We start from the raw sequence: 69,526 nt of genomic DNA on the forward strand, positions 1-69,526 counted from the left end.
TTTAATATATCTGTGATAGTAATTTATCATACCTAAAAATTTTTTTAATTTATTTATAGAAATTGGTTTTTCAAAATTTGTTATGATTTCAATTCTATCTAAAGATGGTTTAATACCTTCGCCTGAAATTTCGTAACTTAAGAAATTTAATTTATTTACACCGAGAGTACATTTTGAAGGTTTAATATTTAAATTATATTCTTCAAGTCTTTTGAAAACTGATTTTAAATGATTTATATGTTGATCTTCATTATCACTGGCAATAAGAATGTCATCAATGTATGTAAATACAAAATCGAAATCAGAAAATACTTCATTAATAAAGCGTTGGAAAGTTTGAGCACTGTTTCGTAAACCGAAAGGCATTCTTACGAATTCAAACATTCCAAAAGGGGTAGTTATTGCAGTTTTATGAATGTCTTCTTCTGCCATTGGAATTTGGTGGTAGGCATGCACAAGATCAATTTTGGAAAAAAATTGTTTGTTTTTTAAATCAATTGTTAAATCGTGAATATGTGGTAAAGGATACCGATCTGGTGTAGTAATAAAATTAAGTCTTCGATAGTCTCCGCAAGGTCTCCAATCATTTGGTTCTTTTTTAGGAACGAGATGAAGTGGAGATGCAATAGGAGAATTTGAGGGTCTGCATATACCAGTTTTAACTAAAAATTCAAATTCAGCTTTAGCAATTTTAAGTTTGATTGGATCAAGACGTCTGGGTTTCGAAAATGGTAAAATACCTTTTGTTTCTATCCTGTGAACCGTATGGTGTTTAACTTTTTTAGTATAATCTGGTTCACAGGTAATAGATGGAAATTCATTAAGTAATTTTGAAAACTTATTTTCGACAATAGGAATTTTGAGTGAGAAAATATCAGAAAATCCAGAAGATCCAGTAAGTTTAATTTTTGTAGTAGAATCCATTATTTCTTTATTTTTAATATTGACAATAATTCCGAATTTTTCTAAAAAGTTTGCTCCTAAAATGGGTGTATCAATGTTCGCAATAATGAATGGAAATTCAAAATCTCTTCTTAAACCTAAATCAATTTTAAGTAGCTTTGTACCGAAAGTTTCAATTGAAGAACCGTTTGCTGCAGTCAAAGTAAGATCCGAATTTCTTTTATAAATTTTAAATTTAGAAAAGGGAATAACTGATACAACTGCACCGGTATCGATAAGAAAATTAAGTTTGTTGAATTTATCAAATATGAAGAGGCGACGAGTAGGTTTAATAATAGTTCCATTATCCGTCACCGTCATAATGGATCGTTTCAGTTTAAATTTTGTTCGTAATTTGAATTATGATTTTGATTAAAATTGCATGGGGGTATACATTTGAGAGCGTTATTCTTAAATTTTTTGTGATACCAACAAATAGTTGTTTGTGAATTAAAATTACGATTGTTTGAAAAATTTCTTGATCCTGAAAAATTTCGAGATTTAGATCTATTTCTATCTTTAGATCTTGAACCGATTTGTAATTGATTAATATCATTAGAAATTTTATTTAAATTTTGATAAATAGCCGTAGTTAATTCAGTTAAATTTTTAACGCATTGTTCTAAAATATTATTATTTATACTTGAGACTACAGAAGATTTGGAAGAATGAGGTTTATTGATTAAATCAAAAAGTTTGTCAGCTAAAATAATAATTTCATCTCTGTTTTGATTATTATTGGAAGTCAAATGAATTTGTAGTTCTTGTGGTAATTTACGAATCCACAATTTAAAGAGTAATTCTTGAATAACTATGGAGGCAGAACCTATAAGTGATTTCATAAATCTGAATAATTCAGATGGTGAACGATCACCAAGTTCAGTTTTTGAAAATAATTGTTCTAATCGTTTTTCTTCGTTAAGAGAAAATCTTCCACATAGAATTTTTTTGATTGTATCATATTTATTAAAAAGAAAATTTTAGATATAGTATCTCGTTGAAGAGTAATTAGAACATTTTGAAATTTTAAATTATCATCATTGATATTGTTAATTTTAAATTGTCCTTCAACAAGCAAAAACCAGGCATCAGGACAATCTTGCCAAAATTGTGGTAATTTAATAGATTTAGTAGAAGGAAAATTTGTAAAGTTATCTTGTGTTGAAGTATTTTGTGTTGTTTTAGAGATGTTGTTTTGTGTTGTATTAATGTTAGAATTTTGAGTTGTATTGTGAGTCATGATGTTATTTGTATGGTTGATATTTTGATTTTCTGAATTTGTAAAACTACGAGTTCGTATTGGTGAACGTAGAACCATATGAAAAGAAATTTAAATGAAAAATTTGAAAATAAGAAAATATTTAAAAATTTTTTGGAAAGGGTGTTAACAATTTAAATACAATATTTAATTTTATATAAAAAATAAATAAATTTAAATAACTTATATTACAATTTTTAAGATATAAAAATAATCTTAAAATAAATTTGAAAGTTAAAAGGTTTAAAATTTTAATTTAAATTATAATTGAAAAATTTAAATTTAATATTAAAATAAAAATTATACTTACATAAAATTAAATTTAATAAAAAAAATATTAAAGTTAATAAGTAGTTGATTGATGATTGTTTAAAAATATCTTGAAATTAATATCTGGATTGTTTGATATCGTAATGCTTTTAAAATATGCAATGGCTTTGTTGTTTTCTTTGTAAATCTCTTAATTTTCATCGTGATGTCTTCATTTTAAATCTGTTCTTGTGTGTATTGCGTGCAAAATTGTTGTTGTGGCTTGGATAACTCAATCGTTGCTTTTAAGAGTATTAGGTTGTAAATGTTTTTATTTTGTTTACACACACGTTTTTAGAGTTTTTTATGTTTTTAATTTGATTTTCAACATTTATTCTTTGTTTTAATGTTTCGTATATATAATTTACAGCGACTGTTATATGAAATTTGCACAGAATGTTGTTGTATTGCTTCCTGTTCACAAATGTATAGGGAACACAAACATAGTTATATTACCTGCACAAGAATTTCAATAGTGCTATTTATAATTTTTTTTTTTTTGTTTTTTTTTTTTTTTTGATTTAGTTAATTCTTCAAAACTTTGAACAATACAGCTCACTAAATGGTAAGATCATTATACTGGTACTACTAATTTATGTTTTACATTTATTTTGATCTTTTTAAATTTAAAAAAAGTTGAATTTTCAAAAATAAATTGTTGTACGTTACACTAAGTTTAGTATAGCTTTTGAGAAGAGAAGATTTTTAGATAAATTAACGTATGTAGCTAATATGCTCTCCTCTGATTTCGTTTGGAATACCTCATCAAGAATTGTTGAAAGATATTGTATTGTCATTACAGTCGTTAGTTGGACGACGTGGGCTATTCAAACTATCTGCACTCATGTTATATGAACTATTTGGTATAAATGAAATTGTCGATGATGTATCACTTTGATAAAGATGTTGTTGTTTTTCGATAGAGGCACACGCACGTTCACGTAATGTTCATAGAATACGTGTAGTATGGATTTAATCGAATTGCCGTCGATTTGTAAGTTAATTAAATGTGCCAAGGAGGTCAATGACAATGGTAGATTAGTTGTTGAATTATTTGTAAAATCAAGTTTTATTAGATTTTTTAACAGCGAAATTTCATCCGGAATTTTCGTAATTTTGTTATCGCGTAAATCGAGAGTAGGTCAGAAGGATCGTTGGTAGGATCGCCAATATATCAACATTCAAGTTGATATTTAAAAAATCTTTTATTTTGATTTTAAGTATAAAAATTTATTTTTGTTTATTTTTGAGTTTAGATATTTTCCAACTAATTAGAATTTTCTTTTTTTGAAGTTATTCAAAATTTTAAGTTAACACGAAAACTCAATTAAAATTATTTTAAAAATTAAAGTAAAGAGTACAAAGTAGTTAACACTATACTCCGTATTTTCCTACATGTAAAAATGGTCCGTTTAAGTTTCTTTAATCTTAATTTTTGTTTTTTCCTTTTGCCTGTTTTTTCTTTTGTGACTTTGTTTGTTTGTATGGTTGCTTTTGTTTACATTACTCATTATGACCCTTAGCAGCAAGTTGTGTGGTGCGGGCGACAGCAGTCTTGCCATGATAAACATATTATGTCAGCAAAGCAATGGTTTTAATATTGTGCATTTTAATGCCAGAAGTTTAAATGCTGAGAAAGTAGATTTTATTAGATACATATGTGTTTGAAAACTCACGTGTTGATGTCATTTGCGTGTCGGAGACGTGGCTTCTTGAGGATCTTGATGATAGGCACTTTAATATTAATAACTACAAATTGTTTCGAAATGATAGGGTGGGTAGGAAAGGAGGTGGCGTAGCAGTTTATTGTAGGAGTCACATTAACGTGAAACTCATTTGCAAGTCGGTGGATTCGAGCATTGAATACTTGTTTGTCGAGGTGCACGATTTGTCTACCAAAGTCCTTGTATCTTGTGTTTATAGTCCCCACAAAACCAACAGCCCTGATATGTTATTTGCTACGTTGTCTCGGTACCTTGTAGACTATGACAGCTTAATAGTTTGTGGAGACTTCAATGTTAATCTGCTTGTTCGTGACTCATATAGTAATAGTATGTTAAATTATGTATCTGGTGCTGGTCTAAGTGTTGTCAATAACAATGTGCCAACCAGGTTTGGTGTTAATTGTTGTCCTAGTCTTCTGGATTATTTTATTGTTTCTGACCCTTCAATAGTTTTAAAATTTGACCAGATGCCATTTTTATCAGATCTTATTTATATGATCTTATTTTTTGTTCCTTAGAGATATACAATTTAACCGCTGTGATACTGGTAGTACCTTTAGTTTTAGGGATTACCGCTTACTTGACTATAATGCTTTGTGTTCTGATTTGTCCTGTGTTAATTGGAGTGATTGTTGGTTACTAGTTTCTGCTGATGAAAAACTTGAGTTCCTTAACAGCAACATCGTTAATGCCTTTAACATACATGTGCCTATTCGCTCAAGTAGACCTAGAAATGTTTCGTGTCCGTGGTTTAATGGCCAAGTTCAAGCGGCAATAAAAGCACGTAGTAGGGCATACCAATCGTGGAGGAGGAGTAAAAGTAATGTTGCATGGCTTGCCTATAAAGCTGCCAGAAATATCGCTAATAAGATAATAAGGAACGAAAAAAGTAGATTTTTTACCTCAAGGCTAAACCCTTCGCTACCGCCAAAAACTCTTTGGCGTAATCTAAAAAGCTTGCGAGTATATGGAAGGGACAAACATGTATGCGAACTAAATGCTGACACCCTTAATGATGCGTTTGTGAGTAGTCCTGCTGTAAATCCTACTGCGCCTTTTCCAAACGCTTATGGGCGCTACTGTGGAGAAAATTTTGAGTTCAGGGCGGTATCCGAATGCGACGTGGTAAGGTGCTTACTTAAAGTTAAATCCAATGCCATCGGGGTTGATGGTATACCAATAAAATTTGTAAAAATTATTCTACCATTTATACTGAGTACCTTCACACACATCATCAACCATTGCATCACAACTTCTCGGTTTCCTGAATCGTGGAAATGTGCTATGGTAAGACCCGTCCCGAAGAAACGGCTTGCAAACTCGGTCCGTGATTATCGACCCATTAGCATATTGCCCGCGCTGTCGAAAGTTTTTGAAAGGCTGCTAGCAGAGCAAATAATTTTGCACATTTCTAGAAATAACCTCTTATCACCACACCAATCGGGCTTTAGAGCCAAGCATAGTTGTACAACGGCACTACTTAAAATTCTTGATGACATACGCATACCTTTTGATAAAAACCAACTAACTCTGCTTTGTCTATTAGATTTTTCTAAAGCTTTTGATTCTGTTGACCATGCGTTACTTTCTTATAAACTTAAAACATATTTTGGATTTGCCTACAGTGCTTTGATGGTAATGGAGAGTTACTTAACAGGAAGATCACAACTTGTTAATACTGGTTGCGAAATTTCGGGGACCAAACACCTACCCCGAGGTGTTCCGCAGGGTTCCATTCTTGGGCCTTTGTATTCAGTATCTTCGTAAACGATATCTTTTCGGTTTGTCAGCACATGAAAATGCACGCATATGCAGATGACATACAATTATATTTGTCTGGTAGTTTCACGGACGTAGCCAACCTCTGTCTTAAAGTAAATAATGATTTATTGTCAGTACAGAGCTGGGCCAATAATAATGGTCTCTGCCTTAATGCAACTAAATCGTTCATTTTGCCCATTTCGAAGAATAGGTCCGTTGATGCCCTTGCCTCACCAATATACATTGGAAACACGGCTTTACAAATTGTTTCTAGAACTAAAAATTTGGGTTTCGTTATCAACTCTAATCTAACTTGTGAAGACCACATCAATACAGTCATGGGTAAAGTGTATACCACTTTGCGCAATCTTAGGCAATCTGCACCTTTCACACCTCCGCATATTAGAAGAAAACTGGCCCTACAGCTTATTTTGCCAATAATAAACTATTCAGAGCTCGTTTATAACAAGTTGGACTCATGTTCTGCACACAAAGTTGAGGTCGCCTTTAATCATGTAACTCGTTACGTTTTCGGGTTACGAAAATTTGATCATATTTCGGCTTGGAGGTCCAAGCTATTAGGATGTAACATATTTGACTACCAAAAAGCTAGAAGTGTGATTTTTTTGTACCGCTTGATTGTCACAAAATCACCAGCATATCTTTTTGAGAAATTGACATTCACTAGGTCTCCCAGGACGAGTAATCTAGTTGTGCCTAACTTTAACTTCGTTGCTTCGACAAGGCTGTTTTTCGTCAACACCGTACGTATTTGGAACTCTATCCCAGCTGCAATTAGGAATAATGTAAACCAAAGCAACTACAAACATATTATTTTCAGTTATTTTTCTAGTCAACAAACTTAAACTGGGCATTTGTTTTATTTTTATCTTATCTTAATCTAATTTAACCAAAATTTAAAATTTAAAAAATTAAAAATTTAAAGTTTTGTAGTATTGTTTTTGATATGCTTGTTTTCTAGCATCTTTTATTTATTTATTTAAATGAATTATATGAATTATATTTGTTGTACTACAAAAGACAATTTGTCTTATTGTACTAATGTATTTTTTCCGAATAAATGAAATGAAATGAAATGAATAATATTGTGCACTTTCGTAGGCTATGTTTTTGACATCTAAAGAATATTTAATCCCGGTATTAATTACAATACAAGATCCCGAAAATCCCGGGGTTCCGAAATTATAAAATATTGACATCCCTAATATAAGGTGAAGTTTTAGAATTTGTTGGCATATTCATTAACCCATTTGGCGGCACATGTTGCTATTATTCGGAAACTAGAAAAAATTATCTAAAACACTAGTTCTCGAGACCTCAAAAACCTGTACGGTGAGTACGTATACGTATATATATTTTACTAATAACATAAAAAACCATTAAAAGTGCAAGAAACTTTTTTATGAAAAAAAGAGCACTTAAAACAAACAATGTAAATAAAGAATACCAAGATAAGTAAGATCCATGGTTCTTAGCAAGTAGGTACAATTTAGAAATTTTGCAGTGCAGTAAATAGTTTACACCCAAATCGCACATAAATAGACTGCTCGATATCACGCCGACTTTTACAGAATTTTTTATAAATGTGCCATATCGTTAGCTTAATGTGAAAATGTGCTAAGTCACTTTTTTTGAAAACTTTTATTTTAATGCAGTTTTAAAACTGAATTCAAAATACATCGATCACGAAAAAAATATTTTCATTTTTACGTGCTGTGGGCAATGATGTGTAAATGTGCTAAGTCGTCAGCTGTTAATAAGAATGTGCTTAGTCAACCTGTCAATAATATCAATCTGAATTACTAGTCATTTCTTTGTGCGTCATTTATTTGTTTAATTCATTCAGTCTAAAAGTACATGCTTTGTTGTTGTTGTTGTTGTTGTATTAACGATAAAGACACTCCCCGAAGGCTTTGGGGAGTGTTACCGATGTTGATGATCCTTTGCCGGATATAGATCTGGTACGTTCCGGTAACAAAGCACTATTAAGATACTAGCCCGATCATCTGGGGAACGATTTATATGACCACATTAAACCTTCTAGGCCATTCCGCCCTCCCCACCCCCTAGTTCCATGGGGAACTTGGGGTCGACAGAGCCTCGGCTGTCAATGAAACAGGATTCGCCACGGTTAGGTGAGGTTGAAAATTGGGTTGGAGAAGCCATATATTGCGCTGGCAACCCCTTAAGAGGGTTGCGAACACAACCGCTTGAAATTGGATTCACCCAATTGGGACATGCCTTTGGTGTTTGATAAATGCTTTGCGCTGACCATAATCTACTTCAATCCTTACATGTCGATAACTACATGCTTTCTTACAGACTAGTTAAAAATAGAAAACAATTCAAGCTTAAACTTATATAAGCTGTTATTAAAATTAATAACACTACTGAATCGATTTGCTAGATGTATAGTCCTAGTTATAGGTTTATTCATAGCATAATTCGTGTTATGAGCTATTTCGATAAATTATTATGCCGAAGATCACGCAGTGGAATATATGGAATAGGGCGGGTCGATTTAAAAATCGATCATTGCTCTGTGAAAATCGTATTCTAGGGATCAAAATAGGAAACTTTGCCGAAGGAACCATACCTCTAAAACGTATTCTGATGTCCCCCCCTTTGGGTCGAACTTTTGGGTAGGGGCAATTTCAATTCTACCTGCTGTGTCTTGTGGTGGCTTAAAAAAAACAACACAAGCAATTTTACGATCTGCAATTGTGTCACAGTGATACCTTCATTTTTTAAAACGGTTGAATAAAAAACCCACACAACTATGTTTACGACATGCAAATGCATCACAGTGATGCCTTGGTTTTAAAAGGGGGTTGTAAAAACGCTAATTTCTAATAATTTTTTTCAATTTCTTTTCAAAAAGTGCTAAGTTAGGAGAAAAATTTGTTTTGAGTACGGAAATCGTGCTAAGTCATAATATAGCTGCTGGGTTAGCATACATGATTTTTGTTTATCTTTTTCATAGCTTCTACCTACACTCAAAAGTATTGCAGCTAATGTATCCTCATTCACAGTTTTGAAAAAAGCGGTTATTTCAAAAATTATTAATTTTTTTTCGTCTCCTGTAAAATTCGTAAAAAGTATCTTGCACATTTTCGCATTAAGCTAACGATGTGTTGTTGTATGGTGCGCAAATGATGTAGAATTTTGGATATATCTATTTTACTTTATTTTACCCAAGATAATAAGGTTGTTCGTTTCATCTCTCACTCTGCGTCGTAATGGCATAAACTAATCGAGATAAATAAAGATTTACATGTATCAAAATGATCACGGGGAAAACCGATGAAGCAAACTTTACACGTGGGTAGAAAACTTACTGTAGACAACTTTTTCTTTTAAAATTTTTCCATGAGAAGGTAAGTAATCATTTTTCTAAATTTAAAAATGCTTCTGCTTACTGAAAAAAGTCTATTGCATTTGTGACAGCAACATATTATTCAACCGTTATTTTTCTGCGGTTCAAATAAAAAATTAGCCCACTCATTCTGGGGTTCAGAGCTGTAAAATCTTACGTTTGCGATTTGTGTTATTTGGGGGGTTTTGTGCACTTTGTCTATGACAATTTCAAAAAAAAAATTTTGATAAGCATTTATTTTCTATTTAGCTTTATTTTTTTTTAAAGCTGTGACAGCGACTTTAAAGGGCTCCTTCGAAAAAAGCGAGCAAAATTTGTTAAGAAAACTTAACAAAATGAATCACCAAATATGCTCCGAGGGTTAATTAAATATGCCCAAGTAAAAAAGTCACTATATCAGCACCTCCAATAAAATATTTAATATGAAAGACAGGAATGTTCAACTTGCTGGAATGATACTTTTTTTCAATATAACTAGACATTTTTAAAATTGTCATGCTTAATGCTCTTGAGGAAGTTGTTTTAACTATTCTCACGGTAATTATCTTCATAAAAACTTTTTCAACCAATTTTTAAAACTAAGCTTACATAAAAAGGAACAAAAATTTTTTTCGTACTATTTTAGGTACTATTTGCGCATTTTTGTAGCAAGTGATTGGTACTGAATGCCTGACTTCACACACCAAAAATGTGAAATTACCTGAGTGCACTCATTGATTTCAGTATATTGTAACGAGTTTGCTTGCAAATCCTCTTATTTGCAATCCTCTGCTAAGTTCGAATCACTAAACTGTTGAATAAATAACTCCAATTTGAAATAATGCAAAATGGCCTTTATTAAAGTACTTCACAATAACAAACTGTGCAACGAATAGCTTGCTTAATAACCACACTGATTGATAGCTCAATGAAACTCTTCTATTCAAAATAACACTGCTATTGCTCGCTAGATATCGTCTTAATCAAAGTGCTTGACAACTCAAATCAAACTGAATTACTTCTTACTCGCCTGCACCGCTTTTATAGTTTACGCTGCATACTTCTAGGCTCTTCGATTTCCAGAAGTTACTAGTTGTTTCGGCTACAAAATTGCCAGCCACAACTACGTGCACAATTTATTGCCCTCTCTTGTGACCACTGAGATAAGATATATGCATGTGTTTGTGCATTGCCGCTCCGCTGCTCGTATACGTACATATGTGTAGACGCAATTATTTATTCGTTTATGTAGATACATAAAGATTGAATTATTGATGTGAATGTTTGTAGTTTACAGTCTCTCGCGCGCACATAGGCATATAAGTAAATGCATCTGTGTGTGACATCTCTCTGGGCTGCCTTATATATGTGTATACTTGATTTAATTATTAACGTAAATACTGCTTGGCATGGCCTTAGCATCGCCTTAGTGATGGGATAATTTAGTGATGCTAATATCCGTGACACTGCCCTCCACCTAAGTCTGATCGTCCCGATCAGACAAATCTTTCGATCTAAATGTTGCTAGCCTTTCCAAATGGACCACCTTCATTTTGGTTCGTGGTTTACCGATGGTCTGTATGCGGTACACTACATCGTTGATCCGTTTTACAACTTTGTATGGGCCTTCCCAATTACACTGCAATTTCGGGGACAAACCTTTTTTACGTTGTGGGTTGTATAACAGCACCAAATCTCCTTCCTGAAAACCTTCTGAATTAATTGCTTTATCGTATCTGGCTTTCATCTTGTCACTCATAATCTTTGTTCGTTGCCTTATTAGATCATGTATTTCTCTTAGCTCTTCTTCCAAATCACTAGTGGATTTCCTGACATTTCTCTCCGCATTGGCATCTATCCCAAACTTCAAATCAGCTGGCAGTCTAAGGTCATTGCCAAAAATTACTTTTGCAGGGGTTTGGCCCGTTGTCTCATGCACTGCTGATCGGTAAGCCATCAAGAATAATGGTATGCGGGTATCCCATTCTTTATGGTACTTGTCCACTACTTTCCTTAAGTGCTCCTCCAATGTTCTATTGAATCGTTCTACCATACCATCGGATTGAGGATGCAATGCAGTTGTCCGTGTTTTTCGAATGCCCAATGACTTACACATTTCCTGGAACACAGCTGATTCGAAATTCCTGCCTTGGTCAGAATGTAACTCCATTGGTACACCATACCTTGCAACCCAATTGTTTATAAACACTTCTGCTACCGTTTCCGCTTCTTGATTTGGGATTGGGTATACCTCTGGCCATTTGCTGAAATAATCCATAACTACCAGTACATATTTGTTTCCGCCGTTGCTAGTAGGAAATGGACCGGCGACATCCATAGCGATCCTTTCAAATGTCAGTCAGTGACCGACTGACGGCAACCAATCCAATAGAATCTCTGTTTAATCTTCTCGAGCGTCTTCGTGATTCCAAGATGACCTCCGCTTGGACCATTATGCAGCTCGCTGAGCACATCAGGAATCCTCTTTCTGGGAACAACTATCAGTTTATTCTTGTATTTACCATCCTCACTCTCCCATACTCGATGAAGGCAACCGGATATTAATTCTAAACTGTTCCACTGTGCCCAATATGACTTCGCAATGGGACTCTCTGCTGACATCTCTTCTCTGTTTGGTCTTTCATTTCGTTCGAGCCCTTGCATAACACGTGACAGATCTGCATCTTCTAGCTGGCACTTTAGCTTGTTTAGCTGTTCCTTGTCCCATTCATCTGTACATGTTATATTCATTAGCCGGACATCTATAATGTCTTCTTTAGCCTCGGCTTTTGAACAGTGCTTGCATTCCAAACTACATGGTCTTCGTGACATTGCATCAGCATTTCCATGGGTACTACCTTTTCGATGCTCAATGGAAAAGTCGTAGCTTTGTAGTCGCTCGATCCACCGTGCCAATTGTCCTTCCGGATTACGGAACTGCAGAAGCCATTTCAACGCTGCGTGATCTGTCCTGACACGGAATCGCTGGCCGTAGAGGTATTTGTGAAAATGTTTAATGCAGTCTACCAATGCCAACAGCTCTCTCCGCGTAACACAGTAGTTCCTCTCTGGTTTTCCAATCGAACGGCTGTAATATGCAACTACCTTCTCCTGTCCATCGACCAGTTGTGATAAAACGCCTCCTATAGCATATCCACTCGCATCTGTATCCAGAATAAATGTTGCTCCTGGAATCGGATATGCTAACATTGGGGCAGTGCACAAACGCTCCTTCAATGTTTGGAAAGCCACTTCTTGCTCCTTCTTCCATTCAAAAGCTTTGTTTTTTCTTGTAAGCTCATGGAGGCTATGGGCTACGCTGGAAAAATTTGGTACAAATCGGCGGTAATATGTGCACAGCCCAAGAAAACTTCTCAATTCATGTAGGTTCTGTGGTCTTGGCCAATCCTTTACAGCCTCTATTTTTTCGTTCGCAGTGCAGATGCCCTCTGTCGTTACCTTGTGACCCAAATAATTGACTTCCTTTTTAAACAGCGCACACTTTTTGGGACTTAACTTCAGACCAGCGCCAGCTATTCTCTGGAAAACTTCCTCCAAGTTCTTAAGATGTTCATCAAAGTTCTTGCCCAATACAATGATGTCGTCCAGGTACACCAAGCATGTTTTCCAATGTAGTCCTTTCAGTACCTGGTCCATGAGTCTCTCAAAAGTAGCTGGTGCATTACAAAGTCCAAAAGGCATCACTGTAAATTGCCAAAGACCATCTCCGACGCTGAAGGCTGTTTTCTCTTTGTCTTCCTCCTTTACCTCCACTTGCCAGTAGCCGCTTTTCAAGTCCAGTGTGGAAAACCATTTCGTACCAGAGAGCGAGTCCAGAGTGTCGTCAATTCTTGGCAATGGGTAGCTATCCTTTTTCGTAACGTCATTCAACTTCCGGTAGTCCACGCAAAACCTCATTTTTCCATCCTTCTTCTTTACAAGTACTACCGGTGAGCTCCAGGGACTAGCTGATGGTTCGATGACGCCGCTGTCGCTCATTTCTTGTATAATTTGACTCACAACTTGCCGCTTCGCCAGTGGAACACTACGTGGAGCTTGACGGATCGGCCTCGCATCTCCAGTGTCAATTTGATGTTTCACAACGTTGGTGCGGCCTGGTTTAGAACCATCCTGGTCAAATATGTTCGCGTACTTTAGGAGCAGTTGTTTTGCCTTACTCTGATATGCTTCCTCTAGCCCCCGCGTCCATGCCGTGATGTCATTTGAAAGATTAGTATTACTAGCTGAAACGTGTTCCTGGAGCTGTTCACAGTTAATAACTACTTCAGCCTCTTGGCATCTTCCCAAAATAGCTCCTTTAGTCAGTTTGAGTGGTGAATTGAACTCATTGAGTACTCTTACCGGAACACGTCCATCTTGTTTTGTCATAGCCAGGGTTTTTCCTACAAGTATGTTCAGTGCTGATTTGTTTGCTGCTTCGACAACCCACAATTTGTTTGTCCCACAATCTCCATCAACCTTTGCCCAGATTACTGCTTCGGATTTTGGTGGTATTCGCTGACTCTCTTCCACCAGCACTTGTTTACTGCTGTAGCCTCTCTCGTAGCCGAAATTAAGTGGTACATCCATGTTCTTATATCGCATCGTCTTGCTTTGCATGTCGATCTTGATGCCCTGGTCGATTAAGAAGTCCACTCCAATTATGATTTCATCAACAATCTCTGCCACTATAAAATTGTGTACTACCGTGACGTTCCCAATTGCGACTTCACATGATACTTCTCCTAGAACCGTGCTGTCTTCTCCAGTGGCTGTACGCAATCTTGCTCCATGCAATGGTGTTATCTTCTTGTTGACTAAATCCGCTCGAATGATGGAATGAGATGCACCCGTATCTACAGTCAGTAAACGTTCCTTTCCATCCACATGTCCTCCGACATTAAGATTGTTTGACCTTCTTCCAATTTGTGAGATAGAGATTATGGGGCATTCAATTGAGGGAGCCAGCTGTCGCCCCTTGCGGCTGACTCGCTTTAGTTTAACGATTGAGTGGACTTGGAGATTTGCTCATATCCTTCAGCTCTGCGTTTACGGCCACCCACATTGTTGGAGCTATTGGGACCGGTGCTGCAATGTCGTGCAATATGACCTGGGTTGCCGCACTTGAAACATTTAATAACTCCGGCATTTTTCTGTTGTGATCCCTTCAGTGCTTCCAAAATTGTGTCTACCCATTCTGGCCTTTCTACTTCTACACGATGAGCCTTATATGCTGGTTTACTTAATAGGGAGGCAGTTTCCTGGTTCAATGCATGTGATACCGTTTCAGCAAATGTCAGTTTTGGGTTCGCGTATGTAGCTCGCTTCGTTTCCACGTCTCGTATGCCATTTATAAAACTCTGGATTTTTACCCTCTCGGTGTATTCCACGGGTGCGTCCGCATTTGCGAGATGAGCCAACCTTTCAACATCTGAAGCAAACTCCTGCAATGTCTCATTTGCTTTTTGGTAGCGGTTTTGCAACTCAATTTGGAATATCTGTTTTCTATGCTCGCTTCCGTAACGTCGTTCTACAGCAGCCATCAATGCTTCATAATTGTTCCGCTCTCCTTCGGGAATCGTCTGTAGGATTTCCGCTGCTGGCCCCTTCAATGCCACGAACAATGCAGCAACTTTATCTTCCGCATTCCAGTTGTTAACTGTTGCGGTCTTCTCAAACTGAAGCTTGAAGACCTGGAAAGAAACAGAACCGTCAAAAGATGGAGTTTTTACCTTTGTATTACTCACTGAAGCAGCCGGCCGATTAAGTTGCAATTCCTGTATACGACCTCTCAACGCATCCACCTCTGCCTCGAATTTTTCTTCAAACTGCATTATTTTTTCGTCCATGCGCGCTTCGAGTTTTGATGATATACGCGCCTCTTGTGCTTCTAGTTGTACTGTTATGCGTGTCTCTTGTTCTTTCAGTTGGGTTGCCATATATGTCTTTTGTTCTTCCAGTTGTGATGACATGTTGGTAGATATTTGTGATGACATTTCGGACATTTGTGCCGATATTGCAGCCAATATCATGTTCAGGTCTGTGTTCGCCATTGTCTGCGGTGTTTCATTTTTCTCTTCAATTTTTGTTGTCTCCTCGCCATCAAGATGAAAGACATGCTCTTCCACATCAATTCCTTCTGCTTCCATTGCTTCTCGTAGCCGTGCCTGAAGTTCGAGTTTAACGCCGTTTGTATTCAATCCACGGCTCTCCAATTCCTTCTTCAGTTGCGGGATCTTCAATTCACTTAACTTTGCCATGTCCTTGTTGTCCTCTAGAATTTATTCAACAATTCCTCTTCTGACACCAATTGTAACGAGTTTGCTTGCAAATCCTCTTATTTGCAATCCTCTGCTAAGTTCGAATCACTAAACTGTTGAATAAATAACTCCAATTTGAAATAATGCAAAATGGCCTTTATTAAAGTACTTCACAATAACAAACTGTGCAACGAATAGCTTGCTTAATAACCACACTGATTGATAGCTCAATGAAACTCTTCTATTCAAAATAACACTGCTATTGCTCGCTAGATATCGTCTTAATCAAAGTGCTTGACAACTCAAATCAAACTGAATTACTTCTTACTCGCCTGCACCGCTTTTATAGTTTACGCTGCATACTTCTAGGCTCTTCGATTTCCAGAAGTTACTAGTTGTTTCGGCTACAAAATTGCCAGCCACAACTACGTGCACAATTTATTGCCCTCTCTTGTGACCACTGAGATAAGATATATGCATGTGTTTGTGCATTGCCGCTCCGCTGCTCGTATACGTACATATGTGTAGACGCAATTATTTATTCGTTTATGTAGATACATAAAGATTGAATTATTGATGTGAATGTTTGTAGTTTACAGTCTCTCGCGCGCACATAGGCATATAAGTAAATGCATCTGTGTGTGACATCTCTCTGGGCTGCCTTATATATGTGTATACTTGATTTAATTATTAACGTAAATACTGCTTGGCATGGCCTTAGCATCGCCTTAGTGATGGGATAATTTAGTGATGCTAATATCCGTGACAATATTTATTTCTGCAGTCTAATTTAGCATTCTTTTCAATTGCATGCGGTGCTGAATGAAATCCTTATTTCTCTGCATGATTGCAGAATTAAATAAAATAATTAAAAACAATTTTTTAAGTTAAACGGTTTTATTGAAAACAATACGTACATGAAGTAATAATAATACGAAAAGCTAGAAAATAATTAGGTAGGTCCTAGGTACTAGTCATCACACTCCTTATCAATTTATGGCGTTGATCAGACAATTAAATAAAAGCGTTTTGTTCCCAAAGACGGCGCGCTTGTGCATAAAGGGTAAGGTCTTTGAAATTCGCATTAGAACACTTAGATAATTGTTCTCAATGATGGCGCGCTTGTGCATGAAAATGAATTACGATATTTGTATGAATTGTTCGAATTTACAAAAAGCTTTTTCTATTTATTATAAACAAATAGAGTAATATTTGTTAACAAAAATAGGCCTATGCACTGCGGCTGATCAATACGAATCGATTCATATAACTTTTATATGATTTTACGTATGCTAAGTATGCGAAACAGCCTGCCAATTGATTGTATGGAAATTTTGTTAGCGTATTAATATATAGATAGTAGAGTAATATACGGCCTATGCAATATTTCGACCTAAAATCGAAAAAGTTTTTTGGTCGTTTTTTTCGTTTAATATACAACGTGAAATTTTCCGATTCAATCAAGTTGCATTTAAATAATAATAAACTAAGTTGAAATAAAAGATAATATAATAAAATCAAATAAGAAATATCAAAATAAATTAGCATAAAAGACAATATACAAATTTTAATGTAACATCTTTGTAGCAAATTTATTTATTTTTTGTTCACTATAAGACTTGCAATATCTAAAATGAGCATACAATCTGGAAATGCAAAAAACTTTTGGGTCAAATTTGCAATTAATTGTTATAAATAAATAAATTCAGTGAGTTTGAACAAAAGTTAACTCATTATTTCTGATTTAATTTTTTTAAAGCACCAAAAATGAAAAACAAAGAATCTGTTAAATAAAGACTATGCTTTTACGTGTAAGTAAAATTTGTCCAAAAAAATAGGCCGGTTAAGTTATTACTTCTCTTTAAAGTTTTTTTGTGCGCTAACAATTATTTTAGAACAATTTTTTAAGGATTTTGGTACAGACCAATATAGGTAATTGGAAACAATATTTTATTTCAACAGAAAACGAGCGAAGCAGTAGTTCTCTCATCGTTTGGCGTGTACAAATATATACATATGTAGAGATGAAACATTTGAGCAACGCGACAATTGAGAATTTGGAGCTATGTACTCAGGGGACTTTGTAAACATAATGCGTCCTACAGATGGCAATTTCGATAGTTGCACAGATTTTCGAATTTATAAAAAACTTTTGCTATTAATTCTAAACAAGTAGAGTAATATTTGTTACCAAAAATAGGCCTATGCACTGCGGCTGATCAATACGAATCGATTCATATAACTTTTATATGATTTTACGTATGCTAAGTATGCGAAACAGCTCGTCAATTGATTGTTTGGAAATTTTGTTAGCGTATTAATTAAAAAAATTAAAGCATAATTCTCGCAGGCAGAAAAAATTGTGAAATACTGATTATAAAAAAACTCTAATTTCAAAAAGCAAATTATTTAATTCTTCATCAGTTCTGATAGTCATACTGAATTTATTTAAAATCAGACAGGAGTTGCATATGATCAATATAGCAGTGTTGCCATTTTGGTGTTTTTGGAGCCAGATCTAGCACTTTTTTTGCGTTTAGCTCCAAAGTTCCGGTTTAGCATCTGCTAGTTTTTTGGCCCTCTTTAAAATATTTGCCCTTCTTTTTGGCTCCAAATCTGTTTCGGCAATACATTTAAATTTGTAATGGTGTTGTGTCGAAGTTTCATTTTATTTGTTTCGTTATGTATGAAGCGGCAGCTCGGCACTCAACTTATAACAAAAACTTTAATAGATAAACTGTGTCATGAGGTTGTATATTTGCTTTCCAGCTTATGCAACAGCATAGTGTCACCTTCTAAGAGTTTCGACCCGTTAACTTCGATTATAATTAATTTTTGTCTCCCGTACCTTGGAATAACATATACGAATTACGAAAGTTAAATCTATAGACGAATTCATTAAAAAGAAAGATACGTAATATATGTCGCGACTTCATAATTAAGTTAATAGAGCAATTAAGGCAACGATTGTCGCACAATATAGAAACGCTTAGCAAAATAGATTTCTTTTCGGTTGAAAACACATTGAGAATTGTAAAACCTCAAAGGCTTTCATATTTCACAAATGCAAAAAAAAAAACCAGTAAGGAAGGTTAAGTTCGGGTGTAACCGAACATTACATACTCAGTTGAGAGCTATGGTGACAACATAAGGGAAAATAACCATGTAGGAAAATGAACCGAGGGAAACCCTGGAATATGTTTGTATGACATGTGTATCAAATGAAAGGCATTAAAGAGTATTTTATGAGGGAGTGGGCCATAGTTCTATAGGTGGACGCCATTTAGGGATATAGCCATAAAGGTGGATCAGGGTTGACTCTAGAATGCGTTTGTACGATATGGGTATCAAATGAAAGGTGTTAATGAGTATTTTAAAAGAGAGTAATCCTTAGTTCCATAGGTGGACGCCGTTTCGAGATATCGCCACAAAGGTGGACCAGGGGTGACTCTAGAATGTGTTTGTACGATATGGGTATCAAATTATAGGTATTAATGACGGTTTTAAAAGGGAGTGGTGGTTGTTGTATAGGTGGTCGCCTTTTCGAGATATCGCCATAAAGGTGGACCAGGGGTGACTCTAGAATGCGTTTGTACGATATGAGTATCAAATGAAAGGTGTTAATGAGTATTTTAAAAGGGAGTAATCCTTAGTTCCATAGGTGGACGCCGTTTCGAGATATCGCCATAAAGGTGGACCAGGGGTGACCCTAGAATTTGTTTGTTCAATATGGGCATCAAACGAATGGTGTTAATGAGTATTTTAAAAGGGAGTGGGCCTTAGTTCTATAGGTGGATGCCGTTTCGAAATATCGCCATAAAGGTGGACCAGGGGTGACTCTAGAATGCATTTGTACGATATGGGTATCAAATGAAAGGTGTTAATGAGTATTTTAAAAGGGAGTAATCCTTAGTTCCATAGGTGGACGCCGTTTCGAGATATCGCCATAAAGGTGGACCAGGGGTGACCCGAGAATTTGTTTGTACAATATGGGTACCAAAAGAAAGGTGTTAATGAGTATTTTAAAAGGGAGTAATCCTTAGTTCCATAGGTGGACGCCGTTTCGAGATATCGCCATAAAGGTGGACCAGGGGTGACCCTAGAATTTGTTTGTGCAATATGGGTATCAAAAGAAAGGTGTTAATGAGTATTTTAAAAGGGAGTGGGCCTTAGTTCTATAGGTGTACGCCTTTTCGAGGTATCGCAATAAAGGTGGACCAGGGGTGACTCTAGACTTTGTTTGTACGATATGGGTATCAAATGAAAGGTGGTAATGAGTATTTTTAAAAGGGAGTGGGCCTTCGTTCTATAGGTGCTCGCCTTTTCGAGATATCGCCATAAAGGTGGACCAGGGGTGACTTTAGAATATGTTTGTACGATATGGGTATCAAATGAAAGGTGTTAATGAGTATTTTAAAAGGGCGTGGGACTTAGTTCTATAGGTGGACGCCTTTTCGAGATATCGCCATAAGGGTGGACCAGGGGTGACTCTAGAATAAGTTTGTACGATATGGGTATCAAATTAAAGGTATTAATGAGAGTTTTAAAAGGGAGTGGTGGTAGTTGTATATGTGAAGGCATTTTCCAGATATCGACCAAAATGTGGACCAGGGTGACCCAGAACATCATCTGTTGGATACCGCTAATTTATTTATATATGTAGTACCTGCCAAGATTTTAAGAGTTTTTTATTTCGCCCTGCAGAACTTTTTTCATTTTCTTCTACTTAATATGGTAGGTGTCACAACCATTTTATAAAGTTTTTTCTAAAGTTATATTTCGCGTCAATAAAACAATCCAATTACCTTACCATGTTTGATCCCTTTTTTCGTATTTGGTATAGAATTATGGCATTTTTTTCATTTTTCGTAATTTTCGATATCGAAAAAGTGGGCGTGGTCATAGTCGGATTTCGTTCATTTTTCACACCAAGATAAAGTGAGTTCAAGTAAGCACGTGAACTAACTTCATTAAAGATATGCCGATTTTTGCTCAAGTTATCGTGTTAACGGCCGTGCGGAAGGACAGACGGACGACTGTGTATAAAAACTGGGCGTGGCATCAACGGATTTCGCCCATTTTCACAGAAAACAGTTAACGTCATAAAATCTATGCCCTACCAAATTTCAAAAGGATTGGTTAATTTTTGTTCGAATTATGGCGTTAAAAGTATCCTAGACAAATTAAATGAAAAAGGGCGGAGCCACGCCCATTTTGAAATTTTCTTTTATTTTTGTATTTTGTTGCACCATATCATTACTGGAGTTGAATGTTGACATAATTTACTTATATATTGTAAAGATATTAAATTTTTTGTTAAAATTTTACTTTAAAAAAATTTTTTTTTTTAAAGTAGGCGTGGTCCTTCTCCGATTTTGCTAATTTTTATTTAGCGTACATATAGTAATAGAAGTAACGTTCCTGCCAAAGTTCATCATGATATCTTCAACGACTGCCAAATTACAGCTTGCAAAACTTCTAAATTACCTTCTTTTAAAAGTGGGCGGTGCCACGCCCATTGTCCAAAATTTTACTAATTTTCTATTCTGCGTCATAAGTTCAACTCATCTACCAAGTTTCGTCGCTTTATCTGTCTTTTGTAATGAATTATCGCACTTTTTCGGTTTTTCGAAATTTTCGATATCGAAAAAGTGGGCGTGGTTATAGTCCGATATCGTTCATTTTAAATAGCGATCTGAGATGAGTGCTCAGGAATCTGCATACCAAATTTCATCAAGATACCTCAAAATTTACTCAAGTTATCGTGTTAACGGACGGACGGACATGGCTCAATCAAATTTTTTTTCGATCCTGATTATTTTGATATATAGAAGTCTATATCTATCTCGATTCCTTTATATATGTACAACCAACCGTTATCCAATCAAACTTAATATACTCTGTGAGCTCTGCTCAACTGAGTATAACAACAAGTATAGCGCTGATTAAATAACGAGATTAAAAATGCAGTGGAAAAACATCTATCTCCAAAATTGGAAAAATGTGACTTCAACATTAAGTTTTTGGTTTGATGTTAAACAGTATAATTCCAAAAGCTTGTCGATTTTGTGCTGCCACAATAAGTAGTGCTGAATTTGCAAGTACGTTTCCAAACATGAGTTTGATTAAAAGCAAACATAGAAACAAAATGAATTTAGTTATGTTGATTTCGCTTCTGACAATAAGAAGTGGTCTTAAACGACTGAATAAATGCTGTCATGACTTTGAAATCAACAACAATCTCTTAAAATTAATGAACACAAAAAATATTTATGAACACAAAAAATAATAATTCATCTTCTGAGGACGAAATCATAGATTTTGAAGTCTAAGGCCCTTCAAATATATCTCGTCCCAACATAAACTTGAATATCGCACACGTGTATTTTAATGGTGATTCGTACACCCCTAGGACGTTAAAAATTGAATAAGAAAATTGGAAAAAATCTAAATTAATTTTCATTGGCCAACATTTCGGCAAGTCGTGCCGTCATTGTAGTAGTGTGAAAAATACTTCTTACCGCCAAATGGCAAAGCAAAATATAAAAAAACGTATTTTTGTTATTAAAAAATATAAAATGAACTATAAAAACAGTATTATTTATGTACCTCTATTGTACCTTATTTTTATTTTGTTACTTTACTGTACTTTTTTATAACTTTGCTTAAGTTTGAAATAAATGTGAAAACTTATATTGAAAAATATACATATGCTTTTAGCTCTTTTCGCAACGGGTTTTGGATTTTCTTGAAGAAATTTAGCTCTTTCTAGCCCCAAAGAAATTTTTTTTCTGACAACATTGGCCTATAGTCATACTGAATTTATTTTCATGGGAGGAGGGAGATAATAGAATAATAATAATAAAGTAAAACCCAAAACTTGTTGCAAAAACGGTCGACGTCTCAATTTGTTAAGAAGAACAAAAAACAGACAGGAGTTGCATATGATCAATATCTTCGTCAGCAGTGGGTCACGGCCGCCACAATTCTTGTCAACAAACTGCCTTCAATTTACTATTGCGGCTTCACAGGACATGCCAAGCACTCACTCTCCCGCTCGGTTCCCCATGCGGGTTAGGGGCTTAGAATATACCGGCCGTAACAGGCGACCAAATATCCCGCGTACTCAGGCCGGAGTAAGATGCATTATTCAAAGGTAGCAATCTGTGGCGATTGTACCTGGAATTAGCCGATTAGGGAAAGCTGTCTCTACTATACCATTTCTAAGCTATTCTGAATTTGAGTTCAGCGAAAAGTTTGTTCTAATCCCTAAATACTTGTATTTGGCTGTAGAATTGTATCTTGTTGATTCTGAGAGATTAAAATGCAGCAAAGCTTTCAATGGATATTGGAGCTCGTGGTGGAGTTGCCGTGGGAGCGAATGTTGTAAGCTATAAAATGGAATAGATTTTAGGTAGGCCCTGAACCTTACCATAGATGGCACTTAGTTTCACCCAATGCAATCTTCAGATACCAATGGCTTGACTTTCTTTTAACTATATTCTCAGGTTCGAAGTTATCCGATCACGATTTTCTAAGACAGACTGTAGACGCATCTGAACTTTTTACTAAGTAATACAATGTATATCAATTTTGCATAAGTAATTATACAATAATCATGAATATTTTGGTTCTCTTCATATGATTACGATTCGTTTGCTTTCTGTGAAAAGTGAGCACATTAAATACTCATGTTATGATTATCGCTCGTTGCTATCACGAATGTGATTAGTGTTATTAGTGTAACATATATATTGTCAGTACCGAAAACTGTAAATTTCGCCAGGAACACAATTTCATTAAAATACTCCTAACGACGACTCCGCGAAGGGTCAGAAGGGAGTTTGTTTTCTTTGGAGTGAACGGCCTGCTTCAAGACCTGGAGGGTAGTGGTGACCTATGATGTTAACCTGAAAATTCTTGAATACTGTTGATTATCTGTCAACCAAAGAACAGCTGGTTCTGGTCACGAGGAGGTACAAAGTAGAGGTTTACGCCGATCACTTTATCGGCGGCGGCAGCGTAGGCTCCATTATACACCGGTGTTCTTACTTTAAAAAGCTTGATTTTTCTATTTAAAAAAATAATATTTAGGAAAGGTTTTGTTTGTATGTATTTAAGGAAATCAACGTGTTGGCCATTTCGGAAAGATCCGGGGTTTTTGCCTCAATATCTCGGAGACCGTTCAAAAATTTTCAGGAGTAGCTCCTTGCGAAGGGATTGTCCATAGTTCGCATGCTCCAGAGAGGCTTCGAACCTAACCCCGGTCTTTGGAATTGGTACTGCTGCGTCTGCTGAAAAGAAATAGAGATACATAAAATAGTCACACTTTTGCCTGTATATCTCGTGCAAAGCGCAGTTTCACCTGGGGTTAACTCCTAATAATCGTCGCGAACGCAATTTCTTTAAATCATTTGTGGCTCCTTGGCGGTCACGCACAAAGGCGACTTACGGTTGCTTTTAATGGTCTATTAATACTCATGACTCTCGTGGCACAGGGCGCCTCCAGTTTTTTCGGCTGTTTTTAAGAGCTACAATTCCCGCGAACAGTAGCAATCCCGACAACCAGTCGCTCCCACGCCTCCTGACCCTCACACCATATGCCAGCAAAGAGCTATAGGACTGCGACTTCGAACTCATACCTTCGCCGACGTCACTTTCTTAGAAGCTCTACATAGATGTAGCTCCGAAGACCTTCCAACGGATGCTATTGTCGCGCTATGCTGCCGAGCTACACCAGAGAAACACCTTGAAACGTTAGGGAGTGTCTATTCGGTCAAGGATGCCGCTTTCGAATCAGTCTAAGTGAATGTCATTGCGTAATGGGTGAAAATCGTATAATCCTTGGCGCATATACATAATTAAAAAATAATGTTCACGTCATTGATTTCAGTAGTCTTCGTTAAATCAAACCATATTTTAGAATGAAAGTCGACCGATTTAAGTTGAAAGATGTTAACTGCTGTTTTCCGGTCTTATGATATGAGCTCATTATGGATGACCGAGTGGATTCAGTTTTCAGACTAGTTCGACTGTCCACTACGTTAGGGTCGTTAGTTCGACTATCTTGGGAAAGCTTTTCCTTCCCCACTTTGAGTGTTCTTGCGAAGGACAAAGCCTCACCTGGTAAATATATGTACATATGTGCCTACGTATTCACATTTCACATTTGTAAAAGGAGCCGTAAGACTTGGGTGTTGAAGGATGAAGTGTGAAAATCAAAATTAACATTTCAGACCCTATTGTATAGTTTCGCAAATAGACAACATATGTTTGAATGTAAGCCCAAGTGATTTTTCAAACCCTTATCATACGTACATATGTATATCCTCAACTTAAGTATGAGATAAGAATCATTTCAAAGGAGTGTTTATGCCCCTAGAACCTACTAAAGGATTTTGCATCACTGATTTCGCTTATTCTTTCAGCCAACCACAATATAAAATTTAAAAAAAATCGGCACCTTTTTTGGTATTTTGCTTTTTTTTAACAACTTGAGGACAATTTGAAAACATATTCGCCTTGGGTAATTATATTTGAATTCATTGTTCATTATTGATTTTTGAAAAAAAATAACAAAGTAAGCATATACGTCTATTATAAAAATTTCTTTTAGTGTTTTGTTTTACTAACTTGGTGAGTTGGGTGATGCAAAGTCCGTGTTAAGCTGACATCGAAAACGCCTGTTTTTTAAATAACTTTTGAACACTTAGAAATAGTTAAATTTCGCAATTAGTTTCTTATAACTGGCAGTGATGCGCATTCGTTGATACCACTTTCGACCATATCCGACCAATTTTCGACATGAACAATAAATGGCCTAAACAGTCTTAAACGAGTAGAAAATATAGTAACGCGCGGGACGCCGCCGCCGCCGCCGATATTTTAGAAGAAGAAGTAGGAAAGTAAAAGAGGAGTGGAAAGCAAGGGTGAGAGAAATATAAATGGAAGATTCAGAGTACGAAACGAGGGAGGTGGATCAGAGGAGGAATGGTGAATTGTGGAATCTAAATATAAATATAAGGGAAGACGGAGAGTAAGAAGAGGAAAATAAATACTATTGAAAAGGAGGAGTGAGAAAAAGAGGAATCTGAAGAGAAGAGAATGAGCTATAGGGTGAGGGAGGAGACGAGGATAACAATAGAGACAAACGCATGATAGCGAGAGTAAGGCAGAGAGAACGGGAAAGGCAAGTAGCAAGTTTAAAATCTGGAGGATCAGAAAGGAGAAGGAAATGGTATAGAGGGAGAGGTAGGAAATTAGGGGCCGGAAAGAAATAGAGAGGTGCAGGATGAGAAGGAATCGGAGAAAATAAAATGTGAAAATGGGCAATAAAGGCCGAAAAAGTGAGAGTAAAAGCGAGAGTAAAGGTACAAAGAAAAGAAAGATGTAAATGGAGAGAAATCGGCAATGGGAAATATGAGAAAAATGTGTATCTCTGTGGGTATGTATGCAACTTATGGACCGCCGATTTTTATAAAGTTTCAGGCTTTGTGTTTCTGATAAGTTTGTTTTTTTTTTTTGGGAAGAAGGACCTATTCCATAACCTTGTTTATAGTGCGATTTGATTGAAATTTAGTACAGTGGTACCTCTTTTAATACGTCGATATTTGGGGAACTTTTCTTTCCGACCCGAACCGGACCGATTCTAATAAATCTAACTTTTAGTGCGATTTGTTTGAAAGTCGGTACATGGATACCTCTTTGAATAGGTTAATAGTTAAGAAAATTTTTTTCCGAAATATCGTTTATATGGTGCGATTTATTTTCTTCTTAGCAAGTAGAACAGGGGGCGCACTTTTTCTAAAAATCTTCTAAGAAATCGTTCGTATGATGTGGATGTAGAGGAAGGATAATGAGTGGCAAAGGGGGAGGTAAAGGGCATGTGGGTGGGAGAGTATTAAATATGAGCTATAATTCACTATAATAGATTTTTCATAGCTGGTATTTTCATATATACAGTCTTCATAGCATAGTCTGAACCTGCATACGTTTAAACGTTTTCAATCGGGACCAAAATTTATATTAGATATCGCCACTATAGTATGTACGGCTTTGGGTATTATACAACAATTAAATATAAATTGTTTGAGTCTCCATAGAGACACCACTTATCATTTCCAATCGCATCATAATTTACATGTACATATGTATGTGATATTTTTGGCTCTATGATTTATTTGAATAATAAGTACCTACCACCCTAATATGCATACATATATACAAATATTTTAATGGAGTGCCATTAAATTGAAGCTTCTACGTTCTACGTTTTGTAAGGGAACTTAAGCCGTGGTTACTCACGAACGTACGTAGAAAAAACGTGTCAGCTGACACGACCTATCTTATGAGTGTGCAATGTAAACGAAAACTCACCGACGTGCAACGCCCGTACGTACGTAGCCCGGAACGTAGAAATCAAAACAATTTTGATTTTTTCCGTATGAACGTGTCAGCTGATCGCTCTCTCACTAGACAGAGTTGCCTAGTAAACTTTTGTGCGTTAATTTTTGACCGTTTGCAGTTTTATGCAAAAACACCTAATTAAAGTTTGACAAACTGTGAAAATAATTCGAAATAATTATGTAAAGGTGCAGATTATAAATATGTAATCTATTTATATTTATTTAATATTAATTCCAGCCTTTTACAACATCAAAAATTAAATTGGAGAAAGTTGATGTTTCCATAAGCATGCATGCAAAATGGTCAATGGCAACAGTGCTTATCTGTAAACAATACACACACAAATATGTTATGTACATGTACACAGACGCACACAATGATTCCTACGGGCTTGAGAGTTCGGTCAAACGTGCTTCGTACGACAAACGGCCGTACGTACGGCACACGTCGGTGGGTAATTGCCGCATAATGCGGCAGTTAAGCCGTGGTTACTCACGAACGTACGTAGAAAAAACGTGTCAGCTGACACGACCTATCTTATGAGTGTGCAATGTAAACGAAAACTCACCGACGTGCAACGCCCGTACGTACGTAGCCCGGAACGTAGAAATCAAAACAATTTTGATTTTTTCCGTATGAACGTGTCAGCTGATCGCTCTCTCACTAGACAGAGTTGCCTAGTAAACTTTTGTGCGTTAATTTTTGACCGTTTGCAGTTTTATGCAAAAACACCTAATTAAAGTTTGACAAACTGTGAAAATAATTCGAAATAATTATGTAAAGGTGCAGATTATAAATATGTAATCTATTTATATTTATTTAATATTAATTCCAGCCTTTTACAACATCAAAAATTAAATTGGAGAAAGTTGATGTTTCCATAAGCATGCATGCAAAATGGTCAATGGCAACAGTGCTTATCTGTAAACAATACACACACAAATATGTTATGTACATGTACACAGACGCACACAATGATTCCTACGGGCTTGAGAGTTCGGTCAAACGTGCTTCGTACGACAAACGGCCGTACGTACGGCACACGTCGGTGGGTAATTGCCGCATTACCCACCGACGTGTGCCGTACGTAAGGATGTTTGTCGTACGAAGCACGTTTGACCGAACTCTCAAGCCCGTAGGAATCAATGTGTGCGTCTGTGTACATGTAAATAACATATTTGTGTGTATATTGTTTACAGATAAGCACTGTTGCCATTGGCCATTTTGCATGTATGGTTATGGAAACATCAACTTTTTCCAATTTAATTTTTGATATTGTAAAAGGCCGGAATACATATTAAATAAGTATAAATAGATTACATAATTATAATCAGCACTTTTACATAATTATTTCGAATTATCTTCACAATTTTTTAAACTTTAATAAGGTGTTTTTGCATAAAATTGCAAACGGTCAAAAATTAGCGCACAAAAGTTTACTAGGCAACTCTGTCTAGTGAGAGAGCGATCAGCTGACACGTTCTTACGGAAAAAATCAAAATTGTTTTGATTTCTACGTTCCGGGCTACGTACGTACGGGCGTTGCACGTCGGTGAGTTTTCGTTTACATTGCACACTCATAAGATAGATCGTGTCAGCTGACACGTTTTTGGTACGTACGTTCGTGAGTAACTGCCGCATAACAGTTGGAAAGCTTCGTAGAACTCAATGAACATCGGGATCCCGAAGAGACGCGCTTGCTTGCTTTCGCTGATTTGTATAGCTCGTTATCGTTACGAATGCGATTTCGATTTGCATCAACACAAACGAGATGAAAGTGAAATAACAATAAATTGTACCGATTGAACTTCATATATGAAGGGAAGTAAACTCTCCAGCTTGTTATCATCCTGCAGATTATACAAAAGAGCCAGATTTTTTTTGTTTGCAATGTAAATATAAAATTTTATTTGCTATATATGTATGTATATCGAATTATATACATAAATATGTATGTGTATATGCTTTAGGCATATACGCAGCTCCGCCATGGGTATGTGAGCTGGCCTCGTATTTGCTTCTTTTTCTTCACAAGTAGGCCCTACACAAGGCTAAACTATAAAAGCCTCGCAAAAATGTAGTCAGATCAACAGTTGCTTCCTCAGCTTAGCTTTGTACACAACAACAAAAAATGAAGCTCTACGTCGCTTTTTTGTCATTGATCGCTGTGGTTAGTACCTGAAGTATATTCTTATACTTTACCGTTTGAAATCTATATTCTTTCTTTCTATCCCAATATACAGGTCTTGGCAGCCAACGCCCACCATGATCATTCAACTCATGATGATTATGTTATTAAAACTAAAGAAGATCTAGCACGCTATCGTGATGATTGTGTCTCCAAGTTGAGCATACCAGCTGATTTGGTTGAAAAATTCAAGAAATGGGAATATCCCGATAATGAGCAAAGTCGCTGTTATTTGAAATGCGTTTTCGAACATTTCGGTTTATTTGATGAAAAGGACGGCTTCGATGTGCACAAGATCCATCATCAGTTGGCGGGTGATGAAGTTGATCATTCGGATGAACTACATGGACAAATTGAAGATTGCGTTAAGGAGTCGGCTGATGCTGCTGATGCTTGCACTAAAGTCTATCGTGGCGCTAAATGTTTCTTCAGACATAATTTATCCTTGGTAAAACAGAGTGTAGCCTCAAAATGAAGTCGTGATTTTTGTTTGTGATTTTGTAATAGAAATTATTATGAGAAATAAATATGAAAACAGAAAATCCGAGATATCGATTTACGTGAAGGAATTTCGTAGTTCAAGTTTTCAGGCAGTTTTTTGTTGTTACAATTGAAGAAGCTAAAAAGGTTTTACGGAGTTCTTCCGGTGTCACACTTATTTGCTAGTTTGGATTCCAGTATACTCAGTTCCTTCGCAACTGCTGTGGGAACGATTTAATTTGGTCACGTTAAACTCTCTAAGTCATATCACATTGCCCATGTGTTCTTCGAAAGATTTTTGGAATTACCAGTGTCACTAACGTGAAGGAAATACCTGAAATTGACGGTGAAAAGCCTCTTACGGGTATGAATCCGTGTACGCTCCGGTTCTTCAACCTTCTCATAATGGGGTCCCACACTTCCTCCGCTTTGATAGGCGTGTTCCGATAATTAAATATCCTCAGGGCCGAATCGTTTTCTTTCCCAACATATCCTACCAGCCTAGCTCCTGTGCTTTAAATCACTGTACACTTTTGACCTCTGCATAAAGCTCGTACAGCTCATCACTAAATATTCTTCGACTCTCTCCGTCCGCAATCCGCCGTCTGTAAGGTTTACAGGATCTTTTTTCTTAGGGATTGAGTGACGAACACTAGGATACTAATCGACAGGCATGCTTACGTCCCAAAAAATTGCAATCCATCAGAGGCTTTCGTTTCGATTGGGGACTCAGTTCAGCATTTTCCGCAGGTGCTTTATCGCTGCAACCATTCAAGAGGACAGAGAATTGTTCTGTCCATAATCTAAACAACCTCTAGAAATCAGTTCATAGGTTGTTGTTTCCGTTCTTACAGCAGTTTGTCCCGTCAGCGACATATGATTTCCCAACATACCAGGTATTTTCTCGTGATCGCCGATAACCAATTTTTTCACCAGAGTCGGTACGAGGTACTATAGGAATATGCCTCTGCATGTGCAACTTCGCTGGGTTGACTTATGCTCACAGAAAATAAGCGCTAGAGGAGCGATTCCTTGAATTGCTGTCTGCCGCAACGTGATTGACGAGTGTTGTTTGACCGGAAGCAGTCATGGGCTTTGATATATCTTATTTTGCTTAAACCTTAGATACGACTGCGCTAACCCTCCGGTGCAGTCGAACAGCCCCAATCCGGGATTGAAGGGACTGCTAAGCGCAATGTTAAGTTACAGCCTCTCTAATCCAATTATCAACTTCCCGAGATGAATCCTGTTACAAATATGAATGTAATATACACATAGTTAGCAGGCGCGTTTGGCGACCCAAAGTTTATCATGAAACTAGGTTCAACGTGGTCATATTAAATCGATCCTGAGATGGGCGGGCTACTACCTTAATGGTGCTTATTACCGAAATATTCCGGATCTATATGCGACAAAGGACAATCAACATCGATGGCACTTCCCAAAACCTTCGGGGTGTGGCTTCATCGCTACAAGAATAAGAAGAACAGCATGAATCCATTTGGATTGATCCCGATGGATGGAGGATACTTGGGTGCAAGCAACGGAAATCAGTGAGCTGCTTGATTCGCAAGCTGCCCGGTTAAAACCTCCTACGCTAAGCTAAAGGGGTTTCAGAGTCGGGTTTGGGTACGCTCTAGTGACTGTGTGGATACACCTAGAAATTTGCCAATCTTTGAGTTCAAAAAAACGCGCTAATCAAAAATTTTTTTATGGAATGGTTTTCATCTGAGATAAGGCTTTGCCGAAGGTGGCTAATTAAAGATTTTAGAGAATCGCCAGGGTCACGGGTTTAGATACGAATTAATATAGGAAAAAAAGAATAATACAGCCGGCTAAAAGCCGTAAGAAAATATAAATTTAATTTATCTGCATTAAGCTAGACAATTCTAGTCAGATAATTTTTATAGTTTTGCATTTAATTTTAATTGAATCGTTAACGTTATTTTAGATTTTTTTGACGTTTTTTTTTTAAAAGTCAGTAATGGTTATAAGTACAGTCTTGCCTAAAATTTATGCAACTAAAAACAAATAAATTCAAGGCACGATAGTCTCTGAAGAGATTTTAGGACGAGCTTCTCTTCGACTTTGCGTCGGGGTTCATGTTTTACGCTGACTCCGAATAATAGTAAATAGATCTAATAAGTACTATGTATTTGTCGTTAGTTCACATATGTAATTAATCCGATCCACCATTTCAGAGCCGTTGTGGTTTAAAAAATGAGTTTTGATCACGAATCGTAAAACGTAATATAGGCTAAAGCTAAAAATTATTAAGAACATTTTTTATTGTGACGAATATTAGCAACGTTAAGGGATAATATCGTCTCTAAGCCAATACTAAGCAGTGACTTGTATGCACATCAACAAGTCAATCATTATGTCTATACATATGTCCATACAAGCAGCGGAGAGCACAAACACATGCATATATCTGAGATACTCCCAAAAGTGGGCAATCATCGGTGGAACTATCACTCACATATACACGAGCATATGAGAAGCTATAACGTGCATCTGTAGTTATGTTATAGCTGGTAATTTTATAGCTGGTAAACAAGTAGCAAATTCTAGAAATAGAAACGCCTAGAAATATGTCAACGATGAAACCAAAAAGTATAAAAGCAGCACCAGCTGAGACACGACGATTCAGTTTGATCTAAGCACGCTATCTGTTGAGCAGTGGAAGTGTTATTGTGAAGTACTTTAATAAATGCCGTTTTGCATTATTGTATAGTGGAGTTATTTATTCAACAGTTTAGTAATTTGAACGTTAGTAGAAGGTTGCAAATAAGCGGAATTACACTAAATTCGTTACAATATTTTATTAATATTTGTTGAATTTGCGTTATACAAAGTGTTTCTTTATGACCGCATCACAATTTCTCATGTTAATGAGTTTTGATGCAAAAGTGCACAATCGAAATATAAAAGAACTTCAGATTTAGCAGTTGAAGCTTATTTCGGCTTGTCCATTCACTTAACACCATTCGCGAAGCGCTGTTACTATACAAGAAAAATACTGACTAGCATATTTTGCCCCCTATTCATTTGTTTAAATGCAGCTTTTAATTGTAAAAAACATTAGAAATTCCCCAACGATTGCAATCTACTCATTAAGACTACGCCAATATTGAATAAGCATTTTTTCATTGCTAAAGTTTCAAGCATCACTGTATATATATTTGCAATTATGCAAATTTTAATAAAATTGTAATTTTAATTTTAAGATAAGTTTTAATTATTGCCCTATTTGCATAAATGTACCTATATATATATATATATAACCTATATATTTCATACAAAAGAAATTGGTTTTGGCCATCAAAACTAGACACTAACACTGTTAACTCGAACAATTTCTTACAGAACAAATGTTCCACGTGGCCAAACAAACTGTTTCTGAGATAGTTGAATTATATATAATTAGAAGATTCTATAAAGGCAACGAAATATAAAGAAAACATTTTTAGGTCCGTTTTCTCGTTTGAACCTTAAAATTTAGCTGCCCTATAAACATGAGTTTTGTACACAAAAAATGTTTCAACCAAGCAGATATGCCTTGAAAGTCTACTTGAGAGAAAAGCCTTAAAAAAGAAACTTGATTGTTAAGCTTAAAAAGAACCTCCTATCGTTAGGCATCGAAATCTGTACAATAGCTAACAATCTTACTTCTTAGAAGCCGGTAGTTTTTTTAAGCGGTTGTTATCTTCAAGCCTAGAACTCAAGCAATAGAACTCAAGTTGAGAACTAGCATATTTCTCAAATGTCAGCAGCGGCTTAATATGAGAACCAGAGCGTATTTTTTATATGACAAAAAGTGTTGTTTCTCAAGTTGAGAAAAAGGTAGTTCTCAACTTGTACTCAAGTGTGATTTTCAAATCGGACTCATATGTAAGATTCCAGAACTATAAATTTCTCTAAGGTTCGAGAATAATTTGTAAGTGACATTGCAGATCAACTCGAGAACTATAAATTTCACAAAATTTCTCAAATATTGGATAGTAATTGAAGAATGGTGTTGGATATCAACTTGAGAGTTATATATTTTTCGAAAGCTGGAGAAAATTTTTTTCAATGGTTGGTAGACAACAATATTCTTTCTAGCCGGTTACTTTTTCAAAACTACACTTTTAAAACTTGCCCTCCTGCTACTTTTTTGAAACCAAATACTTTATTGCTACCTGTTTCTTACTGGGAACCGTTTTCCTTGTTTGGAACCGATTAGTCTCTTAGAAATTTTTACTTGTTTGGAACCGATTATTTTTTTAGAATCTGTAACATCTTTTACAAACTGTTATTTCTGTGGAACCAGTTACAACTTTTGGAACCTAACCGGTTCTTGAAACAGTTACTCTTCTTGGAATTGTAAATTTTTTTGCAAGCTGTTACATCTTATCGAACCAGTTTTTCCTGTGGAACCAGTTACATATGTACTGTGGAACGGTAACTTGATGGACTTGTATTTTTTTCTAAACGGCGACTTTCCTGTGACTGGTTAATTTATGGGAACCGGTTCATTTTTTAGAAGACGGTTAGTTTTTGAAACACTTAAGTTTTCTTTAAACTTGTCACTTTAATAGTCAACTATAATAAATTTTAGTAATGTATATACAGTGGTGAACAGAAAAATAGCAGTGTCAATTTTTATCCAGTTTGACCAATTAAATTCTTCTTTTTTTGTATTTTGTATTTGTTGGCGACCTTATTCTTCAAATAACTATCTTATTAAGCTGGCTCGAGGTCTGTGTTTTAAAATAAAACACCGTTGATGATTTTTTCTTTTTTCTCAACCAATATATTTCGACTGCTCTGCGGCAATCGTCATCAGGGTTACAAAACTAATAAAACAAAAATAATAGTAAATAAACAATTAACAAATTATCACAAAAAATTTTATCATTTTACATTTGCACATACGTTTCTTAGCACGTCTGCCCTGTGCGACGTGGAGTATGGTACTGTCTTCCTCTAAGCAAATGTTTGTATATATGCGCGGAATTGTCCACGTCGCTCTTAAAGTTGAGTCGTGTGTTAGTCGGTACGTTGATAATGTGTAACATTTCAAGAGTGAATCGTTTACTGTAGTGTTGTTCTTGTTGCATTATTTTGGTCTCGTCAAAGTTAGGTATGTGCCCACTAGCTGCACAGTGTGCCATAAGTGCTGTTTTGTGGTTATTTTGTTGATGGCATTGTTTTAGATCGGATTTATGTTGTGATAGTCTTGTTTTTAGTTTGGACTTAGTTGTACCGACATAAATACTATTGCAAGCTTCCTCAACCTTGCCTTTACAGGGAATTTTATACACAACGTTGCTTTTGTCCATATTTGGTATGGTTGACTTCGTTTTATTGAAAAATTGTTTTAAAGTATTGGACGGCTTATGTGCTATTTTTGTGTTATCCTTGTTGTAACAATCAGATTTAACCAAACGTTCTGATAATTGAGGTACATAGGCCAGCGACTTAAAATTTAATGGTTTTCCGGGTTTTTGTGTGTTATTTGGCAATTTAGCTTTTTTGATTAACCTTCTTATTGTGTGTTTAGGAAAATCATTATTTCTTAACAATGTGACTATTTCTTTCTTTATTTCCTTGTGGTACAATTCGTCTGAGGTAAGTAGCATTTTCCTTATACAGCCCAATGCTGTATTTACAATCATGGATTTGGGATGCTTAGAATTAAAATTTATAATTCGTCCTGAAGCTATTTCTTTTTTATACCACTTAAGTTTTAGTCGATTGCCTCGTCTGTTTATTTCAGAGTCTAAATAAGCTAATTTTCCGTTATTTTCTACTTCTACAGTAAATTTTATATTCTTGTCAAAATTGTTGAGTGTGTCAAGTGTATTTTGTATCTCGTTTTCACGTACTATGGCAAAGAGGTCATCGACGTATTTGGAAAGTATCCTAGGTTTATACCGCAATTTTTCCATACTACTATCCAAAAGTTTCTCCATTATTATATCCGCTATGATTGGGGATGTGGGCGCTCCCATCGGCATTCCTTTCAATTGCGTGTATATGGTATTCTTAAACTTAAAATATCTGCTCTCTTTTATACAGAATGTTGTTATCTCCATAAACAGCTGTTTGGGTATCTTTGTGAACTCTTTAATCCTTACCCACTTTTCTTGTATTGTATCGAGTACCAGCTGTATTGGTATACTCGGAAAAAGTGATAACACGTCGAACGAAATAAGTTTTTCGTCGTCAAATATATAAGTGTTATTTATCCTTTCTTTAAACTCGAGCGTGTTTTTGATGTTATATGTAGAATTTGACGTTATGTTTTTTAATATTTCAGCAATATATTTGCACAAACCATATGAGGGTGATCCAATCGCTGAACAAATTGGCCTTAATGGAGTGCCTTCCTTATGGATCTTAGGGAGGCCATAGATTCTGGGTGGAAGCGCAGTTGTTGTTGTAAGTCTATTTCTCTCAGACTTCGTGATTAAATCCATTTTAAAAAGCTTATCTACTAGGCAGTTGTTCTTATTCTGCAATCGTGATGTTGGGTCCTGTCTTTGAACCCTATATGTAGTTAAATCCATTAAAATTTCTTCCATTTTCTTATCGTAATCGTCGACTTCCATTGCTACCGTTTTATTACCTTTGTCTGAAGTTAAAATTCGTATGTTACTATTTTGTTTAAGAAATTTCTTTGTTTGCTCCACTGTATCTGCAATTGCACTGTCTATTGCACTTGTCTTGTTTGTTGTTGTGTGACTTTTTATCATCAGCGAGAGTTTTGTGCGTGCCTCCTCTTGCTGATCTTTATTCTTTATAGTTTGTAACAAATCCTCTCCATCCGCTATGTATTGAAACAGCGGGAAGCTCTTATTATCGACCGGTAGTCCGAACTTCGGCCCCTTTCGCCAACAACGCTTTTATATCTTGTGGAAATTCTAACTTCGTTTTATTTATAAACCACTCTTCATGTTTTTTGTTATTAGTAAATATTTCGTTTCGTTTTGCTCGCATTTTATTAAATTTTAACTCTTGGCGCTTTTTTAGTGTTGTTGTTGTTTTGTTCGCGACATTACTCTCCCTTTCCATTAGCTCAATAAATTCTTTCTCACCCAATTCTTCTCTAAGTTTTTGTGTTACTTGATCTATTCGCTGGTTTAATCGTTGTAATATATTGTGTTTTTGTTTTATCAGCAGGCTTAAAATTTTCATTAGGTAAAACTGCGTATGTCTGTGTACTAATTTTTCTATGTCCGTGTTTTTGTCCGAGTCAGATACAAATAATTGCTTACATTTAGTTGAATTACTTATAAACTTAGGGATAATTTTTGACTTTCTACATTTCATAAGGAACTTTAAACTTGATTTAACTTTTACCAATTTCTTTGACATTAGCTGCAATTTGTTGATTGTTGATTTAGCGTTTTCATTGTAGTTTTTTATATTAGCATATCCCATGTTTGCTGATTTATGCTCACGGCGTGCCTTCCGTCTATGTAAATTGTATTTGTTGGCGACCTTATTCTTCAAATAACTATCTTATTAAGCTGGCTCGAGGTCTGTGTTTTAAAATAAAACACCGTTGATGATTTTTTCTTTTTTCTCAACCAATATATTTCGACTGCTCTGCGGCAATCGTCATCAGGGTTACAAAACTAATAAAACAAAAATAATAGTAAATAAACAATTAACAAATTATCACAAAAAATTTTATCATTTTACATTTGCACATACGTTTCTTAGCACGTCTGCCCTGTGCGACGTGGAGTATGGTACTGTCTTCCTCTAAGCAAATGTTTGTATATATGCGCGGAATTGTCCACGTCGCTCTTAAAGTTGAGTCGTGTGTTAGTCGGTACGTTGATAATGTGTAACATTTCAAGAGTGAATCGTTTACTGTAGTGTTGTTCTTGTTGCATTATTTTGGTCTCGTCAAAGTTAGGTATGTGCCCACTAGCTGCACAGTGTGCCATAAGTGCTGTTTTGTGGTTATTTTGTTGATGGCATTGTTTTAGATCGGATTTATGTTGTGATAGTCTTGTTTTTAGTTTGGACTTAGTTGTACCGACATAAATACTATTGCAAGCTTCCTCAACCTTGCCTTTACAGGGAATTTTATACACAACGTTGCTTTTGTCCATATTTGGTATGGTTGACTTCGTTTTATTGAAAAATTGTTTTAAAGTATTGGACGGCTTATGTGCTATTTTTGTGTTATCCTTGTTGTAACAATCAGATTTAACCAAACGTTCTGATAATTGAGGTACATAGGCCAGCGACTTAAAATTTAATGGTTTTCCGGGTTTTTGTGTGTTATTTGGCAATTTAGCTTTTTTGATTAACCTTCTTATTGTGTGTTTAGGAAAATCATTATTTCTTAACAATGTGACTATTTCTTTCTTTATTTCCTTGTGGTACAATTCGTCTGAGGTAAGTAGCATTTTCCTTATACAGCCCAATGCTGTATTTACAATCATGGATTTGGGATGCTTAGAATTAAAATTTATAATTCGTCCTGAAGCTATTTCTTTTTTATACCACTTAAGTTTTAGTCGATTGCCTCGTCTGTTTATTTCAGAGTCTAAATAAGCTAATTTTCCGTTATTTTCTACTTCTACAGTAAATTTTATATTCTTGTCAAAATTGTTGAGTGTGTCAAGTGTATTTTGTATCTCGTTTTCACGTACTATGGCAAAGAGGTCATCGACGTATTTGGAAAGTATCCTAGGTTTATACCGCAATTTTTCCATACTACTATCCAAAAGTTTCTCCATTATTATATCCGCTATGATTGGGGATGTGGGCGCTCCCATCGGCATTCCTTTCAATTGCGTGTATATGGTATTCTTAAACTTAAAATATCTGCTCTCTTTTATACAGAATGTTGTTATCTCCATAAACAGCTGTTTGGGTATCTTTGTGAACTCTTTAATCCTTACCCACTTTTCTTGTATTGTATCGAGTACCAGCTGTATTGGTATACTCGGAAAAAGTGATAACACGTCGAACGAAATAAGTTTTTCGTCGTCAAATATATAAGTGTTATTTATCCTTTCTTTAAACTCGAGCGTGTTTTTGATGTTATATGTAGAATTTGACGTTATGTTTTTTAATATTTCAGCAATATATTTGCACAAACCATATGAGGGTGATCCAATCGCTGAACAAATTGGCCTTAATGGAGTGCCTTCCTTATGGATCTTAGGGAGGCCATAGATTCTGGGTGGAAGCGCAGTTGTTGTTGTAAGTCTATTTCTCTCAGACTTCGTGATTAAATCCATTTTAAAAAGCTTATCTACTAGGCAGTTGTTCTTATTCTGCAATCGTGATGTTGGGTCCTGTCTTTGAACCCTATATGTAGTTAAATCCATTAAAATTTCTTCCATTTTCTTATCGTAATCGTCGACTTCCATTGCTACCGTTTTATTACCTTTGTCTGAAGTTAAAATTCGTATGTTACTATTTTGTTTAAGAAATTTCTTTGTTTGCTCCACTGTATCTGCAATTGCACTGTCTATTGCACTTGTCTTGTTTGTTGTTGTGTGACTTTTTATCATCAGCGAGAGTTTTGTGCGTGCCTCCTCTTGCTGATCTTTATTCTTTATAGTTTGTAACAAATCCTCTCCATCCGCTATGTATTGAAACAGCGGGAAGCTCTTATTATCGACCGGTAGTCCGAACTTCGGCCCCTTTCGCCAACAACGCTTTTATATCTTGTGGAAATTCTAACTTCGTTTTATTTATAAACCACTCTTCATGTTTTTTGTTATTAGTAAATATTTCGTTTCGTTTTGCTCGCATTTTATTAAATTTTAACTCTTGGCGCTTTTTTAGTGTTGTTGTTGTTTTGTTCGCGACATTACTCTCCCTTTCCATTAGCTCAATAAATTCTTTCTCACCCAATTCTTCTCTAAGTTTTTGTGTTACTTGATCTATTCGCTGGTTTAATCGTTGTAATATATTGTGTTTTTGTTTTATCAGCAGGCTTAAAATTTTCATTAGGTAAAACTGCGTATGTCTGTGTACTAATTTTTCTATGTCCGTGTTTTTGTCCGAGTCAGATACAAATAATTGCTTACATTTAGTTGAATTACTTATAAACTTAGGGATAATTTTTGACTTTCTACATTTCATAAGGAACTTTAAACTTGATTTAACTTTTACCAATTTCTTTGACATTAGCTGCAATTTGTTGATTGTTGATTTAGCGTTTTCATTGTAGTTTTTTATATTAGCATATCCCATGTTTGCTGATTTATGCTCACGGCGTGCCTTCCGTCTATGTAAATTGTATTTGTTGGCGACCTTATTCTTCAAATAACTATCTTATTAAGCTGGCTCGAGGTCTGTGTTTTAAAATAAAACACCGTTGATGATTTTTTCTTTTTTCTCAACCAATATATTTCGACTGCTCTGCGGCAATCGTCATCAGGGTTACAAAACTAATAAAACAAAAATAATAGTAAATAAACAATTAACAAATTATCACAAAAAATTTTATCATTTTACATTTGCACATACGTTTCTTAGCACGTCTGCCCTGTGCGACGTGGAGTATGGTACTGTCTTCCTCTAAGCAAATGTTTGTATATATGCGCGGAATTGTCCACGTCGCTCTTAAAGTTGAGTCGTGTGTTAGTCGGTACGTTGATAATGTGTAACATTTCAAGAGTGAATCGTTTACTGTAGTGTTGTTCTTGTTGCATTATTTTGGTCTCGTCAAAGTTAGGTATGTGCCCACTAGCTGCACAGTGTGCCATAAGTGCTGTTTTGTGGTTATTTTGTTGATGGCATTGTTTTAGATCGGATTTATGTTGTGATAGTCTTGTTTTTAGTTTGGACTTAGTTGTACCGACATAAATACTATTGCAAGCTTCCTCAACCTTGCCTTTACAGGGAATTTTATACACAACGTTGCTTTTGTCCATATTTGGTATGGTTGACTTCGTTTTATTGAAAAATTGTTTTAAAGTATTGGACGGCTTATGTGCTATTTTTGTGTTATCCTTGTTGTAACAATCAGATTTAACCAAACGTTCTGATAATTGAGGTACATAGGCCAGCGACTTAAAATTTAATGGTTTTCCGGGTTTTTGTGTGTTATTTGGCAATTTAGCTTTTTTCATTAACCTTCTTATTGTGTGTTTAGGAAAATCATTATTTCTTAACAATGTGACTATTTCTTTCTTTATTTCCTTGTGGTACAATTCGTCTGAGGTAAGTAGCATTTTCCTTATACAGCCCAATGCTGTATTTACAATCATGGATTTGGGATGCTTAGAATTAAAATTTATAATTCGTCCTGAAGCTATTTCTTTTTTATACCACTTAAGTTTTAGTCGATTGCCTCGTCTGTTTATTTCAGAGTCTAAATAAGCTAATTTTCCGTTATTTTCTACTTCTACAGTAAATTTTATATTCTTGTCAAAATTGTTGAGTGTGTCAAGTGTATTTTGTATCTCGTTTTCACGTACTATGGCAAAGAGGTCATCGACGTATTTGGAAAGTATCCTAGGTTTATACCGCAATTTTTCCATACTACTATCCAAAAGTTTCTCCATTATTATATCCGCTATGATTGGGGATGTGGGCGCTCCCATCGGCATTCCTTTCAATTGCGTGTATATGGTATTCTTAAACTTAAAATATCTGCTCTCTTTTATACAGAATGTTGTTATCTCCATAAACAGCTGTTTGGGTATCTTTGTGAACTCTTTAATCCTTACCCACTTTTCTTGTATTGTATCGAGTACCAGCTGTATTGGTATACTCGGAAAAAGTGATAACACGTCGAACGAAATAAGTTTTTCGTCGTCAAATATATAAGTGTTATTTATCCTTTCTTTAAACTCGAGCGTGTTTTTGATGTTATATGTAGAATTTGACGTTATGTTTTTTAATATTTCAGCAATATATTTGCACAAACCATATGAGGGTGATCCAATCGCTGAACAAATTGGCCTTAATGGAGTGCCTTCCTTATGGATCTTAGGGAGGCCATAGATTCTGGGTGGAAGCGCAGTTGTTGTTGTAAGTCTATTTCTCTCAGACTTCGTGATTAAATCCATTTTAAAAAGCTTATCTACTAGGCAGTTGTTCTTATTCTGCAATCGTGATGTTGGGTCCTGTCTTTGAACCCTATATGTAGTTAAATCCATTAAAATTTCTTCCATTTTCTTATCGTAATCGTCGACTTCCATTGCTACCGTTTTATTACCTTTGTCTGAAGTTAAAATTCGTATGTTACTATTTTGTTTAAGAAATTTCTTTGTTTGCTCCACTGTATCTGCAATTGCACTGTCTATTGCACTTGTCTTGTTTGTTGTTGTGTGACTTTTTATCATCAGCGAGAGTTTTGTGCGTGCCTCCTCTTGCTGATCTTTATTCTTTATAGTTTGTAACAAATCCTCTCCATCCGCTATGTATTGAAACAGCGGGAAGCTCTTATTATCGACCGGTAGTCCGAACTTCGGCCCCTTCGCCAACAACGCTTTTATATCTTGTGGAAATTCTAACTTCGTTTTATTTATAAACCACTCTTCATGTTTTTTGTTATTAGTAAATATTTCGTTTCGTTTTGCTCGCATTTTATTAAATTTTAACTCTTGGCGCTTTTTTAGTGTTGTTGTTGTTTTGTTCGCGACATTACTCTCCCTTTCCATTAGCTCAATAAATTCTTTCTCACCCAATTCTTCTCTAAGTTTTTGTGTTACGTGATCTATTCGCTGGTTTAATCGTTGTAATATATTGTGTTTTTGTTTTATCAGCAGGCTTAAAATTTTCATTAGGTAAAACTGCGTATGTCTGTGTACTAATTTTTCTATGTCCGTGTTTTTGTCCGAGTCAGATACAAATAATTGCTTACATTTAGTTGAATTACTTATAAACTTAGGGATAATTTTTGACTTTCTACATTTCATAAGGAACTTTAAACTTGATTTAACTTTTACCAATTTCTTTGACATTAGCTGCAATTTGTTGATTGTTGATTTAGCGTTTTCATTCTAGTTTTTTATATTAGCATATCCCATGTTTGCTGATTTATGCTCACGGCGTGCCTTCCGTCTATGTAAATTGTATTTGTTGGCGACCTTATTCTTCAAATAACTATCTTATTAAGCTGGCTCGAGGTCCGTGTTTTAAAATAAAACACCGTTGATGATTTTTTCTTTTTTCTCAACCAATATATTTCGACTGCTCTGCGGCAATCGTCATCAGGGTTACAAAACTAATAAAACAAAAATAATAGTAAATAAACAATTAACAAATTATCACAAAAAATTTTATCATTTTACATTTGCACATACGTTTCTTAGCACGTCTGCCCTGTGCGACGTGGAGTATGGTACTGTCTTCCTCTAAGCAAATGTTTGTATATATGCGCGGAATTGTCCACGTCGCTCTTAAAGTTGAGTCGTGTGTTAGTCGGTACGTTGATAATGTGTAACATTTCAAGAGTGAATCGTTTACTGTAGTGTTGTTCTTGTTGCATTATTTTGGTCTCGTCAAAGTTAGGTATGTGCCCACTAGCTGCACAGTGTGCCATAAGTGCTGTTTTGTGGTTATTTTGTTGATGGCATTGTTTTAGATCGGATTTATGTTGTGATAGTCTTGTTTTTAGTTTGGACTTAGTTGTACCGACATAAATACTATTGCAAGCTTCCTCAACCTTGCCTTTACAGGGAATTTTATACACAACGTTGCTTTTGTCCATATTTGGTATGGTTGACTTCGTTTTATTGAAAAATTGTTTTAAAGTATTGGACGGCTTATGTGCTATTTTTGTGTTATCCTTGTTGTAACAATCAGATTTAACCAAACGTTCTGATAATTGAGGTACATAGGCCAGCGACTTTAAATTTAATGGTTTTCCGGGTTTTTGTGTGTTATTTGGCAATTTAGCTTTTTTGATTAACCTTCTTATTGTGTGTTTAGGAAAATCATTATTTCTTAACAATGTGACTATTTCTTTCTTTATTTCCTTGTGGTACAATTCGTCTGAGGTAAGTAGCATTTTCCTTATACAGCCCAATGCTGTATTTACAATCATGGATTTGGGATGCTTAGAATTAAAATTTATAATTCGTCCTGAAGCTATTTCTTTTTTATACCACTTAAGTTTTAGTCGATTGCCTCGTCTGTTTATTTCAGAGTCTAAATAAGCTAATTTTCCGTTATTTTCTACTTCTACAGTAAATTTTATATTCTTGTCAAAATTGTTGAGTGTGTCAAGTGTATTTTGTATCTCGTTTTCACGTACTATGGCAAAGAGGTCATCGACGTATTTGGAAAGTATCCTAGGTTTATACCGCAATTTTTCCATACTACTATCCAAAAGTTTCTCCATTATTATATCCGCTATGATTGGGGATGTGGGCGCTCCCATCGGCATTCCTTTCAATTGCGTGTATATGGTATTCTTAAACTTAAAATATCTGCTCTCTTTTATACAGAATGTTGTTATCTCCATAAACAGCTGTTTGGGTATCTTTGTGAACTCTTTAATCCTTACCCACTTTTCTTGTATTGTATCGAGTACCAGCTGTATTGGTATACTCGGAAAAAGTGATAACACGTCGAACGAAATAAGTTTTTCGTCGTCAAATATATAAGTGTTATTTATCCTTTCTTTAAACTCGAGCGTGTTTTTGATGTTATATGTAGAATTTGACGTTATGTTTTTTAATATTTCAGCAATATATTTGCACAAACCATATGAGGGTGATCCAATCGCTGAACAAATTGGCCTTAATGGAGTGCCTTCCTTATGGATCTTAGGGAGGCCATAGATTCTGGGTGGAAGCGCAGTTGTTGTTGTAAGTCTATTTCTCTCAGACTTCGTGATTAAATCCATTTTAAAAAGCTTATCTACTAGGCAGTTGTTCTTATTCTGCAATCGTGATGTTGGGTCCTGTCTTTGAACCCTATATGTAGTTAAATCCATTAAAATTTCTTCCATTTTCTTATCGTAATCGTCGACTTCCATTGCTACCGTTTTATTACCTTTGTCTGAAGTTAAAATTCGTATGTTACTATTTTGTTTAAGAAATTTCTTTGTTTGCTCCACTGTATCTGCAATTGCACTGTCTATTGCACTTGTCTTGTTTGTTGTTGTGTGACTTTTTATCATCAGCGAGAGTTTTGTGCGTGCCTCCTCTTGCTGATCTTTATTCTTTATAGTTTGTAACAAATCCTCTCCATCCGCTATGTATTGAAACAGCGGGAAGCTCTTATTATCGACCGGTAGTCCGAACTTCGGCCCCTTTCGCCAACAACGCTTTTATATCTTGTGGAAATTCTAACTTCGTTTTATTTATAAACCACTCTTCATGTTTTTTGTTATTAGTAAATATTTCGTTTCGTTTTGCTCGCATTTTATTAAATTTTAACTCTTGGCGCTTTTTTAGTGTTGTTGTTGTTTTGTTCGCGACATTACTCTCCCTTTCCATTAGCTCAATAAATTCTTTCTCACCCAATTCTTCTCTAAGTTTTTGTGTTACTTGATCTATTCGCTGGTTTAATCGTTGTAATATATTGTGTTTTTGTTTTATCAGCAGGCTTAAAATTTTCATTAGGTAAAACTGCGTATGTCTGTGTACTAATTTTTCTATGTCCGTGTTTTTGTCCGAGTCAGATACAAATAATTGCTTACATTTAGTTGAATTACTTATAAACTTAGGGATAATTTTTGACTTTCTACATTTCATAAGGAACTTTAAACTTGATTTAACTTTTACCAATTTCTTTGACATTAGCTGCAATTTGTTGATTGTTGATTTAGCGTTTTCATTGTAGTTTTTTATATTAGCATATCCCATGTTTGCTGATTTATGCTCACGGCGTGCCTTCCGTCTATGTAAATTGTATTTGTTGGCGACCTTATTCTTCAAATAACTATCTTATTAAGCTGGCTCGAGGTCTGTGTTTTAAAATAAAACACCGTTGATGATTTTTTCTTTTTTCTCAACCAATATATTTCGACTGCTCTGCGGCAATCGTCATCAGGGTTACAAAACTAATAAAACAAAAATAATAGTAAATAAACAATTAACAAATTATCACAAAAAATTTTATCATTTTACATTTGCACATACGTTTCTTAGCACGTCTGCCCTGTGCGACGTGGAGTATGGTACTGTCTTCCTCTAAGCAAATGTTTGTATATATGCGCGGAATTGTCCACGTCGCTCTTAAAGTTGAGTCGTGTGTTAGTCGGTACGTTGATAATGTGTAACATTTCAAGAGTGAATCGTTTACTGTAGTGTTGTTCTTGTTGCATTATTTTGGTCTCGTCAAAGTTAGGTATGTGCCCACTAGCTGCACAGTGTGCCATAAGTGCTGTTTTGTGGTTATTTTGTTGATGGCATTGTTTTAGATCGGATTTATGTTGTGATAGTCTTGTTTTTAGTTTGGACTTAGTTGTACCGACATAAATACTATTGCAAGCTTCCTCAACCTTGCCTTTACAGGGAATTTTATACACAACGTTGCTTTTGTCCATATTTGGTATGGTTGACTTCGTTTTATTGAAAAATTGTTTTAAAGTATTGGACGGCTTATGTGCTATTTTTGTGTTATCCTTGTTGTAACAATCAGATTTAACCAAACGTTCTGATAATTGAGGTACATAGGCCAGCGACTTAAAATTTAATGGTTTTCCGGGTTTTTGTGTGTTATTTGGCAATTTAGCTTTTTTCATTAACCTTCTTATTGTGTGTTTAGGAAAATCATTATTTCTTAACAATGTGACTATTTCTTTCTTTATTTCCTTGTGGTACAATTCGTCTGAGGTAAGTAGCATTTTCCTTATACAGCCCAATGCTGTATTTACAATCATGGATTTGGGATGCTTAGAATTAAAATTTATAATTCGTCCTGAAGCTATTTCTTTTTTATACCACTTAAGTTTTAGTCGATTGCCTCGTCTGTTTATTTCAGAGTCTAAATAAGCTAATTTTCCGTTATTTTCTACTTCTACAGTAAATTTTATATTCTTGTCAAAATTGTTGAGTGTGTCAAGTGTATTTTGTATCTCGTTTTCACGTACTATGGCAAAGAGGTCATCGACGTATTTGGAAAGTATCCTAGGTTTATACCGCAATTTTTCCATACTACTATCCAAAAGTTTCTCCATTATTATATCCGCTATGATTGGGGATGTGGGCGCTCCCATCGGCATTCCTTTCAATTGCGTGTATATGGTATTCTTAAACTTAAAATATCTGCTCTCTTTTATACAGAATGTTGTTATCTCCATAAACAGCTGTTTGGGTATCTTTGTGAACTCTTTAATCCTTACCCACTTTTCTTGTATTGTATCGAGTACCAGCTGTATTGGTATACTCGGAAAAAGTGATAACACGTCGAACGAAATAAGTTTTTCGTCGTCAAATATATAAGTGTTATTTATCCTTTCTTTAAACTCGAGCGTGTTTTTGATGTTATATGTAGAATTTGACGTTATGTTTTTTAATATTTCAGCAATATATTTGCACAAACCATATGAGGGTGATCCAATCGCTGAACAAATTGGCCTTAATGGAGTGCCTTCCTTATGGATCTTAGGGAGGCCATAGATTCTGGGTGGAAGCGCAGTTGTTGTTGTAAGTCTATTTCTCTCAGACTTCGTGATTAAATCCATTTTAAAAAGCTTATCTACTAGGCAGTTGTTCTTATTCTGCAATCGTGATGTTGGGTCCTGTCTTTGAACCCTATATGTAGTTAAATCCATTAAAATTTCTTCCATTTTCTTATCGTAATCGTCGACTTCCATTGCTACCGTTTTATTACCTTTGTCTGAAGTTAAAATTCGTATGTTACTATTTTGTTTAAGAAATTTCTTTGTTTGCTCCACTGTATCTGCAATTGCACTGTCTATTGCACTTGTCTTGTTTGTTGTTGTGTGACTTTTTATCATCAGCGAGAGTTTTGTGCGTGCCTCCTCTTGCTGATCTTTATTCTTTATAGTTTGTAACAAATCCTCTCCATCCGCTATGTATTGAAACAGCGGGAAGCTCTTATTATCGACCGGTAGTCCGAACTTCGGCCCCTTCGCCAACAACGCTTTTATATCTTGTGGAAATTCTAACTTCGTTTTATTTATAAACCACTCTTCATGTTTTTTGTTATTAGTAAATATTTCGTTTCGTTTTGCTCGCATTTTATTAAATTTTAACTCTTGGCGCTTTTTTAGTGTTGTTGTTGTTTTGTTCGCGACATTACTCTCCCTTTCCATTAGCTCAATAAATTCTTTCTCACCCAATTCTTCTCTAAGTTTTTGTGTTACGTGATCTATTCGCTGGTTTAATCGTTGTAATATATTGTGTTTTTGTTTTATCAGCAGGCTTAAAATTTTCATTAGGTAAAACTGCGTATGTCTGTGTACTAATTTTTCTATGTCCGTGTTTTTGTCCGAGTCAGATACAAATAATTGCTTACATTTAGTTGAATTACTTATAAACTTAGGGATAATTTTTGACTTTCTACATTTCATAAGGAACTTTAAACTTGATTTAACTTTTACCAATTTCTTTGACATTAGCTGCAATTTGTTGATTGTTGATTTAGCGTTTTCATTGTAGTTTTTTATATTAGCATATCCCATGTTTGCTGATTTATGCTCACGGCGTGCCTTCCGTCTATGTAAATTGTATTTGTTGGCGACCTTATTCTTCAAATAACTATCTTATTAAGCTGGCTCGAGGTCCGTGTTTTAAAATAAAACACCGTTGATGATTTTTTCTTTTTTCTCAACCAATATATTTCGACTGCTCTGCGGCAATCGTCATCAGGGTTACAAAACTAATAAAACAAAAATAATAGTAAATAAACAATTAACAAATTATCACAAAAAATTTTATCATTTTACATTTGCACATACGTTTCTTAGCACGTCTGCCCTGTGCGACGTGGAGTATGGTACTGTCTTCCTCTAAGCAAATGTTTGTATATATGCGCGGAATTGTCCACGTCGCTCTTAAAGTTGAGTCGTGTGTTAGTCGGTACGTTGATAATGTGTAACATTTCAAGAGTGAATCGTTTACTGTAGTGTTGTTCTTGTTGCATTATTTTGGTCTCGTCAAAGTTAGGTATGTGCCCACTAGCTGCACAGTGTGCCATAAGTGCTGTTTTGTGGTTATTTTGTTGATGGCATTGTTTTAGATCGGATTTATGTTGTGATAGTCTTGTTTTTAGTTTGGACTTAGTTGTACCGACATAAATACTATTGCAAGCTTCCTCAACCTTGCCTTTACAGGGAATTTTATACACAACGTTGCTTTTGTCCATATTTGGTATGGTTGACTTCGTTTTATTGAAAAATTGTTTTAAAGTATTGGACGGCTTATGTGCTATTTTTGTGTTATCCTTGTTGTAACAATCAGATTTAACCAAACGTTCTGATAATTGAGGTACATAGGCCAGCGACTTTAAATTTAATGGTTTTCCGGGTTTTTGTGTGTTATTTGGCAATTTAGCTTTTTTGATTAACCTTCTTATTGTGTGTTTAGGAAAATCATTATTTCTTAACAATGTGACTATTTCTTTCTTTATTTCCTTGTGGTACAATTCGTCTGAGGTAAGTAGCATTTTCCTTATACAGCCCAATGCTGTATTTACAATCATGGATTTGGGATGCTTAGAATTAAAATTTATAATTCGTCCTGAAGCTATTTCTTTTTTATACCACTTAAGTTTTAGTCGATTGCCTCGTCTGTTTATTTCAGAGTCTAAATAAGCTAATTTTCCGTTATTTTCTACTTCTACAGTAAATTTTATATTCTTGTCAAAATTGTTGAGTGTGTCAAGTGTATTTTGTATCTCGTTTTCACGTACTATGGCAAAGAGGTCATCGACGTATTTGGAAAGTATCCTAGGTTTATACCGCAATTTTTCCATACTACTATCCAAAAGTTTCTCCATTATTATATCCGCTATGATTGGGGATGTGGGCGCTCCCATCGGCATTCCTTTCAATTGCGTGTATATGGTATTCTTAAACTTAAAATATCTGCTCTCTTTTATACAGAATGTTGTTATCTCCATAAACAGCTGTTTGGGTATCTTTGTGAACTCTTTAATCCTTACCCACTTTTCTTGTATTGTATCGAGTACCAGCTGTATTGGTATACTCGGAAAAAGTGATAACACGTCGAACGAAATAAGTTTTTCGTCGTCAAATATATAAGTGTTATTTATCCTTTCTTTAAACTCGAGCGTGTTTTTGATGTTATATGTAGAATTTGACGTTATGTTTTTTAATATTTCAGCAATATATTTGCACAAACCATATGAGGGTGATCCAATCGCTGAACAAATTGGCCTTAATGGAGTGCCTTCCTTATGGATCTTAGGGAGGCCATAGATTCTGGGTGGAAGCGCAGTTGTTGTTGTAAGTCTATTTCTCTCAGACTTCGTGATTAAATCCATTTTAAAAAGCTTATCTACTAGGCAGTTGTTCTTATTCTGCAATCGTGATGTTGGGTCCTGTCTTTGAACCCTATATGTAGTTAAATCCATTAAAATTTCTTCCATTTTCTTATCGTAATCGTCGACTTCCATTGCTACCGTTTTATTACCTTTGTCTGAAGTTAAAATTCGTATGTTACTATTTTGTTTAAGAAATTTCTTTGTTTGCTCCACTGTATCTGCAATTGCACTGTCTATTGCACTTGTCTTGTTTGTTGTTGTGTGACTTTTTATCATCAGCGAGAGTTTTGTGCGTGCCTCCTCTTGCTGATCTTTATTCTTTATAGTTTGTAACAAATCCTCTCCATCCGCTATTTCTTCTTTTTTTATTGCCTGTGTTCTTAGAAAAACCTCTTTAAATTTTGTAACTGAAATTATGCAAACCAATCTCAAAAACTTGAAAATTCGAAAAAATTTCACAATAATTTCGAACTTTTTATTTAGAGTTCTCTGAATCTTTTTCATTACACAGTTTTATAGCCCAATCAATTGTAGTCTACCGAACAATATATAGGTCTTTCAAAATTCGTATCGATTTTTGGCATTTTTTTTCAGGATGGTATTTTTGATTTTCTTCCAAGCAAAGTGTGAACAATTTTCTTTTTTCACATGAAAGAAAATCTGCAACACCTTTAAGAAAAAAAAAATTTCAAAAACAACCCGAATTTTCAGAGGTCTATAACTTGTATTTTGTTAGATAAAATTTTATTGGGCTACAAATCTGCACACTCAAAAAATTGTTAATTTCTAAATCAAAAGTTTAAAATTTGCGTAAAATTTTCGCGAAATTTTGATTTTTTTCGAAACCGCTAAAGCGTAGTTTTGGTTACAGAACTCAGAGACGTTTGAGTATTGTTTGAACATTGAAAAAAAAAAAACAAATATAAACTTCGAAATTTGAAAAAAATGCCACTGCTATTTTTCTGTTCGCTGTTCGAATAGCGTATTGAGAATCCCACATCAAATTCGATTCGGAGACGTAGTGCCCAGGCCCGACGAGAGGGGAGGGGGAATGGTGGGTTTCCCCCCGGGCCCGGGGTTTCTGAGGGGGCCCGCGATTTAGAGGTACTAAGGCATTTTTTTTTTAATTCAGGAGAGTCTTTAGTTGTTCCATGTGCAAATTTTAAGCCGAATTTCAAAACCAACGAATATTGATAATGATTTTTTGCCTGGGTCTGAGGAGATAATAAAAACATCAAACAAAAATGTATGTTTACATGAATCCGAAATCGTAAAGTTTTCGTAGTGACACTGATGAAGGTTCATCTTCAAAAAGCCTTCCAACAATACCACCAACTCTGTATCAAAGTCCAGATTATTTAAAAGACTTCGATATCGGTACCGTGAATAATGAGTTTTTGCGATCTGAAGAAGTCAACCAAATAATTCGTCGAGGTCATGTGTCCTGTTATTTTTCCACGTGATTGTCATGACGAGGCATTTCCTACCTCGTTGTTAAACAGAATCTTGCCAAATGGAGAGAAAGTGGAGCGCGACTGTTTAGTGTGGAGTGCCAGTAGCAATGCTTTTTATTGCCTACCATGTGTAGACCGACCTAAAATTTGTTGTGCGGATATTCGAAATTCCAGGTATGGAAGAAGCTATACGATAAACTGCCATCACACGAATATACTCAAGATCACATTAAATGTTATATTCAATAGCGATCTTTACAAAATCTAATTCAAAAGGAGGCTACAATTAATACACTTATCAATGACCAGCTAATCACTGAAACTCAAAAGTGGAAAGAAATTTTATATAGAATTTTGGACACTATTTTATTTTTGGGTGAAAGAGGTCTAGCTTTCAAAGGCGAAAGTATATATCTTGGTGAACGAAACGATGGACATTTTTTGGGCATCTCAGATCTCATAAGCCATTATGATCCGATACTTAGAGATCATTTGGAGAAAGTTAGGATTTCACAACAGCAGCCCAAACGTTTACACGTTCACTATCTTTCCCCAGACATTCAGATCGAGTTTGTAGAAATTTGTGCAAAGCACGTGAGGGAAACTATATTAGATCAAGGCAAGAAAGCCAAGTATTTTGCTATTATCGTTGATGCTATGCCTAATGCTAGTCACGTTGACTACGTTCATTTTGCGCTAACTCAAACAGCAACAAATTTTACAATTCAAGAGCTATTTTTGGCTTTCGTGAATTGTAACCAAAAAACTGGTGAGAAAATCGCTGATCTAATTGCCATACTCTAGGTAAACATGAAATCCCATTAAAAGATTGTCGTGCACAAGGGTACGATAACGGCGCCAATATGAAAGGAGCTTACAACGGTGCACGACGTCACATTCTCGACAAAAACTTGAATGCTGATTACTCGCCTTGTGTAACCCACAGTCTCAATTTATGTGGTGTTGATGCTGCAGAATGTTGTACGGCTGCAATTACTTTCTTCGGAGTTGTACAAAAATGTTTTACTATTTTCAGCAGCACTTCACAACGATGGAACATCCTCAAAAAAATGTACCGAGCTCTCTTCATAGTCTTTCAGACAAAAGCCAAATTGGACTGCGCAAGCATACGGAGATGTTACCGCCATTCTCAAGTACATCAAGTTCGAATGTATCTTGTTGTCCTCAATTGGGTTCAAACCACAGACTACCATTAATGAAAGAAACGTGGTCCTCTAAGCTAGAGACGCCACCATAGATCTTGAGGTCCGACATTTAGATGCCTTATTAGCTGATTTGAAGTTGATCTGGAACCAATGGCAAACAATTTTAAATGAATGCCAAACAGTTGCTACTCAATTGAACATCTCGCCAAAGTTTCCGGCCATTCGAAAGAGAAACCCCAAAAGACGTTTTGAAGATAATGGGATTGAGATGATTACGGATGATTCAGAGTCTGATTTTAAAAACGATACATTCCTGGTGATCGTTTATTCGGTAATCACTGACATTACTGAACGATTTAAGAAATTTGAGCGAGACGTTTTCCTTTTTGTAGTAATTTGAAGACATGGATGAAACTACGGTTCGGGCGAGCGCAGCAAAATGTGTCGAAAAATACAAGTCGGATATTTCCCAAAACTTAGAGTGCGTAATTCACTTGAAACACACTTACGAAGCAAATTTTGATAAAGGTCTGTCACCTTTGAAATTGCTAAATGCCATCTACATACATATGTTCAAAACCTGTATACAATTTTCCCCAATATTTGTGTTGCTTTACGTATCTTTGGCACTATACCTGTCACTATAGCTAGTGCAGAACGTTCCTTTAGCGTCCTTTCAAGAATCAAAAACTTTCATAGATCGGTTCATCTCAAGAGCGAGTTTCAGGACTTGCCACGCTTTGTGTTGCATCCGTTTTGGCAAGACAGTTAAATTTTGATATTATTATAAACAAGTAAGGAAGGCTAAGTTCGGATGTAACCGAACATTACATACTCAGTTGAGAGCTATGCAGACAAAACAAGAGAAACTCACCATGTAGGCAAATGAACCTAGGCTAACCCTGGAATGTGTTTGTATGACATGTGTATCAAATGGAAGCTATTAAAGAGTATTTAAAGAGGGATCGAGCCATAGTTCTATAGGTGGACGCCATTTCGTCGGGATATCTCAATAAAGGTGGACCAGGATCGACGGCCGAGCGGAAGAACAGACGGTCGACTGTGTATAAAAACTGGGCGTGGCTTCAACCGATTTCGCCCTTTTTCACAGAAAACAGTTATCGTCTTAGAATCTAAGCCCCTACCGAATTTCACAAGGATTGGCAAATTTTTTTTCGATTTATGGCATTAAAAGTATCCTAGACAAATGAAATGAAAAAGGGCGGAGCCACGGCTATTTTGAAATTTTCTTTTATTTTTGTATTTTGTTGCACCATCTCATTACTGGATTTGAATGTTGACATAATTTACTTATATACTGTAAAGATATTCATTTTTTTTTTTAAATTTGACTTTAAAAAACGTTCCTGCCAAATTTCATTATGATATTTTCAACGAAACTTTTAAACTACCTTCTTTTAAAAGTGGGCGGTGCCATGCCCATTGTCCAAAATTGTACTAGTTTTCTATTCTTGGTCATAAGTTCAACTCACCTACCAAGTTTCATCGCTTTATCCGTCTTTGGTAATGAATTATCGCACTTTTTCGGTTTTTCGATATTTTCGATATCAAAAAAGTGGGCGTGGTTATAGTCCGATATTGTTCATTTTAAATGGCGATCTGAGATGAGTGCCCAGGAACCTACATACCAAATTTCATCAAGATATCTCAAAATTTACCCAAGTTATCGTGTTAACGGACGGACATGGTTCAATCAAACTTTTTTTCGTTACTGATGATTTTGATATATGGAAGTCTATATCTATCTCGATTCCTTTATACCTGTACAACCAACCGTTATCCAATCAAAGTTAATATACTCTGTGAGCTCTGCTCAACTGAGTATAAAAATTTTGCAGCGAAAAAATCAAGTAAAGCCACTTTGATATCCGAACCTTCTATATTGAAAAATTTAAATTTATAATCATCATTAAATTTATCAGAAATGTATTAAAATGTTACCAAATAACTAGAAAAGATTATTTGAAACAATATGTGGCTGTTAAAAGAGATTTTATTTCTACGTTACAATAAAATAGTAGATATAAATAGTACATAAATATTCTGTGTTAATTTTATTTTCAGCTCTTAGTCCAAAAATCATTTAGTTGATGTGGGAAAATTTTTTTTTGATGTAATCCATCAATAATGATTCATGAATGAGATGTCATTAATTAAAGTAAATCAAATGAATTAGTGGATTTTTTATAGGGGGCCCGTAAATTGTTTAGTCCAGGGCCCGGATTTTCTCTCTACGGCCCTGGTAGTGCCATCTTTGATGCTATTTTTGTTTCGAGAAACAACACCAAAGCCGGGATGGCGGAAAATTTTTAAAATATATGTACATCAATTATTTACCCTGTCGGAAAATTAACAAAAAGTAATGAATTTGATTTACAGCAGCGAACAGAAAAACAGCAGTGGCAATTTTGAAACAATTTCGTCAGTTAAATTCTCCATGTTCAATATTTTAAGATAAAACTTCTATGAATTTTGTAACTGAAACTATGCAAGCAATTTTAAAAACGTTTTTGAAAAAATTTCACAAAAAATTCGAAATTTTTATTTGGAATTCTCTGATTTTGTTTTTGAGTATGCGGCACAGCTTATATGGGTCTAGGAGTTGGAATTGAATATTCCTGACATATTTCTCTTTAATATATTTGCCCATTAGGGTGTAAAAATTAGTTGGTTGTTGCTTTCATGCAGTTGTATGATGTGGAAATTTTAAGTGCGGATTAAATTAAATATAGCGCACTGTTTTATTAATAGCTTACGATTAAAATACTATGCATAATTAGTTATATGGTGGGAACTGAGCTGAAACGTTGGGCTTACAAACATGTATGTATACATAGTTAGTTGTATACAATTTCCAATTTTTATGTTTCCATTTCATTCCATAAGCAATGCAGTGCAAAACGCTCGCTTTTATTATTACAATATTTTTTACATTTTGCTCGATTGTAAGTAGAGTCAGTTGTGATTGTAATAAATTGCATTAAATTAAACCATCCAAAAGATCAAAGCAGATTTTGAAGAGAAATCAGAAGATGATTTTCTAAGTGCCAGTTAAAACTGCATCCAACGCGAAACCTTGAATTCCTCATCTCAGCGCCGCTTTAACAATTTTGATTATCCGGACGAGGAACCAGTGCATCGGTAAATTCATTGCATTTGGATAGAGATGAAATTATGGAATGATCGTGCGGGTTTCAATGTTGCAGAAATAGCAGCACTTTATCGTGATAAAGCGAACACGGAAGTACTTGTGCCCATATGGAGTGATTGCAATCGTAATACACAGAATGAGCCGGCATTGAAGTGGTGTTACAAAGCCTTCCAATGTGTGCTAAATAGTCGTGTGGGTCAATGGTTTAAAGAGGATGTGGGACGTAAACTGCAGGGCACAGCAACAACAAATCATGTTGGCTGAACGCTCTGGAGATAAGTCAGTATATCTATAAGTAGTAGTAGGTTGCTTTGCATAAATGTTAAATATTCATATGTACATACTCTCGTCCAATATAAGTAAATAATAATTATCAAAATAATTCAACTGTAAAAAAAAATAAATAATCAATAAATAGCAAAATACTAAATGTAGCGGAAAAATACTTATTTTGAAATAAACAAACTGAAGAAATAAACAAAACACATGTCTTGGAATATACATATGTATATTTTAATAGCACTACGTACAGAGCTGCGATTTATTATCATTATATGCTGCAATCCCTATCTGCGCTTCGAGGGTGATCTTGAAGCCACAATAGAGGTGGACGGTTGGCGTAAGTGTGCTCAAATGGCGGACGAGGCGATACATGTGTACACAGATGGTTCCAAAGTAGTGGAAGGAGTAGGGTCAGCGTATACTGTGCGGATCCGGAAATAAACAGATCCTACAGGCTGCCGGATTACTGTAGCGTTTTCCAAGCGGAAATATTAGCCGCAGTAGAAATACTGAAAGAGAATAGCTTAAGCTGCAACCGTGTTGACTTTTATATTGACAGTCAAGCAGAAATTAAGGTAATAATCTCGCATAGCACAGCATCTGAATGCGTGTTAGAGTGTAAGCAGTCTCTGGAGAGAATCGGGACAGGGAGAAGCATACATCTATATTGGGTCCCAGGGCATATGGGAATATATGGGAATGAAAAAGCGGACGAACTAGCTAAAAAGCGCACATTCCTTGAAGCTTGCTGCGTATATGTCCCAATTAAACTGGGCGAATTAAGCAAAGGCGAGAGGTGCACATGATCGACCAAGCGGGAATGGCGTGGGTTCAAGCGCGGGGCTGTAAAGTGTCGAAGATTATGTGTAGGTATTACAACCTTAGACTAACAAAGTTGCTTCTATTATTAAAAAGAGAGGACTGTTGACTCGTGACGGGTATTCTGACTGGACACTGCCTTCTGGCGTCACATGCCTTTAAATTAGGCTTGGTCAGTCATAGCAGATGTAGGAAGTGCGTGTTGGTGGAGGAAACGATCGAGCACGTTCTGTGCTCGTGCCCTGCGCTTGCCAGGCTATGACTCCAGCTATTGGGAGTGATACAGCTTTCAGATCTAAAAGCAGCAAATGACTTAAGTCCTAGGAAGCTTCTAGTATTTGCGAAGAAGACGGAGTTATTTTATAACATAGGTCCTGGTTTTTGATAGGGCTTTTCAGTTTGGGCGTTAAAGCAAACTTCTGGTAACACTACGGACTCATTCAGTCTATGTGAGGTCCTCATGGACCGGCCAGTTCAACCTAACCTAAGCTCCAATCAATTTAATTTAAGAAGTGGATACATTTGAATATACAGCAGCGAACAGAAAAATAGCAGTGGGAATCTTTTTTACTTTTTTAGATTTCGTCAATTAAACGCAAACAAATTTTTGGTGTAAAAACCGCATTTTGTCGTGTTGTTCTATATAAAAATGAAAATAGTGCGAATTTCATCCCCAAGAAGTGCCAAAAAAACTATTCTAAAAATATGATTTAAATTATAATAATAAAAAAAAATACCAAACTGGATGTTGGTACGGCCGGGAGTTGAACCCCGGGGTTGAAAGTACACCAAAATCACCTTTGATACGACTCCGAAAAGTGTTCACACTGCACTATATATTTCGTGTGCAAATTCTTCTTTTTGATTTTTGATATTTTAAGAAAAAACCTCCATGAATTTTGTAGCCGAAACCATGCAAACCAATCTCAAAAATTCGAGAAAATGAGATGAAAATTTCGAACCGATGTGTTTTGGAACCATGGCGGAACTATAAAAAGTGGCAGAACCGTGAAAGCTGATTTGTACTTTTTTAATATGATTTGATACATCAACTTCCTGCGCAGTACGATTTTGACATTAGTCCATCGATTTACAAAAACAAAGTTGTACATGGAAGTTTTATTTATGTTTGTGGTATGTCACCGTGCTGCCACCTTGTATGGTTGCGCCATTATTGGAACAACTTTTCGTCATCCCTTGTCAAATTTGGTTTGGGGACAAACCGGTTTCGGCATACGTCATCATCGGGTGTCATTGATGGGAGTGTTGCGTTTTGCACACACCAGCGCCACCCCAAAGCGTCGTCTCGTAGGTGCTTAGCACTCTCCCCCCGGGGTAGGGGGGAGCCTCCTCGTGGTGACACCTTCGCTTCGGCGCCGAATTCGAGCGGCGACCTCTTTCCCACACCCCAGAACCTATTTCCTGTCTTTTTCCCATCCCGGCCTATACCCTATCCCACCACCATAAGCCAAGGTGTAAGGTACCCGTGCCGAGGGCTGAATGGCCAGCGGGTGGATATTGAGTAGCTGGTCTCGAACGGTCCCCTCCGTTGCCCGGGCAAGGTCGGAGGTATAAGTGCCTTCCCTACGCATGCCGGCTCTGCGGACGAGTGACCAACCCTTTCCGTGCATACTCTTGGGACCAAAATAATGATGGTAAAACTAAAAAAGACAACAAAGACACGGACGACAATATGACTAAGACGGTAACGACAACGACGTCACTAACTTTAGCAAGGACGGACTCTAGAACGGGTGTAGGGGACGGAAAAACTAACGGACCTAGACTCGGAGAGAGGTACTCCTCGGATGTGGAGCTACTATCTTCAAGTCAAGAGACTGACGCAACACGTGGCGGGAACAGTACTGTTGGCAACGGTACTCCGCCACGCAATCAACAATTTTCGGCCGCTGCTAGGAAGCAGCGGGAAACAGCTAGCAAGGCACGGTCCAAGGCATTACTTGAGAGAAGGCGGTATCAGCTAGTTCTGTCTGTCCTGGATAGGATAGAGCGGAACAGGGCAAACGGTACCGTGCATCCCAAGGATGCGGAGGACCGTGTTACTTTCCAAGCGGTTGTGGACGAGTACAGGGCGTACTTGGAAGCTGAAAACAGAACCACCGCCGGTAAGAGGAACCGGTCTCTGGAAGAGGCCCCTAGCACCTCAAAGAGAAACAGGTCCATGGAAGAGGCCCCTAGTACCTCCAAGAGGAGCAAAATTACCGGTGGTAACGCCTCGGTATCAGCCGGAGCGCTGGGAGAGGACAAAACTTTTTCATAAATGGTTCGGAGTAACCTTCAAGTTGCGCTAGTGGATGCGACCACCGACAGCGGTAAGCCCGTCTTGGAGAAGTGGGGGGAGCTAGATGCAAGGCTGTCTCAGATGGTCATTGACTTTGGCATGGCCAACCCGGAGGGTAATCTCCCCTCCTTCGACTCGGCGGAGGTTGTTCGCGGGTACCGGGTGGTCAGATACGAGGACCAGCAGTCCAAGGACTTCTTGGAGAAGTGCGTGCTGGCCCTAGGGGAGATCTGGGAGGGTTTAAGGATAAAGCTCATCCCGGCGGCAGATATACCAAAAAGACCCCGAGCTCGGGTATGGATCCCGAGAATGAAAATAGACAGCGGGACGCTGTTGAAGTATTTGCGGGATCACAACCGCGATGTTCCCATGGAGGACTGGGTAGTCATCAAGGCAGAGGAATCGCGACGGAACAGCCTCTCTTTCGTGCACCTCATATCAGAGGATAGCATTACTCCGCTTGAAAAAGCGGACTTCACCCTCCGTTTTGGCGTGCGGCGCGCCAAGGTGAAAATCCTCAGGAGGAGGAGGAAGAACCGGATGAGGTCGACAATGCTAACAAGCGCCTGGAGGACTTGCAGCTCGCCGACCAAGAACCTGGACCCTAAAAGTTCCAACGGGTCTAAAGGTTGTCAAAATTAACCTCCAGCACTCTAGGCTGGCCTCGGACAACCTTGCCGTCTTCCTACTGGAGGAAGACGTTGATATAGCCCTTGTTGAGGAGCCGTGCGTGTGGAACACCCACGTGAAAGGGCTCTCAATAAAGGGATACTCTACGTTTTACAAGCGCGAGGACGGTAAGCTTAGGACATGCGTTTTGGTAAAATCTAACTACAATGTTTTTCTTGTTTCTTCTCACAGCTCTTCCGATCTGACCACGATTTCGCTAGAGACAGCTGACGGAGTCAGCATACCAATTGCTTCTTGCTACATGCCGCACGACAAGGACGCTCCACCGGAGGAGGTCCGAGCCTTGATGCAGGACTGGAGATCTGAAAACATTGTGCTGAGATGTGATGCCAATTCCAGGCACTCCCTATGGGGAAGTAAGGAAATCAACACTCGGGATGAATCACTTTTCGATTTTATCATTAATACTGACCTAGTAGTATGCAATCGGGGAAACCTTTGTATTTCCAACCACGGACGCATTCAAAGGGTGTGAGGAGGTGTTAGATGTCACGCTACTAAGCGGAAACAGCAATATTTGGGTAGACAGCTGGAGGGTATCAGATAGTCAGTCGTTTTCTGACCACAGGAGGATACTACTCACTATCTGCCTTAATGTAGAAATTCATATTCCCTATCGTAATCCAAAGAGGACCAATTGGCGAAAGTTCGTCAAAGTGGTAGGAAATAAGCTAGGAAGGCATTCGGCACAGGAAATTTCATTAGTGGAGGACCTTGATGCTAACAGTAGCAAGCTAGAGGAGGCCTTAGGGTCTGCCCTCCGGATAGCTTGTCCAACTAGTTTTAGTAAAAAGGTATACCACCCCTGGTGGAAGTCCAACCTTTTTACGCTCAGGCAAGAGACTCGCAAACTATTCAACCTGAGCCGGTTAAATGGAAACTGGGAACCGTATAAAGATAGTCTTAGGTGCTACAAAAAAGCTGTTCAGAAGGCAAAGACGGAATGCTGGAAAGAATTTTGCTCTTCTATCGAGTCAACTAGAGAATCTTCGAGAATTGGTAAGATTCTCCGAAGGAAAAATCCTGCCCATCCTTCTTGAGGAAAGAAGATGGATCATGGACAGGGAGCTCCTCCGAAACAGTGGAGCTGCTGGTAAAAACGAACTTTCCAGTTCCAGCCAAATGGAACCGAGGGAGTATACAGGGGTAATACCCTCCCTCCGGTTAATAAATGAACTTATAACGGAAAAAAAGAAGGAATGGGCTATCAACAGTTTTTTGCCATACAAATCCCCAGGGCCGAATGGCATTTTCCTAGCGATGATACAAAAAACAAGCTGTCCGGTGATTCCATGCATGGAATGCATCTTTAAAGCCTGCATTCGACTTAATCATGTGCCCCTGAATTGGAGGGACCAGGGTGGTCTTCATCCCAAAGGTCAATAAGAGGGGACATGAAAAGCCTTAGGATTTCAGACCCATCAGTTTTTCGTCGTTTGTTCTAAAACCGTTTGAAAAACTACTGGACGTCCACATTCGCGGTAGGTTGGATACCTTGGGGCTGTCAACCCAAAACGCTTATCTCAGGGGCCGCTCAACAGAGACCGCTTTACATGAAGTGGTCCACAAGGTAGAGTCGTCCTTCGAAAACAAACAATTTACCCTGGCTGCATTCTTGGACATAGAGTGAGTTTTCAATAATGTCCGGCTGGAAGCAATAGAAGGCGCCCTTCGTGTACTCGGAATAGAGGACCCTAAACTGGATAGGGACGGCTCTGCGGTCCAGAATGATAAGCGCTAAACTGCGGGCTAGTGAGGTCACGGCATATCCGTGGAAAGGGACCCCTCAAGGCGAGGTCTTGTCACCACTGCTCTAGCTTTGCGTTATAGACAACATACTTCGTCAACTCAACAAGGATGGGGTTAAAGTGGTGGCCTGCGCGGATGACGTAGTAATACTGGTATCTGGTCTGTGTCCCAATGTGATTAGTGGGATCTTGCAGAGATCCCTGAGGAAGCTGAGCAGTTGGGCGGAGACCGCCGGACTAAGCGTTAACCCCTCAAAGACGGAACTAGTGCTCTTCACCACTAGGATGAAAATCACAAGTTTTAACTTTCCCACTTTTGATGGCCACAAGTTAAGTCTTTCTGATAGTGCCAAATATCTAGGAATCTTTTAACACCAAAGCTGAACTGGAGGCTTAATACAGAGCACAGAGTCAAACGAGCCTACGTGGCTATGTATGCCTGCAATGGAATGCTAGGTATAAAGTGGGGTCTGAGGCCAGGCCTCATGACCTTGATGTATAAGGCAGTTATTCGACCAATTCTGACATATGGGGCACTCGTATGGTGGAAGGCGGTAGAGGTGAAATACATAACTAACATGCTAGGGAAAGTTCAACGATCTGTCTGCGGAGCGATCACGGGGGCAATTAGGTCGTGTCCCTCGGAAGCTTTAAACGTGATTTGCAATGTTCCACCGTTAGATCTATTTATCAAGGAAACGGCATCTCAAGCGGCCCTAAGGCTTCGGGAGTTGGGCCTTTGGAGGGAGCGTACATACGGGCACGGCCGTATCCTGCTAAATATTAACGACTCCCGAATCTTGTCAAAAACGGACTACATATGTCCAAGGAAAGTCTTCGGCACAAACTTCACAATTCTCTTCCCCACAAGGAAAGATTGGAAAGATGGGGGATCACTCAGAGATTCGACATCTCGGTTTTCACGGACGGATCCAAAATGGCTTGCGGAGTGGGAGCGGGAGTATTTGCGACTGTCCCGCCCACGTCCTTATGTATGCGGCTTCCTGACTCGACAAGTGTGTTTCAAGCTGATATTTTCGCTATCCGAGAGGCGTACAAAGCGTTAATGGATATCAAAGGTAACGGTAACAGGGTAGCCATTTTCTCCGATAGCTAGGCGGCTCTTGGGGCACTCGGGTCAGAGACGATATCATCAGACCTGGTTGGGCAGTGTAGGTAGAGCGCCATGATTCTGGCGAGCCGGCAGATCTGTGCCCTGATATGGGTGCCGGGTCATCGAAACATACAGGGTAACGAGATGGCGGACGAGCTGGCACGGCGTGGAGCGGCTCTTGATGTCTCAGGAGCGAAGGAGGTCCTTGAACCCCTGGGACTCATCAAGGGACGCATCTCCCAGCACTGGTTGGGTGAGGCCAACAAGAGGTGGAATCAGTTGCGGACCTGTAGAGTTTCCAAGAGCATGTGGCCACTATATAACGAAAAACGATCGGTAGCTGTCCTTAAGATGAACAGGAGGGATATGTCCAGAGTAGTTGCGGTGCTCACGGGGCATTGGACAATTGGGGTACATGCGGCACGGATGGGACTTGAACTCAATACCTCCTGTCGCAGCTGCAAGCGTCCGGAGGGGAGGAAACGGTTGAGCATCTGCTGTGCGAATGCCCAGCACACTGTCGAAGCAGAATAAAGTTTCTTGGAAAGCCCTTTTTCGAAAGCCTCCCAGAACTCAAGGATGTTAGGGTGGGAGAGCTTCTCAAATTCATAAACTCCACGGGATGGACATAGGGGGACGGGTTTTTCCCTGAGGCGCTTGAAAATGTTCATTAGTATTCTTACAACACCCTTTCATTGGTTAACTCACGAGTTTGTGGTATCAAAACGGTGCATGAGCGCTAATTGGAGTCAATTGGGACTCGCCTCTCCAACCAACCAACCAACTAACGCCATCATCAGTGTCATTTTTCGTTCTCGAACGATGATTAAGGTTCGGTGTTGCGCCGGTTGGCCACCAAAACAAATTTGACAAGGGATGATGGAAAATAGGCTCCAATATACAGCAATTATCCATCCTGTCGGAAAATCAACACAATAAAAAGAATCAAAACTTCGAAATTTTTATTCGGAGTTCTCTGATTTTTTTATATGGAAGAAAATCTGAAACACCATTCGGAAAGAAATAAAAAAAAATCAAACGAATTTTGGGAGACCTATAACTTGTACTTTGTTAAACTAGAATTGATTGGGCTACAAAACTGCATACTGCATTATCATCCGATTTCGCTCATTTTAAATATCGATAGGAAATGAGTGCCAGGGAACACATCTACTAAATTTCAATAAGATATCTCAATAATTACTAAAGTTATCGTGATCACAGACAGACAGGCGTACATGGCTAAATCAATTCCAATTTCATCATGAGCATTTTAATATATGAAAGTCTATATTTATCTCGATTCGTTTATGCCGTTGCGATCAACCGTTATGCCACCAAAGTTCATAAAAGCTTCAAGTCTTATTATTCGAAATAGAAGCATTTGTAGGGCTCCATAAAATTGGATAGGATCAACAATCGCTATATAAACTCAAAAAGAGAGAGAAGGCGATAGGCGCCACCTACAGCTTAATACTTTTTTAAATGCATAAAACGCCGTCGACGCTTCCTACACTCTCTCTTCCACGACAACTTGCTGTCTATAATGATTCCTAGATGATAGATATATTTTGTTTTTTTAGCGAACCTATGCATTTAATCTTGCTTCAGAGTATTGAATTCAGGAGTTAGTTCTTTGTTTCAGCTGAAATATGAATAAATTATTAAATTTAGTTATAATTTGGTAAAAAAATATGGCACTTAGCGATATATGTAAGTAAGGCTAAAAGATTTCTTCGTTAATATATCTTTTCGATGAGCACCGGTAGGGTTCAAGCGAGATATTTCACGAAAATGAGCGAGCTTGATTTAACTTCCGGCAGAACCGCGTGTGAGTGAGGAAAGAAGTAATGTAAACAAAAAATATGTCTGAATTCGAACGATTATTCAGCTTTTATTTTAAAAAGAAGAGAAGAAGAAGAAAATTGTTTAACCGAACCAAGTTACCGTCATTCTTCTTATAAAGCACAACTTTTTTGGTTAGTTCATGCGCTCTCTTATGATTTCACACTTTTCATATATTCCTTTAACCAATTGCCCATATCACCTGCTGTCGCACAGCGATATGCTTCGTATGCCCATGAATCCAGATCGGTTTGTTTATGTAGCTGATTGCAATAGCCGATTACTACCATTACTTCATTTACTTGATTATGACTGATGAAAAATTTCGCCACTTGTTTGGGATTGTAACCAGCAGCGTCGGTCCACAACCACATTTTTGTTGCCATACATCGTACATAGGCGCTGGTTACTTGACCTTTCGCTTGGGTTTTATCCGACGCAAGAGCAGAAGTGTTTTTTTGTGCACAAATTACATGCGCTTCTTGTAGGCGACGTACAGGTTCTTTACAGGTGATCAGCGGTTTTAATGGCGTAGAGTTGGCGGCAAACTGTGTAAGAGAAAATTTCACATATGAATATATAATGTACATAACCTCTTTTTAAATATGGTAAATACATATGTAGATATGTTAAGTTTTAAGTGACTTTTTTGTGTTCCATCACGTCGAGTCCAGTTTAAATCTTCTTATATATTTCTCTTGTGAATAGTGGGCACGATAACGGTCGTGGTATATCGATTTGGCACTACGTTAAGGACCCGCTCCGTAAATATCGGGAATCCAATATGAGAACAGAACGTTTACAAATTGATTATCTGTCGCCTGTTAGATGCGTCCCATCTTTATTTCACACTTGCATCAAGCACAACTTTTGTCAGCACTGTTGCATTCTGCCTTTTGACGCCTTGACAACTGTAACATCGATGCACAACTATCCTCTGTCTTAACTTATATTGTAGCCAACTGATGCGAATTTAGTTCTTTGCTAGTAAATGTAAGCCAACATCTGGGTCCACTTCAAAGAATGCCGTCTTCTGTTCAAGCTAGTTTGCAGGAAACAGAGAGACACAAATCTGTCCTTTACGAGCCGCTTTTCGTAGAGCATCTACGACATATTCGTTGGTTGTAAGGCAGTCCTTGTTCAATACCTCTATCCACGTTTACCGGGAAAATTGCTGGATTTCGTCTAATTCTTCCACAGACGTTTGCGCTGTCATACTGAACATGCTGTCAAAATGCTGTCAAGGTCAGTTTGACTTATAATTTTTTTATAGGCAACAAACACTTGTTATCGAATTGCCAACACTAACCGTTAAATAAGACACCACTAAGCCGAAAATGATAGCTTCTTTTGTCATAAACATATTAATACTGTTATATTGATACATCTGTCATGTTACTGTCGCCACCGCAATTGAGTTTTGTGTTTACTTATGTAATTTCAAACAACTTTTTGAAAATACATACAACCACGTTTTAATTTCCGTTTGCTACTCATTTACTCGGACTTAATTTTCAATTAATTGTCTCGAGTGATTGTGTATTCGCTTTTATAGTTAGTTCATGTTCAGAAACAAATTAACAGCTATTCAAGTCAAAGATGATTGATTTAAGTAAGTGTTTAGATTTACTTATTTGGTGTTTTCTCATTCATTTCATTGAAATGTGTCACTATAAATGTGTCAAAGCAACGAATCGGGTGATATGAATGATATTCGCAAAAAAATGTGCACTTAATAGAGTGTAGATATATGAATATGTACATTAGGCTGGTTCTTATAAATCAAATACTTGATTTTTCAAGTCCAACCCGTTTAAATTGTAATACCAGGGTCAAAAATGTCATACATATATATAAACTTTGGTCCCGATTGGAAAGGGCTATGGAGAATGGCACAGCGGTGGAAATTCAGATTTTATATTTCGAGTCTTTATAGGAGGGGAGAGGTGAGGAAAGTGATTTCAAACCACGGACGCTACTCCGAAAGTGGTACCAAATATTCCTCAGTACAATAAAATGCTGGAAAATTTTAATGATTTTTATAGTGTCAGTTTAAAATCATAAAGCGATTGCGAGTGGAATATCACCCTATCTGGTCTGCCAGTTCAAAAACGCCCTACATCAGAATACGGTTGATATATCAGAATTTTTATCATAAACGCCTCATCTCTCGTCAAAATTGATTTACGATGCTCAGATAGGGCGTTTTTAAATAATGTTCCGAAGTAGGGCGTTCTTCAAACAATATCTGAAATAACCTGCTTTTTAAAAGTTTGCTGAGATAGGACGTTGTTGATCTGGGAGCCGAAATCGAGTGGTATTCCACTCAGAACTTGAATATACAATTTTCTAGAAATCAGTTATAAATGCAAGGCGCGATAACCTCCGAAGAGATTTTAGGCCGAGCTTCCGTCCCAATTTGCGTCGTGCTCCTGTATACATTTTTGCTACAAATTGGCAGCTGAAACCTATATGTTTTATGCCGACTCAGAACCGCAACTGCAGGCTGAGAAGCTTTTCTTGGGAGGAATACACTCGAAGTGTTTTGCCAATCACTGCCGAACGGCGGGCCAGCTTAGAAAAGCATTTTTTTAATTGAAAAAACTTGTTTTTATTATATTGATGTTGCTTTGACCGGGGATTGCACCCATGATCTTCAGTGTGGTATGCGGAGCACAATAACGCCACACCACGTCGGCCGACGGACTTTAATAAAGTTCATGTCTGTCATCTGGAGAAAAGGTTCCTGAGGTCAGTGCAAGTGTCCGATATCATGTAGGGTTCTTGATGGGCCGTCCTTTTCAATCAATGCATACATCAGGTTTAGCATAACTCGAAAGAGGGTAGAGAAGCTCAACCCCTCTAAAATTCCTAGATCAGCAGACTGAACCAAATTCTAGGAATTTGTAAGTAGGCAGCTTGGGTAACCCAAGCAGTTTGTCACTTTAAAATAGCTCCAGGAAACCGAGCTCGCTTGCCGGTGAGCTATATTTGAAGTCAGGTAAAAGAGATTTTTAAGTTGGCGAAAGTTGTAAAATGCGGTGAGGTGATGTAACGAGTATAGGAAAACATCCAATCCAATGAGCCCAAAAGCACGTGTCACATACTATATGCTATTATAGTCACACAAATTGGTGTTGGTGGGGTCGTATGAGTAAGATTTATGATATATTGTAGCGAATTTTTGGAAATAATGAACCTTCTGTTATAGTTCAGATCGCTGAACTGTCGAATAAATAACTCAAATATTCAGTATAGCAAAATGTTCTTTATTCACAAAAGTAGTAATTCACAATTACTCGCGTACTTCACTTACAGAGTTTTAAAATTAAACTGATTCACTATTTCTCAGCTTGCGCTGCTTTTATACAATTAGTTGCATCTCTCGCCTATTTCTTCTAGTGTCTAGACTTTTCGCGAACAGCCTTCTCAATCAGCTGCTTATTTGTTTCTCATTTCAATATCTGATATTCACCTTCGTCTTCTAGATACATATGAGTATATACAGGGCCGTAGAGAGAAAATCCGGGCCCGGGATTAAACAATTTATGGGCTCCCTATAAAAAATCCACTAATATATTTGATTAATTTGAATTAATGACGTCTCATTCATGAATCATTATTGATGGATTACATTAAAACAAATGTTTGCCACATCAACTAAATGATTTTTGGACTAAGAGCTGAAAATAAAATTAACACAGAATATTTACTATTTATACTATTTTATTGTAACGTAGAAATAAAATTCTCTTTTAATAGCCACATATTGTTTCAAATAATATAGTTATTTGGTAACATTTTAATACATTTCTGATAAATTTAATGATGATTATAAATTAATTATTCCATATAGAAGGTTTGGATATCAAAGAGTTGCTTTTTTCGCTGCCAAATTTTATACTCAGCGTTGCACACAGAGTATATTAACTTTGATTTGATAACGGTTGGTTGGACAGGTATAAAGGAAACGAGATAGATATAGACTTCCATATATCAAAATCATCAGTGTCGAAAAAAAAATTTGATTGACCATGTCCGTCCGTTCGCCTGTTCGTTAACACGATAACTTGACTAAATATTGAGATATCTTCACCCAATTTGGTACACGAGCTTATCTGGACCCGGAATAGATTGGTATTGAAAATGAGCGAAATCGGATGATAACCCACCCACTTTTTATATATATAACATTTTGGAAAACACAAAAAACCTGACTATTTAGTAAATAATACACATAGAATGTTGAAATTTGAGGTGTGGACTGATATTGAGACTCTTGATAAAAGTTTGAAAAATTTGTTTAAAATGGGCTTGGCACCGCCCACTTGTGAAAAAATAAATTTTACAACTATTATCAATCAAAAATCGTTAAGCCCATCGTAACAAAATTCGGCAGAGGTTGCCTTTGCTATAAGGAATGCTTTGAAGAAAAATTAACGAAATCGGTTAAGGACCACGCCCACTTTTATATAAGATTTTTAAAAGGGTCGTGGACGAATAAAATAAGCTATATCTTTTCAAAAAAGAGCTTTATATCAATGGTGTTTCATTTCCCAAGTGGATTTATAGCAATAAATAGGAAAAACTTCAAATTTAAAAAAATGGGCGGGGCACCGCCCCTTTTATGACTAAGCAATTTACTATGTTTCGGGAGCCATAACTCGAAGAAAAATTAACGGATCGTAATAAAATTGGGTACAAAAATTTTCCCTATAGTAGAAAATTTTCTAGTAAAAAATGGACGGGATCAGTTAAAGACCACGGCAAATTAGATATAAAACAAGTTTAAAAGGATCGCGGACTGGAATAATAAGCCATAACTTAGAA

General features: G+C 36.8%; 4 protein-coding genes and 1 pseudogene across 6 annotated transcripts; 2 read left to right on the forward strand and 3 right to left on the reverse strand.

Annotated features, from left to right (window-relative positions):
- Window positions 1–29,050: 29,050 nt before the first annotated feature.
- Window positions 29,051–29,771, forward strand: Obp99b (Odorant-binding protein 99b). Its single transcript, XM_067769645.1, has 2 exons — window positions 29,051–29,206; window positions 29,280–29,771. The coding sequence occupies exons 1-2, from the start codon at window positions 29,168–29,170 to the stop codon at window positions 29,697–29,699; spliced, it is 459 nt and encodes a 152-aa protein (XP_067625746.1). The 5' UTR covers window positions 29,051–29,167; the 3' UTR covers window positions 29,700–29,771.
- A 6,673-nt stretch (window positions 29,772–36,444) lies between these two features.
- Window positions 36,445–42,670, reverse strand: LOC137237173 (uncharacterized). Of its 2 annotated transcripts, none has more exons than XR_010948856.1 (2): window positions 39,842–42,670; window positions 36,445–37,332 (listed from the first exon to the last, which is right to left on the reverse strand). XR_010948856.1 is itself a non-coding variant. In XM_067760503.1 (2 exons), exon 1 carries the CDS (start codon window positions 42,640–42,642, stop codon window positions 40,204–40,206), a length of 2,439 nt encoding a protein of 812 aa, XP_067616604.1. In that variant the 5' UTR covers window positions 42,643–42,670; the 3' UTR covers window positions 39,982–40,119; window positions 40,199–40,203. The 2 variants fall into 2 exon arrangements, 1 of the variants encoding a protein (XP_067616604.1); XM_067760503.1 differs by lacking the exon at window positions 36,445–37,332 and having other exon boundaries at window positions 39,982–40,119; window positions 40,199–42,670.
- Window positions 42,671–43,568: 898 nt separating this feature from the next.
- On the reverse strand, window positions 43,569–49,093 carry LOC137237174 (uncharacterized). 2 transcript variants are annotated; one of them, XM_067760504.1, is made up of 2 exons: window positions 48,558–49,093; window positions 43,569–48,478 (listed from the first exon to the last, which is right to left on the reverse strand). In XM_067760504.1, the coding sequence occupies exon 2, from the start codon at window positions 48,279–48,281 to the stop codon at window positions 45,777–45,779; it is 2,505 nt and encodes an 834-aa protein (XP_067616605.1). In that variant the 5' UTR covers window positions 48,282–48,478; window positions 48,558–49,093; the 3' UTR covers window positions 43,569–45,776. The 2 variants fall into 2 exon arrangements, with proteins under 2 accessions (XP_067616605.1, XP_067616606.1); XM_067760505.1 differs by having other exon boundaries at window positions 43,569–45,692; window positions 45,772–49,093.
- Window positions 49,094–55,539: 6,446 nt separating this feature from the next.
- Window positions 55,540–56,326, forward strand: LOC137237176 (uncharacterized; annotated as a pseudogene).
- An 8,389-nt stretch (window positions 56,327–64,715) lies between these two features.
- On the reverse strand, window positions 64,716–66,220 carry Obp99d (Odorant-binding protein 99d). The gene is made up of 2 exons (XM_067760506.1): window positions 66,006–66,220; window positions 64,716–65,244 (listed from the first exon to the last, which is right to left on the reverse strand). Exons 1-2 carry the CDS (start codon window positions 66,081–66,083, stop codon window positions 64,849–64,851), a joined length of 474 nt encoding a protein of 157 aa, XP_067616607.1. The 5' UTR covers window positions 66,084–66,220; the 3' UTR covers window positions 64,716–64,848.
- Window positions 66,221–69,526: the final 3,306 nt, after the last annotated feature.

Source organism: Eurosta solidaginis, chromosome 1 (assembly GCF_040869045.1).
Source record: "Eurosta solidaginis isolate ZX-2024a chromosome 1, ASM4086904v1, whole genome shotgun sequence".
Lineage (NCBI taxonomy): Eukaryota > Metazoa > Arthropoda > Insecta > Diptera > Tephritidae > Eurosta > Eurosta solidaginis.

Excerpts from the sequence above, each read along its gene's own strand:
- Obp99b (XM_067769645.1), top strand. The coding sequence starts at position 29,168 with ATGAAGCTCTACGTCGCTTTTTTGTCATTGATCGCTGTG. Across the intron at positions 29,207-29,279 it reads TTTTGTCATTGATCGCTGTG|GTCTTGGCAGCCAACGCCCA; the intron begins GTTAGTACCTGA and ends CCCAATATACAG.
- LOC137237173 (XM_067760503.1), bottom strand. The coding sequence starts at position 42,642 with ATGTCAAAGAAATTGGTAAAAGTTAAATCAAGTTTAAAGTTCCTTATG.
- LOC137237174 (XM_067760504.1), bottom strand. The coding sequence starts at position 48,281 with ATGGGATATGCTAATATAAAAAACTACAATGAAAACGCTAAATCAACA.
- Obp99d (XM_067760506.1), bottom strand. The coding sequence starts at position 66,083 with ATGTATCAATATAACAGTATTAATATGTTTATGACAAAAGAAGCTATC. Across the intron at positions 65,245-66,005 it reads TAGTGGTGTCTTATTTAACG|TTTGCCGCCAACTCTACGCC; the intron begins GTTAGTGTTGGC and ends TCTCTTACACAG.